At 32.2% G+C, this 72089-nt stretch overlaps 5 protein-coding genes and 1 long non-coding RNA gene across 11 annotated transcripts in view; 2 read left to right on the top strand and 4 right to left on the bottom strand.

Annotated features, from left to right (window-relative positions):
* Window positions 1-9460: 9460 nt before the first annotated feature.
* Window positions 9461-16988, top strand: LOC127736683 (uncharacterized). Its single transcript, XM_052247261.1, has 4 exons — window positions 9461-10085; window positions 10857-10916; window positions 12011-12065; window positions 16080-16988. The coding sequence occupies exons 1-4, from the start codon at window positions 9834-9836 to the stop codon at window positions 16892-16894; spliced, it is 1182 nt and encodes a 393-aa protein (XP_052103221.1). The 5' UTR covers window positions 9461-9833; the 3' UTR covers window positions 16895-16988.
* A 12-nt stretch (window positions 16989-17000) lies between these two features.
* Window positions 17001-21565, bottom strand: LOC127736654 (uncharacterized). Its single transcript, XM_052247212.1, has 2 exons — window positions 20018-21565; window positions 17001-19945 (listed from the first exon to the last, which is right to left on the bottom strand). Exons 1-2 carry the CDS (start codon window positions 20116-20118, stop codon window positions 19651-19653), a joined length of 396 nt encoding a protein of 131 aa, XP_052103172.1. The 5' UTR covers window positions 20119-21565; the 3' UTR covers window positions 17001-19650.
* An 8708-nt stretch (window positions 21566-30273) lies between these two features.
* LOC127736693 (uncharacterized) lies at window positions 30274-32955 on the bottom strand. Its single transcript, XR_007999134.1, has 3 exons — window positions 32946-32955; window positions 31747-31833; window positions 30274-30727 (listed from the first exon to the last, which is right to left on the bottom strand). It is a non-coding gene; the product is annotated as an uncharacterized LOC127736693 (long non-coding RNA).
* LOC127736653 (uncharacterized) lies at window positions 32896-44848 on the bottom strand. The gene is made up of 8 exons (XM_052247211.1): window positions 44620-44848; window positions 43875-44073; window positions 40334-40437; window positions 38516-38641; window positions 37793-37972; window positions 36650-36753; window positions 33373-33496; window positions 32896-32954 (listed from the first exon to the last, which is right to left on the bottom strand). Exons 1-8 carry the CDS (start codon window positions 44681-44683, stop codon window positions 32896-32898), a joined length of 960 nt encoding a protein of 319 aa, XP_052103171.1. The 5' UTR covers window positions 44684-44848.
* A 1770-nt stretch (window positions 44849-46618) lies between these two features.
* On the top strand, window positions 46619-65203 carry LOC127736652 (uncharacterized). Its single transcript, XM_052247210.1, has 11 exons — window positions 46619-46821; window positions 51641-51818; window positions 53067-53170; window positions 54738-54875; window positions 55919-56095; window positions 56958-57073; window positions 58099-58221; window positions 59799-60054; window positions 60503-60589; window positions 63821-64006; window positions 64912-65203. Exons 1-11 carry the CDS (start codon window positions 46767-46769, stop codon window positions 64968-64970), a joined length of 1479 nt encoding a protein of 492 aa, XP_052103170.1. The 5' UTR covers window positions 46619-46766; the 3' UTR covers window positions 64971-65203.
* A 1341-nt stretch (window positions 65204-66544) lies between these two features.
* LOC127736686 (uncharacterized) overlaps window positions 66545-72089 on the bottom strand; it is a 19590-nt gene continuing 14045 nt past the window's right edge. For all 6 annotated transcript variants that reach the window (XM_052247264.1, XM_052247268.1, XM_052247269.1 and 3 more), the window contains 3 exons: window positions 71902-72025; window positions 67983-68195; window positions 66545-66716 (listed from right to left, as the gene is read on the bottom strand). In XM_052247264.1, the coding sequence (XP_052103224.1) occupies window positions 66673-66716; window positions 67983-68195; window positions 71902-72025 (381 nt within the window). In that variant the 3' untranslated portion in view covers window positions 66545-66672. The remainder of the gene's footprint in view (window positions 66717-67982; window positions 68196-71901; window positions 72026-72089) is intronic.

Raw genomic sequence — 72089 nt, 5'->3', positions numbered from 1 at the left:
AAATTCTTTGGCATATGATATATTCACTAAATCTGTAGATTCAAACCCTTGGGTCATAAAGGTCAAGGGTCTTTTGAATGGACTTGGAATGTCTTATATCATCAATAACTTTAATTATGTTAAAGGTAATTTAAATGCCATTAAACAAATAATTAATGGCCAATGTTTGCAAGTTCAAAATGCAAATATATTTGAATAAAAAAAGTTAGACTTTTTCAAGAGTGTCTACATAATGGGCAGAAGACCACCCTATGTTGATATATTGAAAAACAGAAGTGACAGAGCTGCAATATGTAAGATCCGTATAAGCGCTCATATACTGATGATTGAGAGAGGGAGACATCTAAATATTCCCAGAAATGAGAGATACTGCTCTGTAGGTAATTCTGGTCAAATTGAAAATGAAAAACATTTTCTTTTACATTGTAAAAAATACTCAACTAAAAGGGCCATATTTTACCAAAAAAGTTTCAAATATAATCGCTGATCCTACAAAATTTCAAAAACATGAAAATAATATAATCTTTTTATTAAATAATAATTCATACACAATCCTAAAATTGACTTCCTCTTTCATTTCAGACAGTCTGAACCTGCGTAAAGCAGAACAAACTCTATAAAATTGTCAATATGTCTAATTCATAATCATTGTTTATAATATTACATATTAATATAGTCATTATTTGCAATACTTATTATGTATGATCAACTATGTAATTAATATACCATGAGCCTTAACCATTGAGGCTTGTTTAGGGGGGTATCAATATCCCATATCCCATTAAGTTTTTATCCCAATATCCCATATCCCTATAATGTTTACCCCTAATATCCCAATAATTATTTTATACAAATATCCCATATCCCTAAAACTATTTTGAAATATCCCAAAAAATCATTATAAATTCATTCCCAAACCCATTTTTTTCTCATCATCACTTCTGATGAGGATTTTGGCTCAACTTCAACAATTTTGACTGAAAAATGATCAAATTATATTATCTATTTTCAAAATACTAACATTTGATTAAAATTATATTCCTTGTTGAACTAGAATATAAAGAGAAAAAAAACTGTGGTAAAGGAAATTTACAGTGCATACTTCCATTGTTAAATAAGAAAATGTGTCCAAAAGATGAAGTGTTCCATCTTAGAGCGTTGTACAACAATCACTTTTCATGTGATCATAAACGATCAATTTGGTGTAAGGGGTCTAATTTCAGACATTTTTTTTTAATTGTTCAAACCATGATGTATATGTCTGTAAAATTTCATTTTGATAGCATTCTTCTTTCATTGATAAGAAACTTCATCCTGCACGTTAACCTATGTTGGAAAGAACAGAAGGACGCAACCTTGTTTCTAGACCGAGATTGCTCTGACATCCAACGGCTGTTTTGCCAGACAAGCTGAGGCTGTGGGACGTCAGAGCACGCACATATCAAAAAGTGGATATTCAGCATGCAAGTTCAAAAACTCAAAATTAAACACAAGAAAGCTTTCTGCTAATGCACGTACATTAAACTTAACTATTGCAATATTTTTACAGCAAGCAAAATTTGCACAGCCCTTGTTTTGCAAAGAAACACAAAATTTGACTATGTGATCTTGAACTTTATGAAATTCATAGATCACAATATTTTTGTTACTTTTACTAATTTCCTTCCTCAAAACACCAGTAATAGAAGAAATGATTACACTGATTATTTAGTCCTAATTCTAATTCTAGTTTAACCTTTTAAAAAGCTTTTTAAGAGGTAATTTCAAATTCAAACAGGGCATCCATTTTGTACGGCTAAATATCCACTTTTTGATATGGGACGTGCTTTGACGTCCCACGGCCCCAGCTTGTCTGGCAAAACAGCCGTTGCACATCAGAGCAATCTCGGACTACCCTTGGTCCATAATCTATTACAATCATTGAAACGTATAGAGACCGCTGAAGATCCTCGGCACGTAAAAAATAAGAGGTGAAACACCAGAAAATATCCCGTAATCATATAAAGCATCAAAATAAACAAAAATATTGACAACACTATATAATCTATGATTATTTCAAGAAAATTATCAATGCATATGAGCATATAATATAAAAAAGAAGATGTAGTATGATTGCCAATGAGGCAACTCTTCACAAGATACCAAATGACACAGATATTAACAACTATGGGTCACCGTACTACTTTCAACAATGAGCAAAGCTCATACCGCATAGTCAGCAATAAAAGGTCCCGTAATGACAAATGTAGAACAATTCAAACAAGAAAACTAACGGCCTAATTTATGTATAAAAAAAATGAACAAAAAACAAATATGTAACACAGCAACAAACTACAACCACTGAATTACAGGCTCCTGACTTGGGACAGGCACATACATACAGAATGTGGCGGGGTTAAACATGTTAGCGGGATCCCAACCCTCCCCTTAACCTGGGACAGTGGTGTAACAATACAACATAAGAACGAACTATACAAATCAGTTGAAAAAGGCTTAACTCATCAGATGGATACAAATAGAAAAACATCTAACAAAAACACAGAGTGGACGTGACCGAGTACTTGTGCATCCCATCAACAAAAAGACACTAAGTACAGATCTGAGAGTACTCGCAGTTACTGACAGCTAGTTCAAAGCCAAAAACAACTAATAAAAAAAATCATGCATCTAAGACTAAATTATCAATCATTACACATCCAACATCCAATGGCACGGTAAACAATATCTCCGTAAAAATGAGGATGTGCTTTCCCGTTTGAAATAAGTTTTCTACAGGTACAACCAAACTTCAAAACCTAATCTTTATATCTACGGAAGAATTTAGTAAAGATGTTAAGTGATTTGTGGTAACGAAATCTCTGATTTAATAATTTACCAGTGATACATAGATTACATTCATTAAAATCCAAAAACGTTACAATAGACACGGGCATAGCGAAAGAGTTGTGATATACAAACACCGTAAGATAGTGCAAAAGGAACATCACCATCCAAAAAAGGAAAATTAACAATAAGGAACGAAGTATGGAAAGCAAAACAAATACTTTTAAAATTATCAGTACATATGAGCATATAAATATCGAAAATAGATTAATACTTTTTGCTTGGGTGGGTTTGGATGCCTTTAAAATAAAACGACCATAATTTCATAAACTCAATGAAAATCACAAAGCACTAAAATGACCTTATATATTAATTTTTTTGGGCAATTTTATCAAGTGAGATGTAAATATTTCTGTACTTAACTTTTAAATTCCACTTATTTTTTTTTCATGTTCAAAATTCAATATCCTTAAAAATGCATCAATATCCCATATCCCATTTACTTTTAGGACAAATATCCCATATCCCTAAAATTAAAATGGCAAATATCCCGTATCCCAATATACCCTATACAAGCCTCACCATTTATTGTTGATGCGTTTGTGCTAATAAATAAAATATTTATTATCTACCAAAGTGAAATCAGAGCGAAGATGTCTTGTGATGGGATTGATGATTATCTAGCCGAATATTTCTTCCACGTACTGAATTCCACAGATGCTATATGTCAAATCATAAACAGAGTTCTCCGTTTTACAGTTGCAATTTACGTAGATGGTATATTTTTGTTTTGTAAGGGAGCTGATGAAAGATCTGCTACTATTAGCACCTTTACAACGTAAAACTAGAATCTACAATATATATGAGTTAATATATGTCATTATTGTGGCTTATGTAATTAGGTAGACAGGATGTAAAGTACATGTCAAATTAGATGTATAAACTTATGAGGGGCCTGAAGGGGGGTCTCATCACGATTCACGAGTTGATTTTTTTGTCAATCACGATTCGCACGAGGATAAAAGCTTATGTGAAGGGTTACTGCCAGTCACCTAACGTCAAAACCGTTGCACTACGAAATGTGTATACGCAAGTTAATGTAGTCCCAACAAAAAAGATAAATCTAAATATCTAGAAGGAAAACTATTTGAGCATGTATGTGCGGTAAAATAAAAAAGTGCTATGTTTTTTTTATTATCCTCTTTGTAATACGTTGAAAATTTACAGAAATGAGAATAATGAGACAAAACAAAGAAAAATTGATAAAAAAAAAGAATAGAGACTAATGGTGTGATACAATATAAAGAACAGAGAATAGTGGTGTGCTATATTATGAAAAATAGAGAATAATGGTATTTTATAGTACGAAGATAAGAGAATAACGTGGTGTGCTATAATATACGAATAGATTGATTGTGGGTTGCTTGGTTATCGTCTTGTGGTAAATAGTGGTAATGTTCAGGACGAAAAGAAATTAACAATAAATATAAAAAGGAGGTCCTGAATTATAGGCCGTTCGGGATACAGATCGGAGAAATTATGACTCACTAGAAAATTAGGGTTTTTTGTATTGGGGCACACATTTAGCTTTAAGTACAACTGACGGCCCAACTACGGACCCCTCTCTTAGCGCGCAGAGAGCGTGGTATCCTCTATACACGAGCAGTGGCGGATCCAGAACTTGTTATAAGGAGGAGGGGGCCGCTACAGTCATGCTTCAGTGATTCCCTATATTATCAACCAAATTTTTCCCACGAAAAGGGGGGGGGGGGGCTGGATCCGCCTATGACGAGTGCTATAACATTTAGACAGGGCCGTAACTAGGCATTAGAATCAGACGAGGCAGGTGTTTGGGTGCCGCCGACTGAGGCACCCAGGTAAAGGGGAACCAGGGGGCACACCCCACCCTCCCGGCCGAAAATTACAATATTAGGGGTCGAAATATACCTTGTTACATCCGTTTTGTATCATATTTACCATTTTTGTTTCATATTTACCGTAACGAGGAACTGCATTAGGCTATCAGAGCAGATTGACATATCCAAATCTATTCTCATGCAATAACGGTCAATATACAAACACCAAGAAAATTTAGAATGAGTAATACAAAATTGGCAAACATAATATAATGTGTTATACATTAATTGTTTTAAAATAAATATCATTTAATATACATAATTTGTATTTTCATCCAAATGAGCAATCAAGTAAAAAAAATCATGAAAGCCTTTTACGACCAGAGAGCGAACACGTGTGATTTTTATTATTTTTTAATTATGCTTCTTTGCGCATTCGTCTTGTATAATTGTATAGGTACAAACACTTTCGATTAAATGTGAGTGCAAACATGAATAATTTTTATAGTGTCTATATATTGTAATACCTTTAATATTCAAACTTGGCTTATAACTGTTAACTCAGATGTGTACAATCCTTTCAGTATAAATGATTACACAATTTGTTATCAATGTCATAAGAGATGTAGATGATTTAAGTTCTATAAAAAGAAAGTGGTATTTCCAATAAATGGTTAAGGACATCACAGTACTAAGTAGTTTATATTTTAAACAAACTTTAACATAGGCCAACAAACACGGACAAATACAAAGGTTTGTATAATCAACATATACCGGTATGTATCATTTTAGCAGGTCTTTAGTTCATAATGTCTTGTTCAGATTGAAATGTGGCTACTAAGAATTTAAAAAAAAAAACAACTGGAAAAATAATCAGAAAAGAAAATATCATCGGTAAACTATAAAACTGTTGTTCTATATCTTTTCTGTATTTCAATACCCTTTCTCACTCTTTTTTACAAATTAAAAAATAACAGATCTTTCATTTTTCATTTTACTTTATATTTTATTGATGACACACCCTTTTGTATTTACACTCATGGAAGATATATAAATACATGTAGTTCACCACGTATATTCAGTTAAACCCTTTAGTATGTGTGATACGGTGGCCATTAAATAGTACGATGTGGGTGTTACCTGTGAAAGAGGACAAAGCTTTATAAATCATCTTTTAAATACGTACTAATTTTGCAAAATGTAAACTGCAGTCAAACGTATTAATTTTTACATTTTTCAATTTATGACATACAAAAAACAATCACTATCATTAAACAGTCCGTTACTTTTGAGACACCTTATATTATTGGCTCCAACAAAAAACAAACAATAAAAGAGGGGCGAAAGACACCAGAGGGACATTCAAACTCATATGTCGAAAATAGACAGACAATGCCGTGGACAAACAATACTACACAAACACAACATAGAAAACTAAAGACTGAGCAACACGTACCCCACCAAAACGGGGGGTGATCTCAGGTATACAATTATTACACTAACAGTTTGAAGTTTCTGGGTTAAAAACTTCAGAATAAGGTGATGTCCCTGCATTCCGCCTGCCCAACATTCACGACTTTACACACGTCAAAAAAAAAATTAAAATAAAAAATGACAAATTTAAAGATTTATTTCTGTTTTACAAAATTCCTTGAATAATTCAGCTTCATAAATGAAAAAAAAAGTAAGTGCCGCATTCGTAGCTGATTTCTCAGGGAAAAATTAAAATGATAAAGACACATTCCGTATTTAGGATATCAATTGAATTAAAATTTTGATAAAACGCATGGATTAAGACAATCTGTGTTTATTATCCAAATCTATTCTCATGCAATAACGGTCAATATACAAACACCAAGAAAATTTAGAATGAGTAATACAAAATTGGCAAACATCATATAATGTGTTATAAATTAATTGTTTTAAAATAATTATCATTTAATATACATAATTTGTATTTTCATCCAAATGAGCAATCAAGTAAAAAAAATCATGAATTTAAGCCTTTTAAGACCAGAGACCGAACACGTGTGGTTTTTATTATTTTTTATTTATGCTTCTTTGCACATTCGTCTTGTATAATTGTATAAGTACAAATACTTTCGATTAAATGTGAGTGCAAACATGAATAATTTTTATAGTGTCTATATATTGTAATACTTTTCATATTCCAACTTGGCTTATAACTGTTAACTCAGATGTGTACAATCCTTTCAGTATAAATGATTACACAATTTTTTATCAATGTCATAAGAGATGTAAGTATGTATTTATATTTCATAGATGATTTAAGTTCTATAAAAAAGAAAGTGGTATTTCCAATAAATGGTTAAGGACATCACAGTACTTAGTAGTTTATATTTTAAACAAACCATGACATTGGCCAACAAACACGAACAAATACAAACGTTTGTATAATCAACATATACCGGTATGTATCATATTAGTAGGTCTTTAGTTCATAATGTCTTGTTCAGATTGAAATGTGGCTACTAAGAATTAAAAAAAAAAAACCAACTGGAAAAATAATCAGATAAAAAAAAAAATTATCATCGGTACACTATAAAACTGTTGTTCTATATCTTTTCTGTATTTCAATACCCTTTCTCACTCTTTTTTACAAATAAAAAAATTACAGATCTTTCATTTTTCATTGTACTTTATATTTTATTGAGGACACACCCTTTTGTATTTACACTCATGACTAATAATATAAATACATGTAGTTCACCACGTCTATTCATTTAAACCCTTAAGTATGTGTGATACGGTGGCCATTAAATAGTACGATCTGGGTGTAACCTGTGAAAGAGGACAAAGCTTAATAAATTATCTTTTAAATACGTACTAATTTTGCAAAATTTAAACTGCAGTCAAAAATATTAATTTTTACATTTTACAATTTATGACATACAAAAAACAATCACTATCATAAAACAGTCCGTTACTTTTGAGACACCTTATATTATTGGCTCCAACAAAAAACAAACAATAAAAGAGGGGCGAAAGACACCAGAGGGACATTCAAACTCATATGTCGAAAATAGACAGACAATGCCGTGGACAAACAATACTACACAAACACAACATGGAAAACTAAAGACTGAGCAACACGTACCCCACCAAAACGGGGGGTGATCTCAGGTGCTCCGGAAGAGGTAAGAAGATCCTGCTCCACATGTAGCATATGTGTTGCGCATGTTATAACAAACCCGGTAATAAGTCTTATTTGGTAGTTCACATTCGGGAAAAGGGTACGGGATTGTAGTTACGATATTCCATAACGGTCAACAAACTGGTGTTGGCGTCCGTAAAACTTATGTAGGGATGACTTCAACTTCACCACTTGGAACAATGGAACTATTGGTTTAATACCAACCCTCTATCAAGGATATCATGAAAGCCATGGAATATCCTATCAACTGGGAGATATATACTCCATATGCAGGCGCTGCTGGAATGTTGCTACATAGAAATGGAAAGTTCACAATTGAGAGGCTGAAATTATCTCTTTTGTCGTAAGGTTTTGTTTTCAACCTACCCTCATTGTCAATTTCTATTTGTAAGTCAATATATGAGGCAGACTTAACTGTATCTGTTGTAACTTATCTCAAGTTCGATGGGATAGATTCGTTCAACATAGTCACTAAATTTAGTGAGAGAACATCATCTATATAGCAGAAAGTAAAGTTTAAGGATACTGCTAACTTCTTTATGTTCTTCCTCAGAAGTTGCTGTATGAAGTCAGCCTCATATGAATAAAAGAACAAGTCGACAAGAAGAGCAAATAACCCATTACCAAATAACAAAACAAAAAACAAAAAAACCCATGCATATCTTTAATTTCTTTTAAAAACAAGTAACGGAAATACAGACTTGTTTCCGACGTTGGTACTTATGTTTCAGATAACTTTTCTTCATTTCTAAAATATTATCTAAAAACAAATATAATAATATAGTTTATAGCTTAAACGACAAAGATATAAATTCGGCGCGTTATTGGTCTTCTTCTGTCAGATTTCGTATTAGATACAAAACTCTGCTTGATTGATCAGGTGAGTTTCCTTACAGATCTTTTGAAATTGCATGTAGAAAAAACACTTAATTAATTTAAAAATAATACGAAATTAATTTTTATTTTTCAACTGCCAATATTCTTTTGATAATCCGATACAACAAATTTGCTAAAATTATATGATGCTCTTAGACTGATGAGTGCTTTTTATCAATATATTCAAAATCGTTAGCTACTTTTTTTCTAACAGTTGCGCTTGTGCATTACTCCGTTTCTATTCCGTTGACGGAATGGACTGAAACATCCTACTCACATGCTCATCGGTATTTCAAGATCTTTGAATTTACTATGGTTTATATAGATACATTTGTAAAATGAGCATGTAGATTATTTGTTTCAATAACAAGATCTATTTTGAAAAGAGTCAAAATGACAGTGTAAAAAGGACACAAACAAAACATAGTAAAAATATCCTACTAACATACACATCTACATTTTACAATTCACTAAGTGTCATGTAGATATAATAACTAATATCTAAAAAGAATCAAAATGTCAGAGTGAAAATGTCTTAATTCTGGAAGACACAACAGAATAAAAACCCTTACTATATACACAACAGCATATTCGGATCGTACAATGCACGAAATTGCACATAGATACAAACAATATATGGGGTTCGTAAGACAGTTTTGTTGAAAAAAGTATGTTTAACAACACTCAAATTTGTGAAATCAACCTTATTATCTTATACTTACAGAATGGATAAAGAAGACAAAAGAAGATACTTTATTGTTGGATCTGTCTACTTAGAGGTTGTTACTCCACTATTTCAACAGAAGTTAGAAGGAAACTATAAAGGCCTAAACTTCAGTTGTCTGAAAGATTTTCTTGATAATAAGGCAGTTATACACACCTTATTTCACTTACGCCACAGACATGCAAGATGTTGTACAGATAAGGAAAACTGCACCAACCATGGAGCTCTACCTCTAAATCATCACCAATGGAAAAAACTGTATGTAGAAAATCCAGGGCCTGGTATACACAACTGTTTTTGTAAGTACACAGCTAAGACAGTCAAGCCAGAGGAACTTGATGTGAGTTTGTGTGGTCTTTTACTGTATAACTGCTGCAACATGGGACACCTTGATGAAGAAGCAGTCAATATTCTTCGACGAAATAAAAATGATTATTTGAGTCATAACACAACATGTGGTATAATTAAGGATGAGTATGACTCATTGATGGATGAACTAAAGACCAATGTCCTTCAACTTGACCAGACTAAAGAAGATGAACTGATAAGGATACAGAATAGACCACTGGATGAAGCTCTGTGTAACAAATACATGACAACCCTTCTAAACATCCATGAGGTATTGGAAAAGGTAAGACTTATTCTTATAAAAATTATAATAACAATAATCAGGTATTCTCAGTTGCTATGCATGATAAGGTAACTGTATTATCTTTTCAAATACTCATTATTTCCATATAACAATATCCCATCTTACCGTAGAAAGATAAGTCCACATAATTCCCTATGTATAAAAAGTAAAACCACAAAAATACCGAACGCCGCGGAAAATTCAACAGAAAGTCCCTAATCAAATGGCAAAATCAAAAGCTCAAACACATCGAATGAATGGATAACAACTGTCATATTCCTGACTTGGTACAGGCATTTTCTTATGTAGAAAATGGTTGATTAAACCTGGTTTGGTAGCAAGCTAATATGTCACTCCTTGGCTTTTTCGAAAAGTGCTTTTATTTATAGAACGAAGTGGACTTTTTTATTCCTGCTTCCTCACAGACAGATTGGCTTTATTATAAAGGAGATACTTACTTTGCATATCGGGCAACTGTGAAAATTATAGTCAACACAACATGGGAATAAACACATTTGATTTAAAAGAACAAAAAATACATCTCTCACACACGTCTAATTTGTAGTATGAATCTGAATAAGTAAATATTTCCTTAATGTTATTATATCCCCTTTAAACCCCTGTTTTGATTGTGTGACACACTATATGTCTTTAAATTGATTCGGTTTTTTTTTCATTCTGATTGTTTTTCACACTATTGTTTTGTTATTAGTTTACTGAAAACAATTGTTGTTATACTTTTCACAGATTAGAGATTTTTTTTCATTACAGATAGATACAAATACCACACAAATACTGAGTATTGTACACACCAATAATATTAAACTACAGGTATGTAAACAATTAAGTTTATTTACGTCAATATGGTCAAAACAAAAACAATTTTGAATGACCTTTTATAACCAATATATGTAATATGTGGTCAGCAATGCTTGGGCCACATTACACGTGTCGTGTTGAGAGCGCATGATCTCCATGTTGAAATCCTCACTATGATTTGGAGATGATACATATTTCTTTTGTTTTTACTTCAATGGATTCACAGAATAAAGAATCCTGGATTAGCAATATCAGAAAACTTTTGTCTTACTGTAAATTCAGAAATCATTGCGATGTTTTTATTATTGAGAAAAATGCGACAGGGTTATCATCGAAATAATTAAAACTCGCATTTTGAAATGTTTTATATGAATCAAACAGGATTTTTCTGAATATCGCAAAAATTAAAATCGCAGTTTAGTCTAAAATGACAAAATCGCAATAATAAATGCCCTCAATAATTTTTTAATTTACAGTATCTGAAACTTGATTATTGATTCCATATGCATAGTTCAACTTATTATACTATAACAAAAGTAAAAAGTTCTCTAAAAACTCTCTTTAACTAAATTTTGTTAAAAGGTCTTTTTAATGATAATACTGAACATTCTAAAATTGGGAACAAGTTAAGAACATATCGTAAATTTAAGAACATTTTCAAATTAAAAAAATATTCAAGTTGTGGTAATAAAAATGAAAGTAGGTTTTTAACCAAATTTAGAGTAAGCTCACATAACTTAAATATTGAAAGGGGAAGATATTGTAACTTTGAAATTAATGAAAGAAAATGTAACTTATGTTAAAATTCTGTTGAAGATGAAATCCATTTTTTAATTCAATGCCCATGCTTAACAACCGTACGCAAACCATATTTTGATCAATTTAAAAAAGTTAATACGAATGGTTTACTTTTACAAATTGTGACTTGGATGGAGAGTCGGCTCATTGGCACTCACACCACATCTTCTCATATCTATTTAGTAAACTTTCGGATGAAAGCAAACTAATGTGGCTGTTAAGCAACGAAGATGCATGTCTCAAGTAATTTTTCATTTTGGTTAAATCTCAAAACGAGATATGATGAGTTACATATTTATACTTTTCAGGAATTTTTACAACATTTGGCAACCCAGAGTTTCAAAGATAAAACTGGAAAACAAGGTAGGACTTTTTTCTTTTTTATAAAGAATCTCAATCCAGAATGTTTTCACTAACAGAGTCAAACCCAAAACTGGTTTAAGTCACTTAAATGAAAACTTTCAAGAGTCTCAATAATATTCAAAATGTTACACCAAATTCAAACTTCTCAATAAAATCAAAATATTATTCAGTGCTTTACATTGTTGCTGTAGACAATTATGTTAAAACATTACAAAATTCTTCTTTTCTTTGTAAAAATTTTCTTCTTTTATCATGTTTATAACCAACATTAGTTTTCATCTGAAAGACGATAAACAACATGAAAACCAAACTAATTTAAAACAAAGTTTTTTTTTGTGATATTATTCATACTTGCCATATTTTACCATCTTTTTGGTTTTAGATTGGGTCACATCATTATAAAAAACGACAATTCAGTTAGAAAATAAGAATACACACATGAAGAAGTTATGCTGTTAATCTAAGTGAAGACGTTTTTATGAAAATGAACCTAATGCGAAATTAAACAAAGAACATTAGAGCGTACATTTGGCCTTTCATTAACTTAAACTTTGTAAAAACATAACATAACATAAGAAGATGTGTTATGCTTGCTCATGAGTCAGCTTTACTAACGGACCGTAAAACGAAACACTTGATTCTTGTTTTTAATTCTCATATTCTGATATGCAAGGGTCCTCGGTGGCCGAGTGGTTTAAATAATCGCTATACTGTTTCACTAGCCCGTCAGCCCAGAGTTTCTGAGTTTAAATTCCACACGTGGCAGGTGCTCTCGACTCCAACATTAATTGACCTTGATTGTCAGTTTTCCTATCAAAAATCGGTGGTTCTCTCAAGGCACTTCGGCTTCTTCCACCAATAAAACAGATCACCATGCAATAGCAAAGAACTCATCGAACCTTAAAGCACACTTATTAGTAAAGGTTATCTTACCAATGTTGTAATTAGATCTTTGAATATACATAACTAAATCTGTATTCTTTTCAATTGGGATAAATAAATACACACTCACATTCATTTATTATATAGAACTTAACTCCTAACTATCCTACTGCCTGTCGATACTTTTAGTTTTGGCATTGAACAAGTCATGTCTCCTTTGACTGTCCGTTACGTTTATACTAAATCCCTGGGATGTGTCTTAGTTGATTTTAGTCTCTGATGCATGATTTTATATCATTAATTGTTTTTTGGCTTTTAACTAGCTTTCAGTAACTGCAAGTACTCTCAAATCGTACTTTCATGTCAATTTGACCTGTTGATACAATTTGTAATGCTTTTTGTCGAGCCTTCGACTTTAGTCGAAAAAGCGAGACATAGCGATCCTACATTCCGTCGGCGTCGTCGTCGTCGTCGTCGTCGTAGTCGTCGGCGGCGTCCACAAATATTCACTCTGTGGTTAAAGTTTTTGAAATTTTAATAACTTTCTTAAACTATCCTGGATTTCTACCAAACTTGGAGAGAAGCTTGTTTATGATCATAAGATAGTATCCAGAAGTAAATTTTGTAAAAATAAAATTCCTGTTTTTCCGTATTTTACTTGTAAATGGACTTAGTTTTTCTGCCGGGAAACATTACATTCACTCTGTGGTTAAAGTTTTTCAAATTTTAATAACTTTCGTAAACTATCCTGGATTTGTACCAAACTTGGACAGAAGCTTGTTTATGATCATTAGATAGTATCCAGAAGTAAATTTGTTAAAAAAAAGATTTCATTTTTTCCGTATTTTACTTATAAATGGACTTAGTTTTTCTGCCAGGAAACAATACATTCACTCTGTGGTTAAAGTTTTTTAAAATTTTAATAACTTTCTTAAACTGTCCTGGATTTGTACCAAACTTGGACAGAAGCTTGTTTATGATCAAAAGCTAGTATCTAGAAGGAAATTTTGTTAAAATTTTGTACCTGTTTATCCGTATTTTACTTATAAATGGACTTAGTTTTTCTTCCAGTTAACATTAAATACAGTCTGCAGTTAAAGTTTTTACAATATTTATTAGATTCATAAACTATCCTGGATTTATACCAAACTTTGACAGAAGCTTCTTACAATCAAAAGATAGTATCTAAAGGAATATTTTTATTGATTTTTTTCCTCATTTTTGTTGAGCCTGCGATTAACAGCAAAAGTAGGCGAGACACTGGGTTCCGCGGAACCCTTACGAATTTTTTGTCATTTATTATTTACTTTTTTAAAGTTAGATCTCGTCTTTCTATTTTTGATTTAATTATACCAGCTTTGTTTTTTTTTTGGTATGACTATAAATTTACACTCCTGCACTCGTACTATAAACAACAAAATTATTTATTTTATAAAAAATATTTCCGTTCTCCATTACTCTACAAAATTATTTTCATTTACCTATGTACATTATTTAGCGGCATTTTATTCAAGGTGTACATCGTTATATCATGTATATGGTGGCATTTTTTTTCAAGGATATAGTTGACTTTCTGAAATTGTTTATTATCTCACCCTTATTTTATTGATTTTATATTTACATTGTGTCATAGATCAAATTTATTCGTTCAGTGTATATTCACTTATTTGTTTTCATATGTCTTTTGATTGAGTTAAGTCATTTCAAATAATATTTTATAGTGTGTCTTTCTATGCTGTGATGTTACACTATTGTTTAAGTTAAGGGTGAAGGTTGGTACCTATTAAAACGTTTAAACTGCATTTGTTTGCATCTGTCCTAAGTCAGGAACCTGATTTTCAGTAGTTGTCGTTTGTTGATGATGTTGATCATAATTGTTTCTCGTTTTTTATATAGATTATACCGTTGGTTTTCCCGTTTGAATAGTTTTACATTAGTCATATTTTGGGGGCCCTTTATAGCCTGTGTTCGGTGTGGGCAAAGGCTCCGTGTTTAAACTATAATGGTTTACCTTTACAAATTATGACTTGGATGGAGAGTTGTCTCATTGGCACTCATACCACATCTTCCTATATCTAAGAAGTGGTGAACGTCGTGTTAAACAACAATCAAGCTATCAATCATACATTCATAAAGAAGTAAATAAAAACCAAAATTAAATTTATCGTTGTATTTCAAAATAACTTTAGTTGTCGTAATCAATTCAGCAACATATTACAATAATTATTTTTGGTTAAACTGCTACGTTCTCTATTCATATGTGCTCCAAACTCCAGGGAGTTGAATGTATAAAAAATAAAATAGGAAATCGACGAGGGAAACATAACACTCGACTATATATACATATTGTATATGTCTTATTGACATCACTCCAAATATCAAATGTCAAAAACTACATTTCTTCTTTGTAAGGTGCCAGAAACATGGCATACCTTAATCATAAATGTCAGGTTCCTCGGTGGCCGAGTGATCTCTGAGTCGGACTACATGTTTTCACTAACGCAAGTGTGTTTCTCGTTTCTCGTTTTTTATATAGATTAGACCGTTGGATTTCCCGTTTGAATGGTTTTACACTTGTAATTTTTGGGGCCCTTTATAGCTTGCTGTTCGGTGTGAGCTAGGCTCCGTGTTGAAGACCGTACCTTGACCTATAATGGTTTACTTTAATAAATTATGAATTGGATGGAGAGTTGTCTCATTGGCACTCATACCACACCTTCCGATATCTATAGATTCACAAAAAAATCATACATGGGTTTCAAATATAGCTTTAAGACATTTGTGAGACGTCAATAATCCGGAATGTTCAATTACTCGAGGTAAGACAGGCATAAATATTTTTGAAATTGAAAGAAGTATGGTAATCACGAAAAGTACTTATACGAAGATTAATCCTAATAATCCTAATTTTGAAAAAAAAAACAATCACCAAAGTCTGTCTTGCATGTTCCGTCAGTATTCATACCAGTATGTAAACACCAATATATTAGAAAATATCATTGATTTCTTTAAAATACCAAAAAAAGAAAACCATACACTGCAATATGTAATCTTGATATGTTGAACGCGTATTTACAAAACCTTTTGACCTCCTACTCTTTCAAATAAATTCTTTCAACATTACTTTTACAGGAAATAATGAACATCCATTAAAACCATACATACTAGGACAGTCTATCTTCACACTACACCACCAGACCGACCTGAAATCAGTAGTAGTTGGTGGAGACTGGAGAGGAGGTGTGTCAGGAATAGTGATGATGGATGATGGTAGACTGGTAATGGGTTTACCTTACCAGGACAGACTACTCATCTGTAAAACAGATGAATCACAGGTAGATATTATATATGTACGGGGTAGCCCATGGTGTGTTACAGCAGTCAGCAACTCTACAGTAGCTGTTACATTGTGGAAAAGGGACTGTATAGAGATGTTTGACATAAATAATAAACTCAAAGTTAATTCAATATCAGTACCTGGAATGAGGTGTTTTGGAATTACATCTATAAACAACAAGTTAGTTGTTGGGGGTGAGTGCAGAATATTGATCATAGATCATCAGACAGGAGAGGTGGTACAGATGATACAGACTAACTTTAGTCCTAACAGGTTACATGGTTCTTGTGACAGAATATTCTACTGTGATATCGACTTCTACAACAACAACAAGCTGTACTGGTACAGTTATACTGATGATGCACATCACATCATATCATTACCATCAACACCCAGGAGGATGACTACACTACAAGATGGCAGTCTATATTTATTGTGTAGGGATGGATCAATACAACATTTGTCGTCTGATAGTGAACAGTATAAACAAGTAAATACAATAGCAATCTCCCCATCAGATGTTAATATACATTATAATCTTATACAAAGAAAACTAGTGATCAGACAAACTGCTGGACTTGTTAAAGTTTTCAACGAGAAATTTAATTAATATGCTGATTACTTCATTTGAGATACTTTATACTATCTGTCAAGTTTACACTGGTGATTATTTCTATACTCATGTTGGTCACTAAGTCTTCGAAAAAGATTATATTCATTTTTTGTTTAACTCTCCATCAAACAATTCTCCATTTAATGAAAATTTAAAACAACAGATAGGATGAAAAAATCAAAATTGATAAACTCATCGGGTAAAATGACAATATGTTAGGGAAATAAACTTAAACTGCAATCTTTAGTTTACTTGTTAGTGTTGTGAAGACTGTTGTTTGTGCTTTCACTATGTTGAGCTATAGAGTTTGTATTCATAGCATTGTATGTGCGTGTTCTTTATTGCATATAGGTATCATATTATCTTTTTCCAAACTTCAGAGAGAAAAAGAACAATCTCTTAGAGATAAAGTTCTGTTTATATCATGAAATCAAATAGTTATTATTGCTAGTAGTGTAATTATTTGTTTACCACTTGTTAACATATTTACAATTGTAAAAGTATTTACTCATAATAAAAGATTTTTTATAGTGACATAACAAGAAGAAGACACCTGTGAAATAATGGGTTTATAAGAATTGAACTATCATGTTCCATTACACAATTTTTCATTTTTTACAGATAAGTAAATGTTGTTATACAAATGTTAGAAGACGTGAGTGTACTATTTTCTTCATGTTTAATTGCTCTAATGTATTTGTCGTTGAACATTTTTTTCTTTTGATAGTATTGATGTGTCTTTTGTTTTATCTAGTTTTAGGTCACATTTTGTTTCAAGGATTTTCAAGATGAAAATAGAGGATCGGCGAGTTAAATGTTTTATTCTTTTAATGAAATGTGTGGGTAAAAACATCATTTTTGGTGTCTGACATTCTTTTGTGTTTATGATTTAAGATGGATGATATTTATTTTGTTAAAAAATCCTTTAACTTAAAAACTTCAGAAAACAGCATTATTTTGTTGATGAAACAGACAATTTAATCGATATGCCATTTACTCCGTTTCCTGACTAATAATATGACAATGAACATTAAACCTCAACCTATTACTCCGTTTGCTTACCTCTTATCTGACAATGAACATTGAAACTCAACATATTACTCTATTTCCTCACTTCCAATCTGACAATGAACATTGAACCTCAACCTTTTACTCCGTTTCCTGATCTCCAATATGACAATTAACATTGAAACTCATCCTATTACTCCATTTCCTCACTTATAATCTGACAATGAACGTTGAACCTCAACCTATTACTCAGTTCCCTGACCTCCAATCTGACAATGAACTTTAAACCTCAACATATAACTCCATTTCCTCACTTCCAATCTGACAATGAACATTGAATCTCAACCTACTACTCCATTTCCTGACCTCCAATCTGACAATTAACATTGAAACTCATCATATTACTCCATTCCCTCACTTCCAATCTGACAAGGAATATTGAACCTCAACTTATTACGCCATTTCCTTACTTCCAATCTGACGATGATTATTAAACCTCAACCTATTACTCCATTTCCTTACTTCCAATCTGACAATGAACATTGAATCTCACAATCTAACAATGAACATTGAACCTCAACCTATTACTCCAATTCCTCACTTTTAATCTGACAACGAATATTGAACCTCAACCTATTATTCCATTTCCTCACTTCCAATCTGACCAAGAACATTAAACCTCAACATCACAATTCAACAATGTCATGACATTTCCGATGACGTTTTTCAAGTGGTATTCAAAATCTATCTGTATCTTTTTATCTCAAGTATGGGTTTTGTTCTCAGCATTTATGAATTTTTCAAATAAACGCATCATTGTCGATGAAATTATCATTTTGAGTCCAATTTGTACGCTGTACAACTCAAGTTCATCTCAAATTGTAACGCACCAGAAATATATTCTTGTACCATTTACATCATGAAATATACAAGGAAAAATAATTTCCGAGAAAAAATTGAAAAAAAAACCTAAATTTTCATAGGAAAATTCTTAAAAATAATCTATTAGTCTATTGGCCTTAGGGACATTGTGAAGCATTTATGTTTGGATATCTGCTTCCTTTTAGTCATTTTGATGCATCATTCTTGTGCTTATATCGAAAAACAAATATTTGACATAATTCTATTTTCATATATAAACATTGTGTTGTGTAATAATTAAAATTCGTTTTGAATTATTTTGTCCAATCTCTTCGTTTAAGAATGTTGTATTGCTTTAATGTTTGGTAATTTTTTGAAATTTGAAATTTAATCATATATTTTGTGTCCCTTGACCATGAGCTTACATTAGAAAAATATTGCTACAAGTCCAAACTAGGGATGAAACGACATCCTGAAATCATTCACTTTTCAAAAACATTCCCCAAATCATCCCAGCTAAATAACAAACTAAAATATGCATACCAGCTTCAGTTCATAGCCACACTGATTAATTCAATCTGTTAGTTTGAGAAGCAAAGCACAGAAAGAGATATTTTTATTTAGCATTAATATATAACTGCCTTTCACAGTATGCAACTAATTTAACAAGTCTACGGCTTTAAGAATGTCATCATTTTGGGTTTATGAATTTTTGTCAGATATTTCAATTAATCAAAATTAGTTCAACGCACTTGCTCCTCATTTTCGTTTGGTTGTTTATATGTCGCGCGTTACTGATTGTTATTTCTGGCCTTGGGTCAATGATATTTGAAAAGGAACTGTCACTAGATGTAGTTTACCACTTGTTACATAAGTTGCTTTTGTCAGACTGGATTCAAAACTTGGTATACTGCATAGGGGCGTAACGATTGTACCGGGAATATTTTCATTTGTTTTGAAGATTGTGTACTTGCTGGAGATCTTAACATCCTTTTCTCAGTTTGAAATTTTCTAGGCGACGGTAAATTAAGGATAGTTTGTTGTATTTTTAACCAAGATGCAACTAGTTCTTCTTGCATTTTCTTTAATTTCATTGACTGTTGAACTTTTCTGAAATATTTAATGTAGACGCCATTACCTTGTCTACATCGGCGTTTACTTAAAAACCAGTTACGACTCTAGAAATTATTGAGATTCTCTCCGAGTTTAGCTGAAGTTTGAGTTTGAACAGTTTTTTCAACATGTTCTCACGATGAGGAGATTTCTATCTGAATGAAGGAAAAACCGCAAAAAACACAACTCTTCGTTCTTACGGATATTTTCCTTGGCGTACACACTTCACTTGATGCCATTTAATCTCGGAAGGCTATAAAAGAAACTGCTTTTACAGTTTCAGTTTATAAAATGTCTTTCGCATGGGGACTGCCATTTTTGTTATTCTACATTCGGAATTACTCTAGACGCTAGTACGACCCCTATGCAAGTCCAATACCCTAACATTTTGAAGCAGTTTCGTTGATTTGCTACAGAAAATTTGACCCTAGACATGACCCTTAAGCGGCTGTAGTCAGATCTCCCACACGCGACATATAAACAACCGAACAAAAATGAGGATTAAGTGCGGAGACCTATGTTTCATAAAATTAATGTTAAGACTCCTTCTGTATTTTTTTCCTCATGATATAAGGTAAACTATTTTGCCTCATATTACCCACTTTTCTTTTCATAGTAGACTAACATAGCGCTTAAAAGTTCATTACCAAAATTTAAGCAGATTCTAGGTTTTATTTCATAAGATTTTAAAACAAAAAAATGCATATGCTAAAAATATGGTAAAAGTCCGAGTCAGCCTTTTCCCGCCATTTTTTTCTAATTCAGATATCAGTAAAATGGAGTTCAATAATTTATCAAGATGTAGCTTATTTTGTTTTTCTGGTTAATAGGATCAATTTTGAATTCCAGATTTTTTTAATTTGACCTAACTACATCCTTAATGAACTCATTTGACACAATATGATATAGCAGTGATATAGCTTTGACATAATTTTATTAGTTTGCCAATCGTAACCTAAATCTACTACAAGCAGCTACAGTTTATAGCATTCTACAAGGGAATGCAATGTGGTTTTCGTTTGTGTCAATTCATCACATAGAAAAAAATGATAGGGACATAGTATTCCAAACATAGAATTTATAGCTCAGTGCATATATCATTGGAATGCCTGTAAATTACAATAATAAACCAACAGGAAAAATATTGCAAGTTTGATGATTTTTTTGGAATACTGTATCATACACGATAACATGATAACCTAATGACTATAGTTTTGCTTCCATATACTCTCTTAAAATTAGATCGTTTCCCACTTAGACCTGATGAACTTTGGACAATCGGGACGAATTATATCTTTTTCATTATAATTTACATATTGGTTTGTTGTTTGTATATTACTTTTATTAACCAAATGTGTTTAGTCTTTCCAGGGTGCTGCTGCATGTGTGTAGCCTGTAGTCTTCCTCCAAATAATACAAAGCTAATTTTTAATATAAGTTCATCTTTGACTGCTAAATCAGTTTTCATACATATTTTTTCTTAAGAACTGTTGTCATCTACTACAGGTCCCTAAGCTCTGTTTTATCTGCTGGGACATGTATCTTATATCTTTGTATATTTTCTATGTGAAATTTTTATGACACTTAGTAGCCCTGCATACAGCTAAATAATTATATGAAGGTATGTATTTATTAAATTTCATGTATGGTATTTTATAAGCAGAATGTTTTAATTATGTATTAATACTAAGTGTAGTTTTAATAAACGTTTAAGTTCTATTTTGTTATTTTGTTTGATAGAATTAGTAGATTATTTTGGTATATATGTCTGTCATCGAAGGTTACTGTAGCCTTAGTGTAAACACACACATATGAGGATGACAGTCAATTTAAATGTGTTATTATTGTTGTTATCAAATAGTCCGTTTCTATGTATGTTGGCGTTTATTTTTGTTGCAGTTCAGTGTTTCTGCTGTTCCGTTGTTTTCCTCTGAAAGTTGATGTATTTCCCTCGGTTAAAGTTTGAAACCCGGATTTGTTTTCTCTTAATCGATTTATGACTTTTGAACAGCGGTATACTACTGTTGCCTTTATTCATTGAATCATTTTAATGATTGTATAAGAAACTGAAAATCTCCATCATGTTACTGTTTGAACCGAGGTATCTGGAATCTGACATTTCACGCAAGTACTCCTCATAATGGACAAAATCAGAGAGAAATTTTCATAAGAAGGTTGCGGATAGCAGTCCCAACCATGGTATATAATAATAGACAATAATTCATATTTAGCACAAAATACAACTCAGACATGAAATGTTTACCAAAAGCATTGAATCATAAAGATGAGTTATATATGACATACCTCTATTTGTATTATGATTAAAGGAGATACCTCATTAAAACCGAAAACGAATGAAACAAAATCACACATTAACGATATTCCAGAGCTTCCATTTCCTATTATCATTTCCTCATAAAGAAGCTATTAAACAAAGAGTTCCAAGTAAAGAAGTTGAAATCATTCCTTCGACAATTTTAGTCTAAACTAACTAAGGACATTTTTAGTCTAAACTAACTAAGGACATTTTTACCACGTCTTACATTGTGGTTTACCATTTACGTCGTCTAGTCTTTTAAGTACCGAACGTGACCTATTCCCGAATATGACTGTTTTGCTAAGTGTGAATTTGCATTGCTATAAGACGTGTCTCGGTATTTGTTCATCCAACATTCATGTATTTAGTTATGATGTTTTATTTGTAATTCTGATCGGATATTGTTTTATGTCTTATTGTTTGTAGTTTTAATTCTATTTTTTATTTTTTTATGTTCTATTCGTATGTAAAAGTAAATATAATTAATCACCCAGTTCACGGGTAGTAACCTCGTCATATCGATAAGCGTTTAGTACAGTGATTTTGTCATAGTTTGGTTAAGATGAACATGGTTGTGTTAAGTTACTTCCCCGAACGATTGCCTCAGTTCTATTCAAACGAGCAAATCAAAAGCAAATAATATGTTTTAATCTGCTTTGTTAGTTAAACGATCTACATTAGAATTGTTGTTTTCAAGAAACTAACGCAGAAGTAGCAAACTATCGAAATTGCTATGGTTTGGTTAAGCTATGACATGGTTTGGTTAAGTGTCTAGAAATTTGTCCTGGTTTTGATCAAGTTTGTTATGGTTTAGATCCAAATTAATATATATGTGTTTTAGCTGAATATTGACAGTTTGTTTAAAAACGCTTGTAATTAAACGAAGTTACACAATTTACCAACTGACTAAGAAGAAAAAATGATATGGTGTAATTGACAAAGCGTACATTAAACAATTTAACTATTCGTGACTTGTCTTTGTATGCAAATCGTACTACTACGAGTGTCTTGTAAAAGAATTAGGAATAAATAAGCACTCATGTAATCCCACATACAAAAACATTACTTGACAAGGATGAGATTTTGGGGATTCATAAGTCCTTCATAGCTTCAATGAACATTACTTTGAGCAGCAAATTGGAGGACTTACCTTGTTTGTATTGGATACATTAACTTCACAAAATTCCATTTAAACAGCCGTACATTGCCAGCGTATCTGCATGTTCGACGAAAGAATTGTCCATTAGACTGACGAAGATTCTTTCCGCAGTGAAAGAGGGTTTTCAGAAATACTGTGAAACTGATTACTCGCGTAGTGGTATTAACCATATAGTTAAAAAACTCTTAAAGAACTTCTGGATAAATGTAAATCTCGATCCTTCTCTGAAATAAGTTCTATCAAACTTTTAAATTTTCAACCCTGTATACCACCATTCCCTATGTGTAATTGAAAAATCGTCTTAAAGAAATAATCCACAATGCTTTTCGACATAAAAATGGTAGCGCACGCTATACATGTTTTACTTTGGGATACCATATGGCATATTTTGTTTATAGTGAACAAAAAAATAAAACATGCTACACAGAGGAGCAAGTGACCAATATGCTGGAGTTTCTTATTGACAACATATTTGTTGAATTTGGAGGTAGACGTTGTCACCAAATTGTCGGTATTTCTATGGGAGCGAACTGTGCGGCAGCGACCTCTTCTTATCTTCATATGAGTCGGAGTTCCTTCAGATATTTGTAAAAAAACAAGAAGATAAAAGAAGCCAGATCATTTAATTTCACATTCAGATATATTGTTCTTTCCATTAACAATCAAAACTTTTCTGATTGGATTCCATTAATATATCCCCGAGAACTAGAAATTAAAGGAACAACAGACAAGGCTTCCTCTGTCTCATTTTTAGACTTATACTTCAAATTTGACATGAGCGGTCATCTCCGTACAAGAATCTATGACAAACGAGACGATTTTAGTTTGAAATTATCAGTTTCCCCAACCTCAGTAGCAATATACCAACTTATCCTGCATATGGGATATACATTTCCCAACTCATATTCAAGATGCTACTCTGACTTTCTAAACCGTCACCAGTGTCTGAGCAGAAAGTTGATGAACCAGTGATATGTCAAAGAACTTCTCGTCCTTTTTCCAAAAAAGTTCATCGGACGATACCAAGACCTTGTGGATGAATGTTCCTTATCAACTTCACAAGTAATAAACGATGGTCTTTAAATATATCTTCTACGTACTGACGTTATTTGTCATCTTAATGACGTGTTATGGTATTCTTTTATTTGTCTTTGGAAATTATGAATTTGAACTATTTAGTCTATTTTTGGCCCAATCCATTTGACGTGGCTCAGTACTTATACATCCAGTCATTGTGTTATTGTGCTATGGTATTTTTTTGTATTCTTGTCTTTCGTTTTTTCGTGCTTTGTCTATATGCTTTTTTGTTTTCGTTTGTTGACATATTTGTTTTATTTTTATAGTGATTAAGATTATAACACCATGTTTGTTTTGTTCACACATCGTCGTCAATATAATTGATTTTTATGCGACTGTCATACATGTGAGAGGTTAAGCTGGCTATAAAACCAGGTTTAATCCACCATTTTCTACAGAAAAAAATGTCTGTACCAAGCCAGGAATATGACAGTCGTTATCCATTCGTTTGATGTGTTTTAGTTTTTTAATTTTGCCATTTGATTAGGGACTTTCCGTATAGAATTGTCCTCGAAGTCCCGTATTTTTGTTATTTTGCTTTTATAATTGCAATAGTCACTGCTCTTTTAAACTATCTTTTGAGATAATAATTACAAAAACAGAAAGCGCTGCTTCTGTTTCACATAGATTATTTCCCGTATGTTTATGATGGACTCTGTCGGGGATATCGTGAGCGGCATCACTTGTAAAATAGGTAAAGACGGCTATATTAAGTTGCAAAACGTATCAGCTAGTCAAAACGTAATTTTTGTTTTACATTTATTCTAGTAAGCTATACATCTGTTGTTTTATTTTAAACCAGTCTATGATGAATAAAAGGAGATGTGGTGTAATACGCCCATGATATAGTATCCCAACAACAAAACTAACAAAACGATATCAAGGGGACACAATAAGTCTTCAACAATCCACGAAACAAAATGTTAACGCGAGACATGGACAACAGTTAAAACTTATTTGTTTAACAAACTATTAGTAAAATTACAATAAAAATAAAAAAATACACACAAGTTTCGAATTTAAATATATGAAAAATCACAATTTCGAACTAGAATGAAGCCGATTTAATGTCTACTTTTATCAATTATTATTACGAACGAAAAAAATTGATAATGTTTTTGTCATATTGTACGTGGGTTTTCTCATTTAATTTTTTTTTACATATAATTTTGTCGGAGCCTTTTATAGCTTGCTAAGAGGTATGAATTTGTTCATTATTGAAGGCCGTACGGCGACATATAGTTGCTAACATCTACGTCATTTTGGTCTCAGGTGGATAGGTTTACTCATTGGCAATCAGACCGCATGTACTTAATATATATAATACTTTTGTGGGTATAATATGTCCTTTTGTATTCCAAATAAAACGGTTTAAAAAAAGAGTATTTCAATAGTTGTATAATTTCTGTTTATTTTGATCGTTACTTTTCCTTCATTCACGATTAGAATCACTTAACTGAACCATGTTCAACATGAAATAAACCATGACATGAATGAACCAAACCATGACACCTAATTTTCTGTAATCTCAAATTGTGTGCAGTAGAGGCTGTTTTTCGGGAAAATTGACGGCAGTTTTATATGATAACAAAATATGTGATTTAGAAGACAGTAAGAAAACCACTTTTCTATATGCATTAGAAACGAATCACGACTTTTAAATTTGGACATATGCAAGCATTATTCTGTGTCAAGTTGATAACTATATGAAACAAATTTTGATGTACTAACACATTAGCTATAAACAAAGACACTTACCAGCTTGAATTTGTTGTCATTAGTTCATTTAACAAAATATTTTAATATTTATATTTTGGCACTGTTTGTCATCAAAAACACTTAACACAACCATGTTAATCTTAACCAAACTATGACAAAATCACTGTACTAAACGATTCTCGATATGACGAGGTTACTACCCGTGCAGTTCATTTATATGATTTTAGTTTAAAGCAACTATATGTACAGGATTTATTTGTTTTACAGTTTGATTAAGAAGAAATACCGACATAGTTAGATAATACAATTAATTACACATTTACTAACACAATTCTATGTTAATATGCTTGTTATTGTTATAAAATACATCAAATAACAAATTACAAACCTAATCTCGATTTATATCCAATTTTAAAAAATTTATATGTGACGTCACTTTTTTACGCGTTGATACATTCGTGTGACGCACAGTTCGTAATTCTATTATGCCGTTTTTATACGACCGCAAAAAAATTTTTTTGCGTCGTATATTGGTATGATGTCGTCGTCGTCTGCGTCGTTGTCTGCGTCTGCGTCGTCGTCCGAAGACAAATTTGGTTTCCGGACAATAATTTAGTTGAAGTTAATGGATCTCTATGAAATTTTACCAGAAAGTTCAATACCACAAAAGGAAGGTTGGGATTGATTTTGGGGGTTATGGTACCAACAGTTTAGGAATTAAAGGCCAAAAAGGGGCCAAAAACAAGCATGTTTGTTGTTTCCGGACAATAACTTGTGTGTAAGTGTATGGATCTTTCTGAAATTGTACCACAAGGTTCCATATCACAAAAGGAAAATACTGATATGGCAGGAGATACACACCAAACATGACGTGTAAATTATTATATGAAGTATTGTGCAACAGCACACTATTGCGCGATAGCAGGAAATCTTCAATTGCATAGTATTGTGCAATAACAAGAAATCTTCAATTGCATAGTATTGCGCAATAGCATAATATTGCACAATAGCAAGAATTCTTCAATTGCACAGTATTGCGCAATAGCAAGAAATCTTCAATTGCACAGTATTGCGCAATAGCAAGAAATCTTCAATTGCACAATATTGCAGATAAGCAAGAAATATCCAATTGCACAGCCTTGCGCAATAGCACAATAGTGCCCAATAGCCAGAAATCTTCAATTGCATAGTATTGCGCAATAGCAAGAAATATCCATTTGCACAGTATTGTGCAATTGCAAGAAATCTTTAATTGAAAATTAATACAAATATTTCAACCCATTTCAAATTTTTAAGATTTTTCACCACACTTATTTTGTGTCAGAAACCTATATTATGTCAAAAATTTGATCACAATCCAAAGTCAGACAGTATCAAGCTTGAATATTGTGTCCAAACTTGCACCAACTGTTCAGGGTTCGACCTCAGCGGTCGTATCAGGCTGCGCTCAGCGAAGCATTTTATTGTGTACTGTCCTAAATTATTTTAGGTATTCGTTGTTATTCTGTGGTTAACATGTCGAAATGTACTATTATATTATTTATTTATATATTTCTCTGTCCTGAGTGTTCTTGCATTTATTTGTACTTTATTCCTGTCATGTAATGTTGTCATTTTAGCGGTATATTTAACATTGTCATAAAGCGCGAGATTTGGCTAGCCACAAAACCAGGTCCAACCCACCCTTTTTTCTTAAAATGTCCTGTACCAAGTCAGGAATATGGCAGTTGTTATCTAATAGTTCGTTTCTATGTATATTGCATTGTCGTTTGTTTTGTTTTTTTGCACTTCAATGTTTCTGTTGTTTCGTTGTTTTCCTCTTATAGTTGATGTGTTTCCCTCGGTTTTAGTTTGTAACCCGGATTTGTTTTCTCTCAATGTGTTTATGACTTTTGAACAGCGGTATACTACTGTTGCCTTTATTTACGGACGCAATCATGAGCTGGATGTCGAATATCTGTTTAACAGGTAACGATGAATATTTGTTTGGCTTTATAACTATTTCGATCTGAGCGTCACTGATGAGTCTTATGTAGACGAAACGCGCGTCTGGCGTATTAACTTATAATCCTGGTACCTTTGATAACTATAACCACAATCCTGCCCTCTTTTCCACGAATGTGACCTACCGAATAGGACTAATCACCGGGTTTGTACTTACATGAGCAACACGACGGATGACACATGTGTAGCAGGATCTGCTTACCCTTCCAGAGCACCTGAGATCCCCTGGTTTATGTTGGGGTTCGTGTTGCTAAGTCTTTATTTATTCTAAGTTGCGTTGTTCATAATGTTGTTTGTCTTGTGATCGTTTTCGTTTTTTACCATGGCATTTGCAGTTGTTTTTTCTACTTATAAGTTTGAATATCCCTTTAGTATCTTTCGCCTCTTTTTTACTCCTAAACTATTTAATGAGTGTTCAGTAAAAAAAAAAGATCACGGTGTAGAAGCTATTACAGTTATGTATATACAAAAGCCTTGTAAAGAAGAAGGAATGTCAGGGGGCTTCATATGTAGAAAATAACACAATCATTATTAGTGCAAGCTCTATTTACTGACAAAAGTTAAACTACAAAAATCAAAGATGGAACAGTTTTCCTTTGGAGATTGCTGGTTGCGTCACAAAAGAGATCATAGCGTTGTGTGTGCTGTGATCAGGCCAATTGTAGAGCTAGCGGGACATTACTGATCTGTTTTATCAAAGGAAAATCATTTTACCAACTCCTGTAAAAGATTTCAAGACAGCCACCAACACTTTGAATAGATATTGTGCTCCCAGATGTAAATTTGTGATTTGACATATTTTCTATTACAAAATGACAAAGAAGATAGAAAGGAACAGTAAAAAAATCGTCAAAAAATGCCAGAGTAATTATGACATTTTAGATCCCTCCTTTCTGCTCTCAAATTTCTGAGATAAAATTGTAAGTCTTCTGGAGTACTTTTGAGAACCAAAGTTACCGAGATCACTGATAAATAGATTGGAAAAGTTGTTTGCATAATTTCAAATATTTTTTTTCAAGTTTGGAGTTGAAAAAAAACCCTTGATTTAACACTATCTTCGTAAACACAATGCCGTCCTCCTTTTCCCTAAATGTAACTTATCATCGGGTTTCTACTTATATGAGCAACACGAAGGGTGCCACAAGTGGAGAAGGATCTGCTTACCTTTCGGAGCGACCTGGTTTTGTGTGGGTTCGTGTTGCTCTGTCTGTAGTTTTCTATCTTGAGTTTTGTGTGCTGTTGTTTGCCTCTATGGTCTTCATTCTTTTTTGCCATGGCATTGTCAGTTTGTTTTCGACTTATGAATGTTCATGTCGCTTTTGGTATTGTTCGCCTCTCTTTTGCATTAAGTAAAGTAAGATCGATTTTCTCATTTGATGAGCTAAATGTTCGTCAATATGGGGTACTTAATTTGTATTACTATTTCTACTTAATTGCAATTTAATATTGTTTTATAAAATCATGTTCACAGTTTCAAGTTTTTAAGTTTTCAGTTTTTGAAACAGGAGAAATTATCTAACGATATTCATATGAAAAAAAGTTCATTGTAGTTGCAAATCAGGATTCATTTTAAAAAAGTTAATCCTCGTAGTTCCCCAGTATACACGTTGAAAAAACTCTTCAAAGATATCATAGTTTGTATGTCAGACACGCGAAACGTAAATAAAGAGACATGAATTGGAAATAGTGTCTCCCTTGATTTACTTGTAAACTTGATTTTATCGGCATTTCTATGTTCAGATAGACATACATTTTTTTTAATATCTCATAGAATTGTTAATTAATTTATCATACAAATTATATGACTCTGAAGATGAATGGTTGTAGAGTGATACAGGTTATTTTCACTTCAATGATTTTACTATCTAGTATTTATTCTATTGCCAGTTTTTGTGACATTCTTTGATTATTCAATTCTAGAAGGTGTACGGATTTTATTAACATGTTCTTTTGTTTACATAAAAAAATTGTCAAATTATTGTTATTGAAAGTGAAATATTCAAAGAAATGAGTAATATTTTTTGACTTCGTGATTTCCAGAGACAGGTACATTGAAAATGCATTTTTCAACATCAGCAAAATATTAAGTAACTCATTTTTATTTATATTTGTGTTAATTTTGCAATGGTAAAAAATACATTTCATGTTTTTAAATCTACATGTTTAAACATCTTATACTATTGAATATCAATTAGGTCTGATATATACTGCAACCAAGCATCCTGATGAAACGAAATCAGATGTACATTTTAAACACTTACATGACTATTTCTTGCTTTATATATCAACTACACAGTTGTAAATTTGATTACACTTAAACAAAGTGATTATATGATGTAAATAGATATTGATATACATCAATGCTCATTTCATAAGACAGCTGAGTGTATTCAGATCAAAGAATTTAATGAATTAAAAACAATTGTTTAATCAATGATAATTGTTTAGTTTAATGGATGAGATTTGCATAAATATGTAATGTTCCAGGTGGTATAAGAAGTCCTCCGAACCCCTCCATCACATCTTTATATCTTGTGTTTTATTCCTGTAATGATTAATTTGGTATAAACTTCTGAAAATAAAATCATAACATCATCGTTAATGTCCATTCAAATACATACGTTATTAATGTTCATTTAGAGAATAACCATCAATGTTGAAATTTATTCTTTTATAATCAAAATTTTTAAATTTAGGATTTTACCGTCTCTACTCCTTTTTTTATCGTACAATATGTCGAAGTAAAAAGATTTATCTCTCATATCATGAATCATTTGTCGTTACAAGTAAAACTCCAGAAGCCTATGCTCACAATGTATTCTTATTGGAACAGTAGAGATTGTTTTGTTACATATACTTCATAATGATATTTCAGGTACAATACCCTCATTGAGTATTCATAGGTATTGTCACATAATCTGCTCTGAGATAAATTTATCCTAATATGCTCACATTATAACTACACAATTATACATCGACAAAAACGATGTGACAGTTCTATTTTGAGTCGGCATGTCTCAATGATTATGATTGTGAATTACTAATAATATTCTTAAGCGCTTCATATCCTTTCCTCAATTTTGAGACTTATATGATTGAATTATCTCCGGTTAAAACAGTGGGCAATGAGACGGTGTTTCATTAGAAGAAGGGCATGCATATCGTCTTTTACAATCTGATATCACGTAAAATTTTGTGCATACTGCTTATAAACTTAATGGTAAGCTGTTCTTATACATATTATTGTGACTGAGTGTAAGCGTGCATTCTTGATTTGAATTAGACTGGTTCGCGTTTTTTCCTCTTCATTTCAACTCCGATTCCTTAATATGATGGATATGTTCTAGTTGACAAATAGTCTTATGCGCGACACCACGAACCGTTAGTCTGATAAGTATTGAACGAATTCATTTGTAATTCACTGAACTTTGTATGATATCTCAGTATAGTAGATACATCACAGCAGAATTCTACACTATCTATAAATGTACTTTTTATCACTTTTCTCAGTTCGTTCACTTATTTTCTTATTTTCTTTTTATTTGTTTTCTAGGACTGATTAATAATTTGACAAACTCAAAAGTTTCTTACCTTATGAAAACAAATGAATCAGCAATACTAACAGAGAGATCAAATTTATAGATTTTGATAAATAGAAGATTCTTGAAGCCGTTGAATCTAAAAAGGCAAAACATACATAGTGCAACTTTTTTTTTATTATATATTTCATAGTTACACTCGCTTCAAGAAATATGCTGCATTGTAATTTGTGTTAGTTTTCGTACGTCACAAACTGACTGTTATTTATGTTATAAATGCAACAAAAGTAAAGGGATTTTTTGGTATTTTGGTATTTTTTTCATAATAATCGTTTGTCATGAAACGATGATAATGATGAACCATTTGTATATAAAAATTATCCAAACCGATTGAAATACATATCTTGTGTCCACGCTACACTTACGAGAATTTGAAAACGCTCCGTTCTACTTTCTGTTTTAAAGATCATTCAGGGATCCTCTGATTTTGTCGCACTGATACACACCTTCAAAATTTGAAGACTTAAATCTAATTGGCTAATGTAATAACTACCAGATCAGAAAGTATAACGCATGTTGTCGGATCCTTGCATATAAGCAAAGATCTATATCTTAATCAGATTGTAAATGATCTTACCATAAAACTAACGTGAAAATAAATGTGAAATTTTGAATGGTGATACGTAGTGTTGTTTTTCCATTATAGGTGATTCATTCATATTCATATTTATAATGTTTGAAGAAGTTTTTGTTTGTACCAATTCAACAATTATTCTGAAAGTCAATTCGACATTTCGATACGTTAATTGTAATTGGATTATTTCTACACACTGAGCTTTCTTGAAATGTTAGACAAGTATGTGCCATTGAAGAATTTTCCATTTGTTTTTTATGTTTATTAAAAGTGTACCTAGCTTACTATACGGTATATTGGTTTTGCATATTGTTGTAGGATGCACGAATACCTGTAGTAAGGTGTTAGCACCCTTGTCCTTCAAGCTTTGGTTATGGTTTGTCTTATCATTTGTAATCATACCACATCTCCTTTTTTTTGCCTTAATAGATTACTGTAAGTGTTAGTAAATTTTGCATTGAAAGTACCGCAGGACCAAAACGAATTATCTGTTTGTAGAAAGGATTGTCATGGATAGTTAAAACTGTTTAATTATTTTTGAGATAAGTACTCCATCTTTGCTGACATTTAAACCCGAAAGACTTTTCCTTGTCCTACTTCTGTATTTACATACTCACAGCATATTTCTGGAAAAAAGAAAAGAAAATATCTTTATAAATAGGTTTCTTTTAGCGACTACTTTTTTTCAATGACGAAATTTATATTTTGAATTAAGCAAACATTTCAAAATTGTTGGTACACAATGATACACTTCGTATTTGATTTTGAATCGTTTTTATACGCGCGCCACTGAAGAGTCATGTGTAATGAAATGCGCGTCTTTCGTACAAATTTACAAGACTGGCATTTATTATGAGTTTTTGCAAAGGTTTTATAGTTGAAAAGTAGTGCATTGATCGTTGTGGCATGAGGCATTATGATATGAGTCACAGATTATCATACTCAGTATATTAAACCTCTACGAATCGTAGAATATTCTAGCAAATGGATTTACATTCTCACATTGTTTAAAATTGCCTAACAAGTAAACTATAACATAATTACCATAAGGCACCATAGTGATGAGGACGCTATCACTGTGTGTTGTCCGTGAACTTGATGTCTGACCTACTTTACAACTCCCGGGATCTGTACTGGCTGTTACTATTTTATCAGATATAATTGCAGTCTGAAATTTATAGACAAGACTCCATTATAATATATATATATATATAGAGAGAGAGAGAGAGAGAGACAAATTCCTACACATGACATACATTTATACCATATACTAGGGCGTCATGTTTCCTCAAATCTATGTTTTACGTCACCCACCGGACATGTAGGACGGATAATGCTGATGCCATGAGTATGTACTAGTGTTTTATTCCGTACAACTCATTTAGAGCTTTGAGTGATTCAAGCATTGGGAGTCATCATTTGTATTAAACACATCACATGAATATTGAAATGTGTGAAATGAAGCAGCATCGCAATATACCAAGGTTAAACTTACCATGCATAAACATAGACTTGCAAGCAGTGCAAACTGAAAGGGTAGCAGCATTAACATCTTTAGATAGTTACAAATGTACAATGCTAAACTTTGCATGTAGAGAAATAAGTCGAACTGATATCCGAAAAAGATCGTTTTCATTCTTAGTTGCAACCACACGTGTAGCACGTAACATCGGGAAGCAGCATTTGGACAATTTTAACACACGTATATCATGCAGTGAGTGAACGTCTCATTGTCACTCTTACCACTTCTGTAAAGCTACGAGTGATTGATTGATGATTGATAGACACCGCGTATGTAAGAATGGATATGTACTATACATACCAACCGTATACAGCATTTGTAGGTGTGTATTAGAATTTAACGTACAAGGAGAGCTTGTAGTGGTGCTAATCTCAAATATACCATTGTTGCACTTAATATCATACATGCACAGCGGTGTTTTGAAGTGTTGTGAGACAGAATATCTTTTAAGCTATGAAATCAATATGTACTCTAGTAAATTGAGCTAACATCTGAATGGAAGTTTGTTGTATTTACAACAAATGAAACACAGCTTGGTAGCATCAAACTGTATAGTTGCTACACTTACCTTGTAGGAACGATGATATTTGGCGATAGTATGAAAATAAGCTCTAATCATTAATGAACGGTGGTTAAATATGCTATAATCAGAATGGATCAAGGGTATACCTACCACTCATGTTCAGCATTATATTTAACTTTACTAAGCACGCATAGCAATGCTTGTAGTGGTATATGAATTGATCACACCTTTATCGTGCTGTATACATTGGAACCGATCAATGATAAACTTGCAACATGTACAGAAGTAAGTGGTGCTAGCGACAGAATTGATCAATACAAGTGTGGTCAGTTATGCAAGCATAAAACGGAATACCGTTAATTTTCAGAGCGATATAAGCAGCTTAACCTTTCATTGTTACGCTTACTCCTCATGAACAGCAGAGAGTTGTGCTATCATCAGAATGGATCATTGTTACAATTACCACACATGTTAAACGGTGAGCGGCGCTAGCGTCAAAATATGTCATTGTTACAATTACCACACACGTATAGCGGCGAGTGGCGCAAGCATCAGAATAAATAATTGGTACACTTACAACAGATATTAAGCAGTGAGTGGTGCTAGCTTCATAATGGACTATAATAACACTAACCACAAATTACAGTAGTGAGTGGTGCTAGCATTCAAATAGACAATTGTTACACTTGCCACACATGCACATCATGATCAGTGATCGGTGATATCGTTTTAAATGGACGATTAACAATTACCACACATGAAGAGCGGTTGTGACGCTTTTGTCAGAATAGATTAATTTGGTAACAAACATGAAGATTTGAGAGAGTAACTGTGAGCCAAAATTTATTCCTGTGAAAAAGTTCCAGTGGAACTTATATCACAGAAAATATGTTCTGGGAGAAATTTTTTCACAGATAGTTTCTATATAATTTGTTCCATCTCTACAAAATAAGTTCCACACTTTACCTGGTGAAATAAGTTCTGGATTTGGTGAAATTTGTTCCTTACCTAGTGAAATAAGTTCCTTCCGAGTTTGTGAGTTTTGTTCCTTACCTGGTGAAATAAGTTCTGGGTTTGTGAGATTTGTTCCTCACCTGGTGAAATAAGTTCCTTGTCTGTGAAATATGTTCCACTGGTTAAATATGTTATCTTATATACTGAGCATTTGTCACCAATCAGTTTAAAGTTATCATTCAAGTACTGTATAAAAACATGTATTATATATTGATAATGACTAATAAATCAAAAGTGTTCAATCCAATTTGGATCCTGTAAAGTATAGCAAATGTTTAATAAAAATTGAATATCAAAATGACACTTAAGAACCAGAAAAGAGTAGAATAAGAAAAATCATTCAGAAAACAAGAATGTGTCCATAGTACACGGATGCCCCATCCGCATTATCATTTTCTATGTTCAGTGGACCGTGAAATGGGGTAAAAACTCTCATTTGGCATTAAAATTAGAAAGTTATATCATAGGGAACAAGTGTACTAAGTTTCAAGTTGATTGGACTTCAACTTCATAAAAAACTACTTCGACCAAAAACTTTAACCTGAAGCGGGACAGACGAATGAACGAACGGACGGACGGACGGACGAACGAACGGACGCACAGACCAGAAAACATAATGCCCATAAATGGGGCATAACAAAGTATAGTTAAAGATGAACATTTTTACTAATTTAAAAAGGACAAAGTGACTGATCAATTATATTAAAAGCCATGAAGAAACAACAGACACTCTTTTGAAACTGTACATGTGCCATGACATAAGTACATGAATTACTAGAACACTCATGACAGTTAACAGGAAGCAAGAAGGAATACCACATAAATCATAAAAACAAATTATGATACATTTTGATGCCTTTTTTTCTTTTCTCCATCCTATAGTTACAGTCATGCCTTCAATTGCAAATGTATCCCATTATTTCACTTTTTTAAAACTTTTAACATTGGAACAAAACTCATGGAGCTGTAAATTTTGTTCCGGAACTTATTTCACATTTGGTAAAAAAAATTAGTTCCGGAACAAATTTTACAGTGATGGAACATATTTCCTGTGATATAAATTCCGGTGGAACATATTGGAACAAATGTCACGCCGGAACAAATTTTTTGTTACATAACTAGCGTCATAAGGGACTATAGTTACATTTACCACAGATGCACACGAGTGAGTTGTTCTAGCATCAGCATAGGTTATGGTAACACTTATCAAAGACGTAGAACGGTGAGTACGCTAGCGTCAGAACAGATTACTGTTAACTTACCACACACGTAGAGCGGTGAGTAGCACTGGCATCAGAATGCATCATTGCAATGTAATATGTTGATCCTGATTCAGCATAAGCTACACAATGAAATTGTCGATTATCTGCAAAGATAAGGAATCATATGATTTATACATGTAAAAACTATATTCATTATTTGCCTTGGCAGATTACAGATTACAGAGGACATTCGACAACAACAAGGAAACTTTGTGTTTTTTAGGAATATAACAACTCATTAAAAGCTGATAAATTGGTAAATTTTACATTTACTGGAGTTACAATTCTCTGAAGACAAAATGGCCTTAGACGGATTAAATCTATTTATAAAACGCTGTTAGGTTGTCTGAATGGTACTATACTTAACTTTGATTCTGAGCGTTCGTATTAAGGGCCAATTCAGAAATGTCTATTGGGAGCTGCATAACAGTATTTCGATTTCTGCTCAATAATGCATGCATTACTGATGATTCCAAACTAAAATATACTACTTTGGATGGTTTTGAAATCATTTTTCAGGCTTCTATTTGTTGTTATGTTCTACAAGAATTTATGTATCTTTTGTTGTCCTGATGTTTGGTACCAAGCAGTCCTTGTGGGGTACAAAATCTGTTCTGAATACCTTAATCAATATAGCGGTTTTCGTTAAAACTACAAATTGAATGCTATAAAAAAGAAGATGTGGTATGATTGCCAATGAGACAACTCCCCACAGGAGATCAAACGACACTGAAATTAACAACTATAGGTCACCGTACGGCCTTCAACAATGAGCAAAGCCCATACAGCATAATCAGCTGTAAAAGGCCACGAAATGACAATTATACAACAATTCAAACGAGAAAACTTACGGCCTAATTTATGTACAAAATAATGAACGAAAAACAATTATGTAACACAGCAACAAACGACTATCACTTAATTACAGGCTCCTGACTTGGCTAATCTACATTTGAGGTTGTCAATACGGTTTATTTTTACAATGAAAGACCACAGATCTGTACAAAAACAATACAACACGCTTACAAATAAGTCCTTCACTTTCACTGCTCGTAACCATATATGGTAATTTTCTATTTTCAGCTTCGACATCATTAAACAATGTAATAAATGCACTTTATGTGTTCATTATTTTTTTCTCACCTGCATCTAACAGTTCGTTGTTACATAAACTGGTATTGAGCTTTACCAGTGTTTTATCTGTACAGCCATCCATTGACGAGGTACCACTACATTGGTAGGTGGAACCATCGCTGGTAAACGTGTAGTTGTAAATGCCGAGAAATGGATTGGGTAATGTTATAGCCACGTCACCGTAACTACCTATAAAATACTTCGTAATAAGATCCTGATTACCGTATTACTCAACGCTCATTGCAGTATGCATTTAAGATGGGAAATATGTCAAAAAAGTCAAGAAAGAATTTTACAACCAAAAATACTAAACACTACAGGTGTTAGTCGATCATTAAGTTTGAAAAGATACTTATCGTTATCATATACATTTTGTACATACAAGAGAAATATGTTTTCACAGTTAAGCTTTATAAGTTGAATATGTCACACTACTTATTCTTCGTGTTGATATGTGCTTGTGTAGGTGAAAGGAAGAACCCACTCATCGTGTGTAGGACTAAACAAACAACCATCACCGGACACAACGCAGATACCCATACACCACATCTTCCTTAAAAGAAACATCCATTTGAAAATGTCACTCTTCGAATTATATTATAAACACTGATTGGGATGCCGCGATGAGATAATCTGAATGTGAAAATTGATAAACTTACTCAGAAGAAGCTTGTGAAATATGTACATAGTAACATAATAAAAATAATATTTGATGAGGAAAAAGGTTATTACCATCTTTGACCAGGACACCGAAGTCCTCTGTATCGGCTGTGCCAGTACAATACGTAGACGTTGAACTCGATAATGTTTCTGTTTCACCAAGCACGGTATATCTTCCTCCATCTGATGTCGCTGTACCTGTAATAAATCATTATAAGAGACGTAAAATGAACCATGTACTATAGCTTAACAAAAAATATGTGTACTTTTAGATAGAATGAATTGCAGGAGAAAAACATACGCTAAAACCGAGTTCTGTGTTGTTCAAAAAAATTCTGTGGATATGATATGATATTAAAACTAAGTTTATTTTCGAGAATGAGCAAAGTAAATAGACAGCAAAGGCGAAAGAATATAAACGAATCATACCGAATGCATCACAATGCATGAAAACTTTACGTTCATGACCAAAATGTATAAAAAAAGGGTGGGAATGGGATACACCACATGACAAACGATAAAATATTTGTTTAAATAACGTGAACGATAAAAACAAATCTCCATTTGCTGCGATCGGTAGCTCGTTTGACTTGAGGATGAAGACCATTCCCATTTCAATAGAAGTATTTGTATCATCAAAACGTAAACAGAACTGTGAAAACATTATAGGTCAACTTTCAATTGCCTGATTAATTTGTAACCCTTATTTTCAAAGCTACACAGCTACTGGACAGACGATGTCTTCTGAAAACGGCAATTCATAGCAGTTTTGGATTCTTCGTTGTAGTAAGATAAACTTACGATACCAGTTTTTAAAAGAGCATATGACATGTGATTCATTAACCCATATAGTTCACTTGAACAACTAGTGCGTCAACCTAAACCATAACCATTAAATAGGAATCATTTCACTTCGTTGTTCACTTGATTTATTGTAATTTGAAAGTATTTTATAAGATTTTGATCTCTTGTTTATCAACCACATTTCTATTTTTTTTTAATATCTTAAATCACAATTTGCCATAATCGGTGGGTAGACCATATCTAATGTAAATATATTTTGCTCGTTTATGGTTCATGTTGACAACATTAACACTATACTTTACAGCGAAAAAAATAAATATTCACATGTAGACGGACATAGTATAGGATAAAAAAACTGTTCAAGGACGACATAGTAATGGTTCCTCTCTAATGCATACCAACTTTTAAAGAGTCAGTATCGAATGCAGTATCGGTCAAGATGCACTATTTCATGTCATCGGAAATGCTTTATTTATTATATAGGTATATCTATAAAGGAATGCCAGTAAAATATCTGTATATATCATTTTTTTTTTCATTTTACAAAGATATCTACATTATATATTTGATACTTCATTGTAAAAAGTGTTTTTTTTTATCATTTGCTCCATTTTGATTGCCTCATTGTAAATTTTAGATGAAAAGCAATAGATGCGCTGTCCCTTTCAATGGTTTTGTCAAGTGTGTGCAGGGATTTTGCGTCGTGAATTATACGCCATATCCCATTTTCCGTCACAATATACCGAAACTACTGCATTCACAGGGACATTTAAACACAGATTCATAAGAACAACACACGAAGCAATCAATGAAAGAAATAAAACAGATGTAAAAAGAAAAGAAAGACATAAGTTTCATTTTAGGCATTTCAAGCTTAGCTCAATCGAGAGTTTTATCAATACTCAGAAATTGTTATGATATGCTGCTTCGCAAGTTACAGATCTAGAGACCGAACCCGACTTAACAAAAGATTAATTTAGGTTGTCGAAAATTGGGCAGAACGTTTATGACCACTCGGCGGATAGTATGGAGAACTATGGAACTATTATCTTTTTTAGGTAGTTTCCTTTGTAGAAAATCACTTACCTCCTTTGCGATAATACATGTAACTATATGTAGATTTCTCAGTTATCGATATACAAATCAGTGCGTAGTAATTACTGCCAAATCCTGGCGCTGTTCCAACAGTTCTGTAAAACGCAAAATTCTCAGATTTTTACCTATATATATATTTACATAGAATAGTTGTTGTATCAGATAAGAAGGAATATAAATCTTATTTTACTCGTGAAATATCACGAAATCGTGGCTGTATATAGAGTACATTTTCAGAGTAAAACTGAGCAACCAATTGAGCGTCTACGGATCGCCATCTTAGACTTGTTGTTCTATCTCATTTAGATGAATTAAAATTCTAATTACAAGGAAAAGTTGGTGGTAGATTACTGAAATGGTGTTTAATACTTTCTGCAAGTCATTTACGCATCTACGGTTTAACTATATGCCTCAAATTCTGAATTCTGTTTAAGAAGATTATTAGTGTGCTCGTGACATAATACAAAGCTCCAGCCTTATATGGAATTTACTGACCCTTTATATATCGTTTTAGGTCACTAGCACATTGTGTAACGAATTTATCTTACCGACTATCTTAATAAAATGAATTTAGAAGAAGTTGTAATAAATAATAAATATTTTTCAGTTGTTGTTATAGTCATCAATATGAGTCATTAAAGCTATATTTGGTGTCTGGTGGACTGTTACAGTGATCAAGTCTTCAATATAAAGAACATACTTACACCGATGTATAGAAAAACAAATACCAACAATAACCAATGTGATAGCAATAAAAGAACTTCTACCAGAGACATGTATATATATGCAATCGACCTTTATATTATACAGATGAACCGATAACAGTATACTCGACGTTTAGGGAGCTACCATTTGATTTTTATGGGGGGGCTAGGATGAAAAATTGTGTCCTGCATTTTTTTTAGTTGTAATCTCGGTCCTGTCTTTTTATTTTTCACTTTATTCGGTCCTTCCTTTTTTTTTTATTAGTTTATCCTGACTTTTGATACATAATTTGTCATCATGCCTCTTTTTTTGCCAAGTTGCTCATCCTGCCTTCTTTTTTACTAAAAACTTCTGTCCTGCCTTTTTTTCAAATTTCATCCTAGCCGTCTTTCCGGTTCACATATAAGCCATGTCGATTAAGTCTTCTTTCTTGTAAACATGAAGAAATATGCAACACTGTGGCTTTAGTTTGTTATAAATGTTTTACAATAAGAAAACAATTGCTATAGTTAACTCCATGTTATCATAACCATTATCGTTTTTGTTTTTTGTTTTTTTGTTGCTTTTTTCACTTTTCTGTAATCATAATATGTAACATGCCCATGGGTCGATAATTAGTTAAATAAAGTGTTCGTTTGTCCATTTCATTCAACAACGATTCGGAAGGGATAAAAATAAACGTTTAAGCTCAATGTTAAATTACAGAATAAAAACAATATTCGTACAGTGTAGGAGAATATAAAATTATTTTTACTCACTACGAAATAGGAGAAAAACTCGACCAGCCTCGCTTTTCTCTTTGTTTCTAAAGCTTGTCAAATGTATTTTATATTTTCCTACACTGTACGAATATTGTATATGTCTCTGCTACTACTAGCTGTGCATAGTTAATAGGAGGTAAGATGATATGTTATCTAAAAATATATTTGTGTCCCAAACTGTACCATATCCTTTATAAAATCTTTGCTGTAAAAAATGTGACAGAAATGTTTTTATAATATGTTGTCATATTGTTAGCTGTTGATTAGAACAATATTGAATTCCTAAAATACTTTTAAATAATGTCTGCTTAAAACACTGTGCACACTGGACTATCCCGACTAACGCTATATAAAAAAAATCGATAGCCTGTTCATAACTAGGAAACATTTGTCATGTCAGTAACATACATTTTTACAATGTTTTTAACATAAAGACAAAACCGAGAAATTATTTTTATTGAATGGCAAATGCCCGAACAATAAATCATATCATTAAAAATATTTATAAAAAATATTCAACAATTTCTTACATAATAATGAATCAAAGAATCTGTGATTTTGCCACGAAAGATAACTTTTGCACAAATGTATGAAAATAAAAAGCTAACGAGACAACTATTCACCACAGAACAAATGACGAAATGTTTGCAACTGTAATAGGTCATCGTACGGCTTTCAACAACGAGCAAAACCCATGCCGTATATTAAGCCATAAAAGTTGTGTTCAGTTTAGGAGGAAATTATAAAACTTAATAAATATTAAAATTAATCAAAAACTTATACACTGCTTTATGAAATCGAAAGAAAACGGGGATCGGTATCCAATCTTGTATTCCCTGAAAGCCATGAATTTAAATATAACTTTTAACTTTAAATAAATATTGTCGGAAGACATGTAATTTATTTTTGAAATTTTATTTTTTAATTTTACTCAGCTAAAGCTTGTTCAATGAATTTTATTTTAACAGTGTAATTATGCTGTACAGATATTGAGACATTTGTAAAGGCCAGTTATTTATTAAGATGAAACAAAGGTTTAGCTAACTACAAGAAAACATAAAAACAGCCTAAAACGTGAAACACCAATTGTTCTACTAGTGTTACTAATAATCAACAGAACTGAAATACCAAATAATTCTAGAAATTTGTTTCTTAATTTAGTTATCTAACTAACTAAAATTTTCACAGTCTAAATGAACTATTGGCATACAAATTTTGGACCTGATGTCACTACATAACTCAGTGTTAACGGACTTAAAAGTCTAGCTTTGTCTGTAATTTTATTATGGAAGAAACATTTTATCTTGTGGTGGGGGAGAGGGATTTAATTATATATTTTTCTGATTGTATTGCTAGAATTTGAAGAAAAAATAAACCAGAATAGTATCTGCATCAATGGTACACAAATAAGTACAGTTATATTTAACTGTTTAATTTCCCTTAATCAATGTGACTTTTTTACTTCTTTATTTTGAGTAAATACACTTTGTTTATTTTGTCATGTCTGGGCTTTATCTGGGTTTTGCTGATTGTTGAGGGCCGTGTGTTGTCTGGGTTTTGCTGATTATTGAGGGCCGTGAGTTGTCTGGGTTTTGCTGATTGTTGAGGGCCGTGAGTTGTCTGGGTTTTGCTGATTGTTGAGAGCCGTGCGTTGACCTTTTATTGCTTAAATCCGCTTAATTTGGAATCTGTTGGATAGTTGCCTCATTGACAATCGTAGTCCACCACATCTCTTTATTTCATATTAAACTGTATCAATATTTTCTTATTCGGTACCGTCTAAAATATTTGAATTATACCCTGCGTTTTACCAAAGTTCAGAAGAGATGGATGTTTTAGCTATATTGGGCAAAATTAAATGATAAAAAAACCAACAGTCAATCAGAGCTAAACATATATCTGCCGAAATATAGCTAAACCTTACTCAAATACCAACTTTTAACTTCGGAGCAAGGAACACGAGTACATTATGCATAATTCTTTCCAAAATTTATTTCAAAACCAGCAGTTAAATAGATGCTGAAAACATTTGTATTTCATTTGTCTGAATTCTAACAAAAACTTACTGAAAAACCAACAATTCACTAGAGCTGAGAACACATGTAAACTCTGTCATGGTTGTACTAAATAATGATAAGGTCCATCCTGTTGTCACTTTTTTATCACTCTGTGAGAATGTTATTATTCCATTTGAAGACTCCTCGTGGAAGTAACTATCATACCACTGTCCATCCCAAACCGAAGGCCAGTGGGAGCAAGCAGTATCTGTAATATAATACCGTTCATATATAGAGGAAGTAACTATCATACCACTGTCCATCCCAGACTGACGGCCAGTGGGAGCAAGCAGTATTTGCAATATAATACCGTTCATATATTGAGGTAGTAACTATCATACCACTGTTTATCCCAGACTGACGGCCAGTTGGAACAAGCAGTATATGTAATATAATACCGGAATTAACTATAAAGGTAATTACCTTCATACCACTGTCCACCACAGACTGACGGTCAGTGGGAGCAAGAAGCATTTGTTATATAATACCGGTCCCTCAAATAACATTAACAGGGGTCAACATATACTGTGGCGATTGTTTTAACAAATGAAATGCACGTAATGTTAGTGGGTGAAACGAAACGTGTCCGTTAGTTTGAATTTATCATACTGTTTTGTTATACATATTGTTCTCATGGCGTTACGAAGTCATTAGTGTAAACAAAAACTACAATGCAATTACAAAAAATTAATGAAATAAAATATTTGATTATTAAAATGAATATGGTGTCCAATACCGCTTACAAAATACATACCGGAAAATCTAACGAAGATTCCTAGATACGCTACCAGCTTTATAAAGAATTCCATGATTGTCATTTATACAAGAATTTTAATTAACTAATTAACATTATTGCAGAAAATTTTACTATAATTTATTATAACTGTACTCTACGCAATTCATATTGTTAAAGTCACACAAATACAGTTTTTAGAATTTTAAAACGAAACTGTATGCACTTGTTTCCAAAAACATAAGTAAATAAATAACAAGACATTATCCTTTGTTGAAAACTCAGTGTTAAATTTTTTGGTTGATTTGAATTGTTACTGATACATATCTTTTGAATTGTTCATTGACGATTGATTTCTTTAGTGATGATCTCAACTTACAGATATTTACTGCACATAAATAATAGTATGTATACAATTACGTTAACTGTCAGTTTTGAAAGGACATGCTAATATTTACCTTTTTTCTATTTAATTAGTAGAATATAAATTAAAAATTGATAATATAACTGTTTTACACCAAGACAATGCTAATATACATCGCTATAACATACATGTTGTATATATACTAATAAGGAAATGTTGTATGGTTGCCAACGAGACAACTGTCCAATAGAGTTCAAATTACGAAGATATAAGCAATTATAGGCAGCCGTACGGCCTTCAACAATAAAAACAAACCCATACCGTAAGGTCAGCTATAAAAGGCCCGACTTGAAAATTGTGGAACAAGTCAAACTAAAAAAATAACGGCCTAATTTATAACAATAATTTTGACGGACACGAACCACTGAATTAAAGTTTTTAACTTGGGACAGGCACATACAAAATGTGGCGGGGTTAAACATTTTATTCAATTTTTATCCAACCTGAGAATCAGAATATATTTGAAATAGCAGTATGCGGCTTCCAGAACATTTACTGTGAGATTTTACCCTCCAAACAAAACTTATTATGTAGGTTTTTGAGAATATGATGTGTCATTGCCTTTTTTTTATCCTTTTGTAACGGTAAAGTTTATGAGTAATTGTGGTCAAATATTTTATTTCTATCAGTTTTGAGGGTCATCTAAATTCACCATGTATATCTATCCCAGATATTTTGTACATGATGTTATAAATCAGTAATGGAGACTTGGGTACAGATATGTTTTATATGAACCAAAACTGACGGTACGACTCGTGCTAAAATGACATCCAGATACATTGTTTGAAGTATAAAAGTACAAACACGTCCGATCGGAATGGTGACGTTAACTGTTATTTTGGAGAATACATTTAGTGATCTGTAAGTAACCTGTTCCAAGGCAAAATATGCAGCTACTCAACGTAGCATATTTTTTCTAGTAGCTGTCCATATTTTCCCTACCCTTTTCAGCAGGTCTGCCGACCTACTTTACAGAATGAACATTAATTGTTCTCTTTGAACATTGATAAATATTTAACACTGTCCGCCAACCAGACACTACACGTAGGTAGATGTGAACAATGTAACACAATAATTCACTAATTGATATTTTAAAATACTTGAATATCTAATTCACAAAAAATTCCTACAATGATGTATCTTTACTGACAACTTGTATTGTACGGTTTCAATGTAGAATGCATGAAATTAATTTTCTTTCTGCTATGGTTTTACATATAAAAAAAAATAATTAACAAAAATTTTAAACGCTTTCAGTTGCATTGATATAAACGTTCATTATATAGATAAGAATACACGAAACTGAATATGATACGTCTCCAGTATATAATTTAAATATATTCTTACTAATCCTTAAAATGACAATGTAATATGTGATATTATGAATTCAATTACATATAATTACGAAGGTTTAGGCTGCAATAAAGATTAAAAGTGCGTGTGTTTTAAGACTGTGTATCAATCAGTCTATGGAGAAATGTTCACATATGAATAAAGCACATGTATATTTTAAACCTTAAATATTAACAGAGATTTAGATTATTTTCATTAATCCTGATTAACTCTTCCAATACACTATTGTTACTATAGCCACCCGACGTCAGGACAGACCGGACACGATGTTTGATGATGCCAATATGGTTTAGTCATGGTATTATGACAGACAAATAAACAATTCTGTGACTTGAAGAGTTTTCAACGTTTTCAGTAATTCTGTTATATACTTTGAACAGCTTAACACGCAATGACTCGCGTTTTTATATTTTTTATATGGATTTCATTAACAGTCAAATCAATTGGTAAGTATTCAAATTTTCTCTTTTTTATTCAAATTTGTTCTCGTCTGCTCTTCAATTTTCGGAAGAGGACAGGGTATACAATGTACAGTATTTTGACATACCAGTAACTATTCCCGTTAATACAATCTATTTGTTGCTTGCTTTAGTTTTCTGTTTAGTGTTTTGTGGGCTTCTTTATCTGTCCTTGTTTTTTTCTTTTTGTAATGGTGTTGTTTTTCTGTCTTCAACTTATGATTTTTGACTATCCCATGATGTTTTTTCTCCCTTATGAGGTGAGCTAGTCCAAAGGGCTATTCCTATAACTTGACGTCAGTCGTCGTCCGTTAACTCTTACAAAATTCCCCTTCTTTTAAACTAATTGGACGACAGGAACAAAACCTAGCCACAAGCAGTCAAATATTTTCTTTTAAGGATGTACACCTCTGAGGAGCCAAAGATTTCTAGAATTTAACTTTTTTTCTTAACCTGATTTTTGGGTTTATATGACTGTAAGAAGGTAATTGATGAAGAAAAAATCATATGATGGTGCACTTCTTTTTTTTTGCTACGGCCACTTGAAAGTACCCCATTCTAATGATTTTCCCATTGTTCATCATTTTTTACCCATTTTGGGCTATTATCATGAAAGAAATCACAGTTTTACAATTAAACTTTTTTCATACTTTAACCTAAAAAAAAACTATAGGTTGGTGTTAATATAAGAAAGTTTTATAAAACTTTAATGCTTTTTCGTGTCAAATTGACCATGCTGTCAATTTTGTAAAATTGGGATTTTTATCTTTTTTTTAGAACAAAAAGCATATTATTTCAACTTCTTTGCTATAAATGATTGAAAAAATACATATCTAAGAATTTTGAAAACAAAATGACATGAAATATACGTAATTTTGGTAAAATCATTTCTTTGTACTCCTCACCTATTTTTTCAAAATTTTGGCTGATGACACTGACCGGATTGGTTATTAAATTTGAAAATTTTATTATTCAAAAACTATTTATTGTAAGTACACATTTTTTTCACAGAGTTTAGTTTCATTATAATATTTTTTATATTTTCCATTTGTATTTCATGTTTTGAAAAGAATTCCCGAACGAGATTATAAAAAATCAGGAGATGTGGTATGTTGCCAATGAGACAGCTATCCACCAAAGTTCAAATGGGTGGATGTAAGCACTTATAGCGACCGTATTGTCGGCTACAATATGCCCCGACATGAAAATGTTGATTTTGTGTTACTGTCCTTTAATGACGATTTTGACATTTTTGCGTTTTGGCTATTATCTTGAAAACTATAAAGATGTAAAATGTAGCAATGGCTAAAGTTTTCTACGGACTCCTCTAGAGTTTATCGTTCTTAAAAATGATTTTTGACTAATTTCAGTGTTTTCATCATATTTATTGAAAACAATAATAGATAGACTGAACCTTGAAAATAGCAAAAATGATCAGCAACACAAAAGCTATATAGAAATCATCCATCAACTCCTTACAGGAGTTGTTGGCCTTAGATCATATGTTAAACTATTTTTCCATTTAGAAACTATAGTGGATATATAAAACCTATGTCCATCAAAAATGGTCAGCAAGGCAAGATTCTAGCACAAATTTCATTCAACGCAAATAGTATTGTTATATTGTATCAGTTTTATGCAAAACATAAAGGCTTAGCGATACGGGCTACTTGGAGTATCTAGTTCAAAATAATTGCCAAAATCTTGTACTTTTGTCTATTAGCCACGAGGTCAGCCGATTTGTAGAACTAGTCGAAGTAAGCGTTTATACCTGAATTTTCTTATATCTTTCAACCTGACGAATAGCAGTACGGAAAGAAATCTAAATTAAATGAATATAAGCAATTCATATATTACAATAAATCCTCCCGGGTCACTAAATTTTAAATGTGTATCAAAGTTTTGCATTTAATTCAATACATCATGCATAATTTAAATGTAACAATTGTTATTACCTAGGTTGTCATAAGCCGATTATAAAATCTTACTAATACTTTTAACTGTATTTATGCTATAGAAGAAATTATTAAAGTGACAATCGGATTTAACAATCCTTGGTGTCCTTCAGGAAGGAATTCACGGTTTATTGATTTAAGTCACCACTACACTTATTTGCTGCTACACCACTGTCCAAGGTTAGGGGGGATTCGGTGCTCACAAACATGTTTAACCCCGCCGCATTCTTTATGTGCCTGTCCCAAGTCAGGAGCCTGTAATTCAGTGATAGTCGTTAGTTAATAACTGTCATATTTGTTTTTCGTAAAAGGCAATTGAGAATGGACACGGGGAATTCGTCAAAGAGACTTCAACTCGACCAAAGAGCAGAAAACAGAAAACAATGTATTGTATAAATTAGGCCGTTAATTTTCTCGTTTGAATTTTTTCACATTTTTCATGTTAGGGCCTTTTATAATTAGCTGACTATACGATATGGGTTTTTCTCATTGTGCGCTATTATTGTTTTTACCTTCGTCATTTGAACTGTGATGGACATGTGTCTCATTGGCAATCATACCAAATCTCCTTATTTCTATAAATATGACCTTAGAAGAATTTGGATATTATCATTATGTCCCTTTTAGTCATATAGATATTCACTTGACGTTGTACTCGTACATAAGTGACTTAATCATTTTTTGTCTTTGCTTGAGGGAGTTATAACCTTAATTTCTTCATAATGTCTTAGTTCATGAACGTAGAATTTAAAACAGGTATGTTCTAGATTTGGATATTTCAGTTTCACACGGGAAAAACTCTATTAAAAAAATTTCGACAAAAGAGCCGATTTTTCGTTCCTGATTGTTAATTTTCTCTTTTTGAACGGTGATGTATCTTTCGCCCCTTCTTACCATGTGTATATTTCACAACTTGTTTGCTATTCCCGTGTAGTCGCGTAAGATTTCAATGAACGTAATTTATGTATAATAACAGATAAATTATTAAGTCAGAGATTTCGTTACTACAAATTAATCAAAACTTTTACCAAATTCTTTTATAGATACAATAATTTGGTTAGGAAGTTTGGCTGTACCTGTCTAGTTCTAATTAAAAACGGGATATCACATCCTAATTTTTACGGCGATGTTGTTTACCGAGCCCGTCAATTTAGATACGGTCCATGTAAACTAATTGATTTTTCAAATAAACTCATTTTTAAAAGTTATCAATTCAACACAGTAGTAAAGTATTAAAACATTTTTTATGAGTATAACCTGAATTTTGTTTTTGAAAAATTACAACATAACTAAATATATCCAACGCAATCATAGGTTTGAACGTTGTTTTCAATTTAGTCTTGTTTATATTTTTTCGTTTGGGCTTGTATTATATTTTCCCTCGGGTTTATATGATCCGTTTATCCTATTTCGGCTCTTAAAATTCAAGAATCTATCCTAAATTGAGGTAAATTATATGGCCTTCCAAATACCGTTTCGATCCCTAACATCACTGAAGAGACATTAATTGTCGAAATCCGGATATGGAGTACAAATTTTTGCACCTCATGTTTGTGGTATACAATCTTTTCCGCAAGTTTATTGTTTACTGTTTGGTATTAAATTAATATTAAGATCCATTTCGTTAAAACTAGTGCCAATGTCAGTCAGCAGGGTTTAAGAACATCAGTTGTTCGACCTGTTAGTCAAATGCGTTTTGTTAGAATATACTTTTTCACTTTTTGGTCTTTTGGAAAATGTTGTTTGTGCTGTATTTAGACCCCTCTACAAAGAAAATTGTTTTACATGTACACGTATAAAAATTGCGGTTTATATCCAACGCAATCATAGGTTTGGACGTTGTTTTCAATTTAGACTTGTTTATCGCTTTATATGTACAGTTAAAGAACTCATTTCTAAAATCGTATAATGGCATCCTGAATACGTCTGAATACAATGATTTGAGCTAGACAACATTCATTTTGTAATAAATGACCTTTCATTCCTTTTCAGCCAATACCATTGACCGTACGGTCTTCAACAATGGTCGGCTATAAAAGACCCCGACATGATAACTGTGAAACATTTCAATTGGGAAAACTAACGGCCTAATTTATATAACAAAACAATTACGAAAAGAATAAATATGACAGACATGAACTAACGACAACCACTGAACTAAAGGCTCCTGACTTGGGGCAGGCACTAAAAAATGTGGCGGGGTTAAACATGTTTGCTGGCGTCAATTCCTCTCCCTTGTCTGGGCCAGTGGTTAAACAGTTCAACATAAGAAAAAAACTTTAAAAATCAGTTGAAAAGGGCTTAACTAATCAGATCGAGACAAAGCAGAAAAACAACTAATGAAAACACAGACCGGACGTGGCAGTGAATTTATACACCCCCACAACAAAAAAGACACAAAGTACAGATCTGAGGGTACTCGCAGTTACTGACAACTAGTTCAAAGCCGATTACAACTAATACATAACCATGTTCTCCCAGGCTAAAGTATCAATCAAAACACATCCAACGGGTTTAGTTTAAAGACGCCATAAACAGTATGAGAAACGCATGGCCTTGTGCAGTTCCAAAATATACGTGAACAGTATCGGCAGGATGTAGGATAATGAGTTCTCACCCCATATGGAATTTACTGACCCCATATATACCGTATTAGGTTACTAACACACCATGTAACTAATGATATATCTACGACTGCAGATGCAATACTAATAGTTATTCAATGGTATTGGCTGAAAAGGAATGAAAGGTCATTTATTACAAAATGAATGTTGTCTAGCTCAAATCATTGTATTCAGACGTATTCAGGATGCCATTATACGATTTTAGAAAATATTTTATTTGTTTAACAGAATGCACATGTAGTCTGCCCACAGAATGGGACGGCACGTGGTACGATAGTTACAGGGGAGATGTTGTTTTCGACCACAACAACGCACAAGTAACCTCTGGTTGGACATTGTCATCGTACTCCTCATCAGTTTCGGCATTTACCTGTGTTACAGAGGACACTGGATACTACCTGTTTAAGTAAGTAAAATCTTTTCAATGTCAATCGGTTTGCGTATTCAGGCTTTTTACTTTTGTGCTTTACCCACCTTTCCAAGACTAAACTGTTTTTAAGTCTTTCCATTATTTTCTTTTGACAACCCTTGCAGTGAAAAATTAAAAAAAAACACTTTGGCCTTTTTTTACTCTAGGGATCCGAATCCATATATATTAAACTTGTGCTTTATTTTAACATTGAAGCATAGCAAAACAAAATGTAAACATATGATTAGGCACTTCCTGTTTAAGTAAGTAAGTAATGTCATTTCAAGCTCAATCGATTTGCGTAGTGTTTCCATTTTCGTGCTTTAGACGTCATTCCAAGTCTAAACTTTTTTCAAGTCTTTCTTTCTTTTATTCTATTTTGGTAACCCCTGCAGTGAAAATATATATAAAAAAAAAAAAGATTTTGGCTTTCTTTTATCTTAGGGATCCGAAACACATATAGATTAAACTTGCAATTGTTACTTCTTCATTTTATAACGCTTAACATGTGTGGCACTCCAAACGTTTTCACCAGATCATAGCAAAACAAAATTGTAAACAGAAATCCACATCCTATGCTATGAAAGACTTTAAGTTACCATGAAAAAGTTTTAAAAAAATACTGAACTTTAAGGTAAATTCAAAAAGGGTATGTCCATAAAAAGTGAAAAAATCAAACGTTATCAACCAACGGAACGAGTGGAAAACAACTGTCATATTCCTGACTTTGTACAAGAAAATGGTAGGTTAAACCTGGTATTATAGTTAAATAAACCTCTCACTTGTATGACAGTAACTGTTGTTTATAGTTCCGTTTTATTGACAAAGTTTGTTGGGCAACCCAAACAGAAATAATAGGTTAATGTAGCAATAATTGGGATCCAGCGGCCAACACTGTGTAAACATACATCACAGACATACAACACAACTTACTACAAAATTCGAACAAACAGACGCAAACAACGGGTGTTAGTTGATAGTAAATTTGACAATTATGTCAACAAAAAAGTTTTTATAGTTGATAGTACATACCAAATATAGTATACACTTTCTCGATAAAGTACAAATTAATGAAACATTAATACAGGGGTACACAAAATGGAAACAGCAATGTAAAATCCTCTTGCGTCTTAATCATATGTCTATATCCATATTCAGACTTTTGTTTTAATTGTCATTCTTTACTTTCTTTAACCATTACATGTGTTGGTATTGCTTTAGTCGATACATGATTTTCTATTTTAGAGGTGATTCCTTTGTGCAGTTATTCTCCAACGATTACAACGCATTTTATTGTATAAAGTATACGAAGATTACAGACTATAGTTACTACTACTATCTCTATTCAGGTGAGTATAAGTCTTAGATTACTGAATTATAGAAACATATGATATCCCATTGGTGTGAATTATTATATGAAAAGCACAGTAAACAGTGCAATGTTTGGGGAAAAGGTATTCGTAACCCATAGAACACTAAGGTAATATTGCTATATCTAATATCTTGGACATCACTATAATTCTGTAAGTTACACCTTTAAATCAGCTAACAAAGAAAAACTAAGTATATGGTGTTTTTGAAGATTGCCTAGAAAATTGGAAGTTAACCGAGGTCGTGTTATATCTTTTGCATTTACAGCCTTTTTTATAAGCTCTTTATGCAATAAGATGATCAAATCATGTAAGGATTCCGTAACAAAACCCACCAATTATCACTTCCAGCATCCATGTTTTTCCCGATTTGCCATAGGTTGATCTCTTACGTGAACTTATTTTTGGGATTTGCCATATGTTGATCTCTTGCGTGAACTTATTTTTGAGATTTGCCATATGTTGATCTCTTACGTGAACTTATTTTTGAGATTTGCCATATGTTGATCTCTAATGTGAACCTATGTTTTTGATTTGCCATATGTTGATTTCCTTTTTTGCGAACTTATGTCCCCCATTTTCCACACGTTGATGTCTTATGTGAACTCATGTTCTTGATTTGCCAAATGTTGTTCTCTCTTGTTTATGTTTCTGAATTGCCAATGTTGATCTATTTTATGAACACTGTCACTACTAAACCTCATATAACAAAACATGTTATGGTGTACTTCTTATAATCAGGAACATAAATAAAAACACACCAACATATGAAAAAAAGAAACATGAATGAAAACACACCAACATATGAAAAATCATGAACATATTAAGTAAAACAAAAGGAGATCAGCATATGACAAATCATGAACAAGGTAAAATAAGAGATCAACACATCAACATATGGTAACTCAGGAACGTAAGTTCACAGGAGCAATCAATATCAACATATAGCAAGTCGATTAAACCAATGTCGGAAGAAGTAATTTGTAATTATAAGTAACTATCAATGCAACAACATACTTTGTGCATGTAAATACAATTACTCAGAATAAACTAATTACGTAACGTATCTCTCTTCGTAAAAACAAATATACTTGCAGTCGTTTTACTTATCAGCTATATTGTCATGCGACTCGTCAGGTGTTTGCTTCAATCCAATAGACTTTATTGCTACTTCATCCGAGATTTTGCGACACTTGAACGATTGACGTCTTACAACACAATACATTTTTATTGTGACGTCAGACTTTTTCTCTTATGATATCAACAGTGTACACGTTTGTGATTTCTAATACTGGCGGACAATAAGGATAAGGTGTGTTTTAACTACTCTATTAACTATTTTGACATATACATATGCGATCAACGAACAGTATTGGGAGTCTGCAAAGAACGGATTATTTAGATTTGTTTGATTTGTTAAGCGGGATAGGATATTTAATTGCCATGTTGCAGATAATTATTCAGGGTCATTGTTAACAGACACAAATAGATCCATCTACCATTTCAGTTCCATGCAGAGGCTTATAAACTGCAATTTTTCTTACAGACACTGAAGCAAACGCAAACAATGAGAGAGCCTATGTAGAGTTGTACGATGCAGCAGTAACTACATTTCCGGTATCCACGTACTGTAGCCCTTCAACCCCTCCAAGTACAGAGGAATTCCATGTCATGGTAAAATCAGGTAATCATCTCAGTAAACCCTTCTTCACATTTAGGTACAAAGGAATTCTGTGGCATGGTCAAATCAGGTAATAATCTCAGTAAACCCTTCTTCACATTCAGGTACAAAGGAATTCTGTGTCTTGATCAAATCAAGTAAACTTTTCAGTAAACCCTTCTTCACATTCAGTTACAAAGGAATTCTGTGTCATGATCAAATCAAGTAAACATTTCAGTTACCCCTTCTTCCCAAGCAGGTACGAAGGAATTCTGTGTCATGATCAAATAAAGTAAACATTTCAGTAACCCCTTCACATTCAGTTACAAATGAATTCTTTGTCATGATTAAATCAAGTAAACATTTCAATAACCTCTTCTTCACATTCAGGTACAAAGGAATTCTATGTCATGATCAAATCAAGTAAACTTTTCAGTAACACCTTATTTACATGCCAGTACAAAGGAATTCTGTGTCATGATCAAATCAAGTAAACATTTCCGTAACCCCTTCTTCACATTCAGTTACAAAGGAATTCTTTGTCATGATCAAATCAAGTAAACATTTCAGTTACCCCTTCTTCCCAAGCAGGTACGAAGGAATTCTGTGTCATGATCAAATAAAGTAAACATTTCAGTAACCCCTTCACATTCAGTTACAAATGAATTCTTTGTCATGATTAAATCAAGTAAACATTTCAATAACCTCTTCTTCACATTCAGGTACAAAGGAATTCTATGTCATGATCAAATCAAGTAAACTTTTCAGTAACACCTTATTTACATGCCAGTACAAAGGAATTCTGTGTCATGATCAAATCAAGTAAACATTTCAGTAACCCCTTCTTCACATACAGGTAAAGATGAATTCCATGTCAAGGTCAAATCAGTTACTAATGATCACCTCAGTAAAAGGATTTATATGCACTATAAAATTAAATATAACCAAGATTTCGAAAGGTCTCCGTTTAATAGATAATTGAAAATAACATAATACTTACCCTTTAACTGTATAAAAAGACGCACTTCATTGGTAATTTGTTTTGAATTGCTACGTTTTTATTACAGGCTATGAATCAAATATGAAACAATGGTTCCCTACCCCATTGTTAGGTAATTTTTATTACACGTACAATGACGGTAGTACTGATACCTGTGGAGTTAACTCTGTGTGGGACGATTGTACAAACAGAACAGAAGCTGTGTTTAATTATACACTATGTAGTACTAAAGTCTTATTCTCTTGTAAGTATAATACAGACAACTGTGTCAAAATTTACACCTATCAGAACAAAATACTACGAACTCTAACTTTCAAAAGGTTACAAAAGAGGAGGAATTGTGCTTTTAATTTTTGCGTCAGTATGACTCTTTAACAGAGTCTGTCAGCCTGACCAAAATGTGCAATATAGGCTAGTCGATTCATGATTACAACCTTTATTATAAAAGAGAGGCGAAAGATACCAATGGGACATTCAAACTCATCAGTCGAAAATAATCTGACAACGCCATGACTAAAAAAGAAAAAGAAAAACAGACAAACAATAGTACACACAACACAACATTGGAAACTAAAGACTGAGCAACACGAACCCCACCAAAAACTGGGGGTGATCTCAGGTGCTCCGGAAGGGTAAACATTCAAGTTGTATCAATGCTAGAGAGTTCTTGGAATTTCTTATGGGATTGACTTTTAGCGTGTCCTGAGGAAAAAGTGTAATAACAAATGTCATCAAGAAAATTAATGTAGGTGGTGATTAAGATGATGGATGTTTATAATAACGTTTTAAGATTTAACAGTTGGATTTTGTATCAAAGAAGCAAAAACGTATAACAAAAAATACCGAACTCCATGGAAAATTCAAAAAAGGTAAGTCTATATAAACTGACAAAATCCAATGCCATTTATCAACAGAACAAGTGAAACAAAACCAACTGCCATATTCCGGATTTGGTACAGACATTTTGGTAATGGTGGTTAAACCTGGTTTTATAGCTAGCGGAACCTCCCACTTATATGACAGTTATAGTTCTGTTATATTGACAAAAAAAATATATTAATGGTTTGGAAAAAATTAAACTCATGTTATCTTGTTAAATTTCATAGCGGATGGTCAGCTAAACTGTGCAACTTACCTAAGTAGTGGATCCACATACTATGTCTCTGTGTTAAATCTAGATACCACAGTAACCAGTCCGTCAACGTATAGATTTACATGTATGGTAAGTCTAATATTCCTCTACATGTTTAAAATATTGATTATACTTTATAAGCACACATAATATCATAGCAGCAACAAATGCCTCTTCACTGAAACTGTTGACAAATATATCTGGAGCACTCGATGAAGAACCAACTATTCTTCTGGTCAGCTATAAGGATGGCTAAGAATAAGACTGGGAAAGTTTCTATTTGAAGATAATGAACATGACACAGGAAACCCATGAAAGTACAATAACAGATTGATATGTCAATGTTACAGCGCTTTTAGTAAATAGTTTTATCTTCAAGGTCCTGTATGATATGCCAAAGAAAAATCTTTTTAGTTTGAGCGTGCAGTAAATAAAGCGACAACATTATTTGCAAAAACATAAGATGGTGGGTGGGATCAATAAACTGTTGATTCCATCAATTCTATGCAAAAGAAGGACCCTTTGATTAGAATACAACCAAACCGAAAACATTGTCAAGCGAGGAGAAGACAAGGTTGACAATGTTTTTTCGAGGGGTAACAATCTGCTCTATCTCCCTCGCAGATATGTGTTATTCAATTTATTGTACAGAATGTTCAGTTATTACTGTCTTTTAAATTTTTAATTAAAAGCAATCATCTATGACGTCTTGTATATAACAACCATCCGTATTAAACAAATCGCACAACTGATCAAGCGTCTTCGTGAAGGATAATAAAATATAAGCCATGTGATAGTGTATATTATCACCCTCGTATTAACCAATCAAAATCTGGCTTTTGAAATGAAATATAATAAACCTATTTATCATACTGATTGTATCACTTTGACACTCACCGATTCAACTTAAAAATGCATGCATTCATGAATGACAATAATTCTGTTTTGAATATAAAGCTACTCTTACCCGTTGAACTTAGAAAAATGTGTTTTCAGTAAAAGTATGTATGATTTTGTTTTGCTTATTTAATAATTTTCTGGTATTATTTCAATCAAACATTCATATTGAAAGATATTTTACGTCATGATGAATGTGTCCTGTATTTTCTTAATAGACCGTGACCCAGTCTGGAAGTACAGTGTATGTAAGTACTAACCCAGGGGACTGTGTGGCTGGACAATCATCTACAGTGAAAACAACAGACGGCGGGACAGTAACACTTACCCCTTATTGTAAGTCAATACATTAATTCTGAAAAAGGAATATAGTACAAAAAAAGAAATCTAAATGTTTGAACATTTCGTGAGAAAATGTAATTCGAATACCAATAGAAAACATACTTTATAGGTATAAAAAGAGATATTGTACCAACAATCTCTTAAATTCTGTCAAAATCAGTTTTGCTCTGTACTCTCTTTAACCTTTAACCTACTTTAAGGGAAAGGCTTCTTTTAGAAAACCACACTTTTGAAGGAATAAATATTGACATACACAAAGCAGTTTTCGCACTGTGATATAACACATCTTTATGAAATACAATTATGGACATTCAGAGCTCCGGAAAATCTTTGACAAGAGGAGAATTAATAACCAATAATTTATTTGCAAATTTGTTTATCAAAGACAATAAGATGACTACCAACCAGATCAAGTCTAAGGGGAAATTGTGGTTTAAGAAAATTTTATATTGTTTATTTTTACTTGTACATGTATATTAACAGAGTTATTTATTACAGTAACAGGAAAGATGGTGTGAGTTTAGCTGATCAAATATGAATTTAATGTTTTTAATTTTTGTTATAAAATAGTTACTTGCCGTGAGTATAATTATTTGACAACATGTGTGTCTGAGATAGTGTGTTATCAATTGCACAGTTTTGTGTGATTTCATTTAGAGTGACTTTTTTTTAAGTTCACCAGACTTGGCCCGAAGGGCAAATATTTGCGATTTTCATTATTCTATAAATCATTATTGCGATCACTTGGCGTCCGTCGTTTGTAAACTTTTTTTTTAGTATATCACTCAGACAGTGTGAACAAAATAAGCCTGACTTACCTTCCATCATCCATGTTTTAAATCTGAAACCTGCATCTTAATTGTACCTTTGAATTACATGTGCCTTCTTATTTTGAATCACTTCTGCTTCATTTGATAACTTTGAGTTCAGTAATTTTACTTGACCTATGTTTTTTTAACCTGATTATGACCTATAGAAGATCTCTTTTAGCTATTCATAATTTGCAACTTCCTCGGACAAAGTTAACCGTATTAATAACAATAGATATATTGATAATAATAATATTTATTCAGGTAAAGGCAATATAAACACATGCTTATTAGATTTGGAAACATAGCTGAAAAAACAAAAGATATAGTAATGGTTGTGATTATAGATATATTTAATGCCTTAAGCCAAGGAAAAACATAAACAGCTTATTTCTCATAGGGTCTTTAGAGCGGTCCTGATGAAGGTAAACTCACGAAAGAGCTTCGGAAGCACGAAATGTATCAAGTGTTATTTTCATTTGCACTGTTTTATTGTTTGCTATACTAAAGTTATTGTTTTGTAACATTAAATTGATATAAATGTTGTTAACGTTGTTACCAATTGTGTAAGCTGCTTAATTGAAAAGGAACTCCTTTAACAATAAGCTTTGTTAGAAGTAAAAGGGAACAAATATATACTGAAACGTGAAGTAAAATATTTCCAAACTGAAATGCACAGAGATAAACTTAGCAGTTTTATTTATTTAAACCAATATATCGGTATTAAATATGTGGAAAAGGCGAATACTCCTTTCAATGTATAAAAGATAGGGATATTGAATGAAACATATTTTTATTCTTTTATAGCGTTCACCACAGATTCATCGACTTCCTCTGCAGGGATATCTATCATTCCTATTGTAGCGGCTGTAATTGCCATCCTGCTTATACTACTCATAGTATTCCTTGCCTGTTTTCTTTACAAAAAACACAAGAAAAATAACGAAGAAGCCAAAATCCAGAGTAGTGACCAGGAGAAGAAGCCAATCGAAAGTAATGGGAGAGTTAAAGAGGGAACGAGAGGTAAATAGATTAATATAATACTTGGATTTCTGTCTTACCACAAAAAAAGCAAGTTATATCGATATTATGAAGACAAAACAACCAGCATTAGACTACGTAAAACATGATACTTCATACGCTCTAATAGGAATTAACAATTTTGTGTTGAATGTAATTGATTGGCACGTTTACTTTTCAACTAAATACACAAGTCTAATGTTTTAGTTTGCACACATTATAGTTTGGTTTTAATGTGTTGATTGTAATAATGGAGTTATATTTTTTTTATTTTCATCTCTGAAAACAAAGAGAGTTTAATAATTACACAAATTAAGGCAAATTGTATGTATACTCTTACTTGATACACATTGTATGTATACGACACTCTGTCTTGATACACATTGTATGTATACGACACTCTGACACATTTATGTTACTAGAACTAATTATCTTTGTTTTGTTTCACAAGTTCACCCAAGTACATTTGACATTGAATCATTTGAGTCAGGAGACAAGGAAGATACCATGACAGAGTATTCATTATACATAAAATCCGGTAATGTGCAATCATGTTGTTGTTGTTGTTATTATATACATGTTCTTTTTTGAAATCCTCCAGTTTTGTTATTCCTTATATATTTCGATTGGTTTTCCGTACCTTCAAACTATTTGATGTTCATACAATGTAACATGTGACACTATTTCATCTCTGTTAACCCAATTGTGATGTAGCATTATAGGTTTATAATTAATGCCAAGCAGATAGATTATACAATAAATGCGTCTACAAACAATTAAGCGACACACATATTAATTGGTTATTTGACAGTTAGTTTTTTGGCTGTTGAAACTTTTGCTCTCGAGTTCGCCTGATGGAGGTTATATTTAAGACGTGTTTGTTAAGTATTAATTTTCAATTTTCTTAATGCTAAATTTTAATTTGAACGAGTATAGTATTTGACATGGAGTAAATGGAAAGGTATTGACTGAAAATATAAGTTAGAACATTAAAAAAAAAAAGCTTAAATTTGCTTTTTTTTATAGTTTGCCGTGAATCATCGTTTGTGTACTCTTAGAAATTAAGGGCATACGATACATTTACAGGGGAGGTAATGTTATTTTTCGCGTCGTCAAACTGCAACATATCGGGAAAAGATGCGTTTTGGAGTGATTTTAATCATTAGCTTGAAAACGAGTACATGAACCCCCCTTTTTAAAATGACATTTGACTTGATACTGTATGAAGATTATTTATTCCAATTTTTATGAAGAAATCATCGACGAATTTTTTTTAAATAAGATAAATATACAGCAAAAAATATTTTAATAAAAATGAATAATTTCCAAAGAATTGTTACACAAATTAAGAGGATACTTTTGTAAAGTAGATATTCCAAATCGTTTTACAAAAATTTGCATGTGTTTATCTTTTGAAACAAAAAAGTTTAATATGTCTATACAAAGGATAGAAATGTCCAAGAAACCGAAATTTTAGGAAAATATCCAAAATTTCGACCCCATTTATCTCTACAATGAGAACATGAAGGTATATTTGTTATTATATATTTGAATTGACAAGGTGAAAAATAGTTTGTACGCAAATTGTCGTAAAACAATCACAGTGGGATCGAAACTATATCGTATGCTCTTAACATATTTCTGTATCTTCTATATTGAAACATTATATCGTAGAGCAAGCCAAACATTTCTGGTTTGCTGATTGATTGTTTTTTGGGCATGATAAGGTACACCTATTCTTCCGGTTCATCACGGTACTGGGCATATTAAGTTAAAATATTTTCCCACTTTGCCTCATATATGTTTCCAGTTTATTCCATTAAGAACAAATTACCCTGAAAGATGGATAAACATCAGTCCTCATAATACAATTATTTCGAAATTGCTTTATTAAGAATTAAGAAATAGGCAGATACATTAAGTAAATGTTCTAGGTTACAGGCTCCAGACCACAATTAATTCCCTTTGTTCGTGGTCTAGGAATATAGAACAAGTATTGTATGGGGTATTTCTTCCGAAGTATTCTGACTACTGTTTTCTTTGAAAAGTTTACTATTTAAGTGGTCCTATCAGTTGCATATATATTGAAATAAGTAAAACATGGGGTAAAAAATTATTGTTGAAAGTGAAAGTAGTGATTTGGCCAAAATAAAAGTAGGGTAGAAATTAACCGTTGGCATTTATTCAAGATTCAAATCCTACCATTGGCATGTTAATAGGGCTCTCAAAACAAAAAGCAGAGATGGATTTTCCTGGGATAAGCATATGTTATTAGAATAATAATGGTCTATTGACTGTTAGATTTATTTCATGTTTGAACCGGTGCAAATTCAATTTGACTTTTACAAAGAAATGCATTTTAACCAATGGGAAGAATAATTGTGGTCTGGGAATGAAAGGTCTTACAGGTACAAAATGATCTTTGTCAGTTTTCTTTTCAAGAAAGAAAACAGAAATTACACAAAATTTATCAAAATAAGACATTTTGACCATATTTAGGCATATGAGGCAGGTATTAGCATTTTCTTTTACAGTTTATATGATTTCTAATGAAAATTAAAGAAAAGAAATTGTAGGAATGCAAATGAGGGTACCTTATTGATGCATTTTCACAAAAATGAGTTGACCCTGGGACATAATATGACATACAATCACATATAAAAATATGAACATGATGAAGAGCAAAATGTCTCAAAAATTCAAAGGTGTCAAGTCTAAGTTTACTTTTAGTTGTTTAGAAGTACACATAACCAATAAGAAGGATAGAAAAATGGAAATAAATAAACTTTTAAGAGTTAATTTACCCACAATTATGATTTTTATGACTGTACCCTTATCATATTGCCCAATTCTCATTTACGCACCAGAGAGATATAAATTAGGAAAAAAATACCACAAAAGTGGCAGTTAGCTTTAACAGTTGTCTCATTTCAACTAAATACAAGTTATATTTACTAGATTAAGGCATATTTTGATAAAAAAATTTCCTAACAAATATTTTCTTAATATAATTTTGACTGAATTCTTAAAAACTTTGCAAATAGCATGACAGATATACTAATATAAAAACATTCCAAACTTTTTTTTAATAATTGTCAGAATGTAATCAAATTTGGCATTTATACTACTAAGATATCATCCATTAGACTGCATTATTTTTTTGCATTACATATGTGCAATTATTCAATAGCTTTTTGAGCTTGATGGTGTGTATATGTTCATTATTGTAAAATAACGAGTTTATCTCAAGGTAATTCCTGTTTCTATCATCATAATGGAATTTATATATCTCATTAAAAGTCGTCACCTTTTGCACTATATTATAAACACGATCATATATTGATTATCTAAGGTTATTCCTTTTTTTCATACCAAAACATATATTTTGCATTCAACGAAAGAAGCTACCTACACAGTGTTCAAAAACAGTTTTTTGACAAAATATTTAAGCATTTTTTTATCATTACATTCAAGCATCCAATAAAATAGGACTTATTTACGATCACTGTAGCGTCGACGCTATTTCAGCATCATACAATCATCAGCTGTGTGTTAACAGCATTATATTCGTTATGTTTGAAAAGCACAACAGTAGTTATAGTAGCATCAATATTTATTAAATTAATATCAATATAAGTTTGTCTTACACTAAAGTAGATTTTTGTCATACACTGTAACAATGCTTTAGTTTTATAACACAATGACAGATAGTGATGCATTACACTGTAACCGTGCGTTTTGCATGACATTACAACAGTTCGTTTTTCAGAATCTGATATGATTGTAGAACCAATGACAGCCCGCGATGCTCTCTCAGTTGACCTACCAGACGACGATGACAGAGGACTGGTACCCCTGTCTGATTACCCTAGACCAGCTCCTCCATCAACACCTATGTCACAAGCCATCAGATCACAAATTCCGGACATGGAACAACCGTCGATTCCACCAATCAGTAAGAGATAAACATGTAAATATTCTTAAACTGTAGTTTCATAAATGTGTCATTTTTCATTCTTTGGATCCACTAGCCTTCTCAATGGTTCCTGTCATTCTAAGAAAATAATCATTTAAGTAGCCATTGGTGTGACTACTGATGTATTTTGTATGGCATTAATTAAATGTGTGCCTATTCTACAATTTGTGAACTAACATTCGATTCTCTCTTCAAGTAGCAGAAACAATTTTACTGTCCTATATAGTTGATTAAATTTTTTTACAGCCTGTATTTAATCACACGATATCGAAATAATTTTTGTGGCCGTTAAATTGAATTGAAGATGGAGATTAGCACCGGAGCGAGTCACGTAACATTGCGGATGACAATTTAAAGAAAAAGCAAAATCTACTTGTTAAAAACAAATAACCTTCGGGATCTCATCAGGTAGAACCCGTCTCATATTATCATATAATACAATGTTATAGAAATTTAATAACTAGGCTCTCATTAAACAAATTAAACAAACTACCCTTTTAATAGAAGAAGGTATCAGTTTTAAGGTCAAATATCGCAATGAATTGAAGTTTATACGAGATTATGTATTTAATTTAAGTAATCCATATTAAAACTTAATATTTTAGATAATCCAGTATAAGCTAAAGATATAAAAGAATGAATATGACATGGAAGAATAATTAAAAGGCGCATGGTGAATCCCCTTGTATAAGGGTACACTTGGTCAATAATCTTTTTTTGTTTTGCTTCATACTCTTCAGCATGAAATTCATTTTTTTCGACGTTTTGAATATGCTACCATCTCATTTTTTTTTTTAGTTTTCTTTCATCTCCTTTTGTAATAGCTTTTGATTGTACATTGAAATTGCTTTATACACATTAACATTGTTGAAACTGTATTTTAGCGACAAAAATGGGTGCTAGACCAGCCAGTGCCATCAGATTAGACCATATCATGCTGTAAGAGTATGCCATTATATTCCTCATCATGCATAAATAATGGAAAGGAAATAAGATTCAGTATCTGTAATATGTTTGAAGAACACTGATTGAGAAAAAGGTTGCAGATTTTACACATTGAATGTCTAGTAACAGTATCATGGTTGCTGTTTTGTTACATTGTTGATTTTAAATTTTGCTAATAGTGGATTTGGGAGGTTCACACTCTAAACATAAATTTACAACTACTAAGCGTAATATATTTTTGTTTTTAAAGAGAAATGCATATTGTATATATTATGACAGGGACAAGTTATTGTAGTTTTGGAAGGGTTCATATTGGTTTAAAAACAAATGTGCAGAGATCTAAAACAAGACCACTCTACATTGAATATCAAACATAAAAAGAGGATAAAAACTCATAAAATTGTATAAATATAGCATTTGCTTTATTTTGCTAAGTATATGATGAGCTTCCCAATGTTACGTCTGACACATATTTTTGTTTTCTAGTCCATTCTTTTGCGTGCTTAAAGCATACTGCATTGACCTCTTAATTATTGTATTATATATCATTGTTATCCTTATTATAATTTAAAAAGAATATTGAACGTAATTTAGGCTAAGCCTATGATGAAAATTAGATGAAAAAACTGTATGCTTGTTCAGAGATTGTCAACTGTTAGTGCATAATATGTATAAAAATTGTAAATATAATATATTTAGTTTGTAAAATGTTGGTCTATTATAATATATACCAAATACGATAAATGTCAGTTAGATTGTGTATTTTTCATCTTGTTTGTTATATTCTTCCATATCTATTGAATTTCAAGATTCAAATTAAAAGCTTTATCATTAAATCGTGTTATTTTCTAAAGAGTTCTTCTTTTTTGATAAAGATTGCACATATATCTATTCAATTACTTTTACTACAATAATAAATTAATCTAATACTTACAAAAGAGATGCGAAAGATACCAAAGGGATATTCAAACTCATAAGTCGACAATATCATGGCAAAAAACATAAAACGACGAAAAGAAAAAACAAAAGTACAAAAACATAACATAGAAACTTAAGAATGAACTCCACCAAAAACCGGGGGTGATCTCAAGTGCTGATCGGAAGGTAAGCAGATCCTGCTACACTATTGGCACCCGTTTGATAATGTAAGTACAGACCACGTAATAAGTCAAATTCGCTAGGAAAAGAGGACGGGATTGTGTTTATGACAATTGCAAAGTACGATAAATACAAGTCCAGGTGCATTTGTTTGCATGTTGGATTAAATTTTATAAAGCATTGCTCACAACCTTGTTGTCCGGCGATATTTGTAAGCTGACTCGTGTTTTCTTTAGATCTTTTGGTATTATAAGCGTTTGCTTAGATAAGTCTAACTGATGGAACTTGGAAGAATAGCGTAAAACTTGATGATATGCGTCATATCAATGGAGTCCCCGCACATTTAATTCAAGATCATCATACCGTTAATTTAAACATATTGGGGAGTGCAAATAAAAAATATCAACAGCGAATACTTTTTCCATCTTTTACCTAGCATATTTCTTAAAATATTTCCACCAAAGGAACAAAGCATTTAACAAGTAATAAGAGATTTTATTTTCACAATAAACTATTGTACAACACTATTTAACTGAAATCAATATTTGTTTTACAATTCACACCAATGTGTCCCTCTAAATCATTTGTCTTGGAATCTTTATTTAAATTCTTGGTGAATGAAGTACCACATCACCAATACCTGCATCTAAAATGAAATGTTTGTACATCTTAAAGTTAATTTTACGGTTAAAGTTGTACAATATCACGAATCAATTTTAATTACATTATTGTCATTAAACTGAGAATATCCTACTGACTCAATCTCTCCAAAAAAGAAGAATAAACAAATTCATTATCAAATAATAAATGTATTACGCTATTAAGATGAAATCGCGAAATAAAAAAATTAAGAAAATGACTTAATCAGCCCCTTCTTTTCTCAGCAAGTTTATTTAACCTGATGAACAATCGAAATTTGGTGTTCTTTATTAGTATGATTACTTTATCAATAATTTATTTGGATACCAAAATGGGGGAGGGGGACCGCAAAGAAATTTATGTTCCTAAAAATAAAAGCCAGTGCAAAAGTATACGTTTGTAAAGGAAATATAATCCATTTAAAAAAATGTGCATTTGATTTCATTCATTTACCTTGAATTCCAATTAAACTATTCTTAGCTAGAATAATGATGATACATTTTGGAATTTTATCTGAATCTATACATTGCTTAGTAATTACATTTAGTTTCATCGCGTGTTTGTTAATTGATATTAGTAAGCGACAATGTGTTCTGCTAGTTTTGGAATAATAATAATCAGTCATTCCTCGACTGTGACGTCACTAAATGCGACTTATCTCCGAACCCTTCCTCACACTCTTTAGTATTCTGTGTAGAACTGTGGACTGTTGTTTGTCCTTTCGTCTTTTTAGGGGTAATGGTGTGATATGTTTTTCTACGACTTTCAGTTTTTCATTGCCTCCATTGTTTCTTCCTCCTCTTTTTAGATGTTATGATAGCTTTCATTTTTAAAATTTGAAACTATATTCGTGATACACAGGAAAAGTTGCAACATATGTTTTTCATGTCTTTGATGAAAACATATGTTGCAATGTTTCTTGTGTATTGTTAGGTCATAAAAAGACTTTTCTTGCATAGCGGCATTCCCTAATCACAATTTTAAGGTAATGTAATTAACAAAGCATCAAACTATAGAGTTGAAAAGTAGTATTTTGGATCTTTGTTTTAAATTGAACGCACATATTGGAAAAAATTGTAGTTTTATAGACATATTGTCGTTGCTGAATATGTACAAAATATGATGAATAACACAAAATTTTAAAACAAGCCCAGTACTGACATTTTTGTTTCGGAATAAGAGTTGTTGACCTTTAGTCCCAGTGACCGTTATCGCGAATCTTAATTTATATAACTATGAAGGTCCTATTGAAAAATGTCTTAAAATATAGTACCTGCTAATGCCGTTTTCTTAGGATACATCATGTCTGGAAGAACATCCCTGTGTGCGTGGTGTATATGAGTTCGTCTTCTGTAGCACTTCCGGTACAATATAAAAGCAGACAATGCAACAATAATAAACACTAACGCAGCACATATACCGAGGACTATAGCTGGAATGTTGATATCCGTATCTGACGATAGATCTAAACTATCACTATTAAAAGCTGTAAAGTAAGAAATTTGTAATGTGTTTTCTATTTGCTTGAAACAACCCATGCAAACAACATGCTGACGATTGTCACAGAGCAGACTCAGTAATTAATCTAGAAAAATATGATGTGTTTTAATTGATTTTAGTCTCTGATGCATGATTTTTTATTATTGATTGTTTTGGCTTTTAACTAGCTTTCAGTAACTGCGAGAACTCTCAAATCGTACTTTCGTGTTAATTTGACTAGTTGACACAATGTGTAATGTATTTCTGTTATTTAATGTTTACTTATTTTGTGTTACATGTATATCTCGTCTTACTATTTTTAATATGTACCACCTTTGATAAGTATTTAGTATGACTATGAATTTTCACTTCTGTACACGTACTATCTACAACAAATTCGTTTTGTAAAAATGTTTCTGTACCCCTAACAACAAAATTTTTATATTTAAATTTACATGTGTACTTTATTTAACGTCATTTTGTCCTAGGTTTAAGTTGTCTTTTTTACATTGATACATCTTTTTTATTTATATTGTATTTATATTGTTTCATAAATCAAACTTATTCGTTCAGTGTATATTTACTTGTTTTTGTGATTATGTCTTTTTGATCGAGTTAAGCCATTTCAATTGATATTTTATTGTGTGTCTGTTTATGTTGTAATGTTACACCACTGTTTAAGGTTAGGGTGAAGGTTGGCGCCTGTTAAAACGTTTAAACCCGCTGCATTTTCATGCACCTGTCCTAGGTCAGGAGCCTGTTGTTCAGTAGTTGTCGTTTGCTGGTATGGTTCATAAGTGTTTCTCGCTTTTCGTTTTTATATAGATTAGACCGTTGGTTTTCCTGTTTGAATTGTTTTACACTAGTCATTTTGGGGCCCTTTATAGCTTGTTGTTCGGTGTGAGCAAAGGCTTCGTGTTGAAGGCCGTACTTTGACCTATAATTGTTTACTTTTTACACATTGTGACTTGGATGGATAGTTGTCTCATTGGCACTCATACCACATCTTCTTATTTATATCAGAAATTAATCTAGACAAATATGGCCGAAAGCAAAGACTTTATACATTTAGCGTAACTTACATAGCTTATATTAATGCGATTAGATAGGCATACTTTTGATATATTAAGTCGTTGCCTATATGTACTTCAACTAACTAAAGGTAATAACTTTCTCACCAGGCAAATTATTAAGGTTAACGGAGAAAGGCGTTATAAAAGTGGTGCTCTCTAATAAAAACGAATTGGTATCGAGAATTCATTGTTCCTAATGAAAATAATTCTAGAATCACGTATGTTGCATGCTGAAATCGGTGTCATAAGTTATAATAAACACGTGCATAAATAGTCAAAAATATAAAAAGAATAACAGGAATCGACATTAATACCGTACAGTACAATATACCAAATCAACCACTAACACCTGATAAAACAGACATATCTGTGTTTTTGTTTGATGTTTTTCTTTGTATCGATCTAATGAGTTCAGCCTTTTTCAGCTTATTTTTATAGTTAGTTCTTATGTTGTGCTCTTACACCACTGTCCCAGGTAACCGGGAGGGTTGAGCGCTCATAATAGATATAAGAAGATGTGGTATGAGTGCCAATGAGACAACTCTCCGTCCAAGTCACAATTTGTAAAAGAAAACCATTATGGTCAAAGTACGGCCTTTAACACGGAGCCTTGGCTCCCACCTAACAACAAGCTATAAAGGGCCCCCAAAATGACTAGTGTAAAACCATTCAAACAGGAAAACCAACGGTCTAATCTATATAAAAAACGAGAAACACTTATGAACCACATGAACAAACGACAACCACTGAACGTCAGGCTCCTGACTTAGGACAGGTGCAAACAAATGCAGCGGGTTTAAACGTTTTAATAGGCGCAAATCTTCACCCTAACCTTAAACAATAGTGTAACATCACAACATAGAAAGACACACTATAAAACATCAATTGAAATAAATTTGATCAATGACACAATGTAAATAGAAAATTAATAAAACAAAGGGGTTAGATGTAAAACAATATCAGAAAGACAACCATAACCTTGAACAAAATGCCGCTAAATAAAATAACGTACAGAGGTAAATAAAAATAATTTTGTTGTAAGGTATACTTGTAGTACGGAAATATTTTTTACAAAATAAATAATTTTGTTGTTCATAGTACGAGAACAGAAGTGAAAACTTATCTTCATACCAAATACTTATCAAAGGTAAATATTAAAAATAGTGAGACGAAATATAAGTTAAACACTAAATAAGTAAACATTAAATAACAAAAATGTATTACAAATTGTATCAACAGGTCAAATTAACACGAAAGTACGATTTTAGAGTACTCACAAACATGTTTAACCCAAACACATTCTTTATGTGCCTGTCCCAAGTCAGGAGTATGAGTGGCCGTTCATGTCAAAATAACGATACTTCCGTCGTTATAGTTTTTCCATCGTGATGGTTTTAACAAGTATCCCGATGCTTTTAACAACTGTCATGATGCTTTTGACAAGTATAATGATACTTTCTCAAAGCATCACGATGCAATTCAACTGACATTAGCATCACGTTGGAAGTCAAAAGCATCAGGATGGAAGTAAAAAGCATCACGATGGAAGTTAAAAGCATCCCGATGGAAGTTAAAAGCATCCCGATGGAAGTAAAAAACATCACGATGGAAGTTAAAAGCATCCCAATGGAAGTTAAAAGCATCATGATGGAAGTTAAAAGCATCGTGATATAAGTTAAAAGCATCACGATGGAGGTAAAAAGCATCATGTTGGAACATTAATGCTAAGACGGCCATCTTGTTCCAAATCTCGTTTCTACACTATCGGCTCGTGAATTGTAGAGATAGCCTGAATTCATTGTCGCAGATATTCACGATATATTGTGCTTATACAACCCTCTGAATATCCATGCCTCTATATTGTATTAATTCGTCTTACTGCTTCTAACATCTGTTATAGTGGGTAGTAAATTATTTTTCTAACCTGCAAGTTTTCCCCTTTAAGTGTGTATGTTAATATGCTTATTCATTTCGGTACATTCGTTTTTTCTGTGATTATAGTTTAAAAGGTTTTTGTAAATCATTAGATTAACCGTTATAATAAAAAGTTGTACTCATTCTAAAATCAAATAGGATATGGAAACACGTTTTTAAACGTACTAAATTATTTCATTGCTAGTATTATTAACTTGGAAAAAGAGAGTTGTTTTCTAAAATTTTAGTTTTAATTTAAGGATACTTACGACAAGTCACTGTAAATAAAGAATAGAAAACAATGAAACTAAGAGAGTAAAATTTCTTTGTACCGGATGCACATGTGATGAAAATATCATTTAAGGTAAAAAGCAATGTTTTTATTATATTTATACCATAATGATATACATATTGACAATACATTAGATACTCTGTACATGGCATATATCTTTGCTTTGTGTCGCTACATCAATTTTTTCAACAAAAGTAAGTTGTATTTTCCAGGTTCATATCGAGTATCAGATTAGTTCAATGTTAAACAAAAAACATTATTGTACTCTGCTTTACCGAGGCTGTTTCTTTTCCTTTTTCGAATACATATGTAAAGAGAGCGTAAAGGATCGTCTAGAGTTGCGATTGTGTTCGTATTAAAGCATCATCCGTAGATTTCTAAAAATATATATGGGTTAAAATAACGTAGAATAAATCCACGGTGTTTTTTCTTACCATATTGCGACAAAGTAATCAGGGCACTTTCCTGATTAGATGTCCTTGAAGATGGTGTCTGTCCCTTTTCACAGCTGCCCGGGTTTGTGCTCATGGCAATTTTCCCTCCTGATGACACCACTGCCTAACATATTAGGATAGAATATTAGACCAACGACGAATAAAGATCAATAAATAAGAAATAACTT

The sequence above is a fragment of the Mytilus californianus genome, unplaced genomic scaffold (assembly GCF_021869535.1).
Source record: "Mytilus californianus isolate M0D057914Y unplaced genomic scaffold, xbMytCali1.0.p SCAF_35, whole genome shotgun sequence".
Lineage (NCBI taxonomy): Eukaryota > Metazoa > Mollusca > Bivalvia > Mytilida > Mytilidae > Mytilus > Mytilus californianus.
The sequence above is the reverse complement of the archived record's forward strand: the minus strand, read 5'-3'. Positions and strand labels throughout refer to the sequence as shown.

Bases quoted from the DNA above. Each gene is read 5' to 3' on its own strand.
- LOC127736653 (XM_052247211.1), bottom strand. From the start codon at position 44,683: ATGACAATCATGGAATTCTTTATAAAGCTGGTAGCGTATCTAGGAATC. The intron at 38,642-40,333 runs GTAAGTGATTTT...GATTTATTACAG, and splicing joins CATGTATTATCGCAAAGGAG to GTACAGCGACATCAGATGGA. The intron at 32,955-33,372 runs GTAATTATGTTA...TCTTTTTTCCAG, and splicing joins CATCACTATGGTGCCTTATG to AAATATGCTGTGAGTATGTA.
- LOC127736683 (XM_052247261.1), top strand. From the start codon at position 9,834: ATGGGACACCTTGATGAAGAAGCAGTCAATATTCTTCGACGAAATAAA. The intron at 10,917-12,010 runs GTATGTAAACAA...TATACTTTTCAG, and splicing joins CCAATAATATTAAACTACAG to GAATTTTTACAACATTTGGC. The intron at 12,066-16,079 runs GTAGGACTTTTT...TTACTTTTACAG, and splicing joins AGATAAAACTGGAAAACAAG to GAAATAATGAACATCCATTA.
- LOC127736652 (XM_052247210.1), top strand. From the start codon at position 46,767: ATGACTCGCGTTTTTATATTTTTTATATGGATTTCATTAACAGTCAAA. The intron at 46,822-51,640 runs GTAAGTATTCAA...TTTGTTTAACAG, and splicing joins ATTAACAGTCAAATCAATTG to AATGCACATGTAGTCTGCCC. The intron at 60,055-60,502 runs GTAAATAGATTA...TTGTTTCACAAG, and splicing joins AGTTAAAGAGGGAACGAGAG to TTCACCCAAGTACATTTGAC.
- LOC127736654 (XM_052247212.1), bottom strand. From the start codon at position 20,118: ATGGCATCAAGTGAAGTGTGTACGCCAAGGAAAATATCCGTAAGAACG. The intron at 19,946-20,017 runs GTGAGAACATGT...CAATAATTTCTA, and splicing joins CAGATAGAAATCTCCTCATC to GAGTCGTAACTGGTTTTTAA.